This window comes from Larus michahellis, chromosome Z (genome assembly GCF_964199755.1).
Source record: "Larus michahellis chromosome Z, bLarMic1.1, whole genome shotgun sequence".
NCBI classification, from domain to species: domain Eukaryota; kingdom Metazoa; phylum Chordata; class Aves; order Charadriiformes; family Laridae; genus Larus; species Larus michahellis.
In genome coordinates, this window is record NC_133930.1 from 12,747,644 (window position 1) to 12,819,732 (window position 72,089).

Sequence of the window (72,089 nt, forward strand, 5' to 3'; positions counted from 1 at the left end):
TCATAAATTGGTTACTTGGTCTCGGTTTTGTCTTCCTAAGTGCACAGTGTCGTATTTGAAGTCAAAGCTAGGTCTGTGCTTTTTAAAACCTTGTTTTTCCATCCTTTTTAGATTAACAAGAGTCAGAAGTTACCCAAAACAGCCCACTAAAATGGGCAGGAAAACCAGAAACGAACTGCAAATTCACTCTTCACCACACAGCGCAAAAATAATGGTCACAGCTTCATATTTAATGTGGAATCACTTTTAAGTATACAATATTTCAAAAGATCCAGAAACTGGTTAAGAGTTAAAAGCCAGTAGAACAAAAATACAGGAAATCCAAAATACATCTTTGACCTTTTTAATCCTGAATTTTAGGGTCACATGCCTGAATAGACAAGTTTGCTTTATGAGGAAGGAAACTTTGGTATGGAGTTGAACAAGCCACATGAATAGCACCTGTAGCTTTCAAAATAAATAGTAATAGCTAACTAGACACCATGGCAGCAATATACCCTCTTAAAAAAAGATCAAGAACATGCTTGGAGCTATGCATCAAGACTGGACAACAGAAACTAGTGTAACCTTTTTCTAAAGCAACTTTAAAGCATTTCTGCTTTCTACATTTCTGATGCTGAAATCAGTACGAAATCTTTCCTACAATGAGAAAGCTTTCCGTTTATTTGCTAACCACTAATAATCACTCCCTTAAAAATTGCACTCTGATGCTTGAAGAACACTGTATTAAATTTTTTTCTTTAAGTCTTTAGACTTCCTCTATTTTTCTAAAATATTGTATTTTTATTCCACAGGCCCATGCTGTTAGCAGTAAGTGTTGCAAACAGAAACATCCCCATACTCCGAGTTACTTATTAAAAAGGTCAAAGATAAATTTGACCTCAAAATGGAACAAAAGGGTTTTTTAATAAATGGTGCCAGAAATAACAAATGAGCTTTGTAATGTGTGGTACTCGCCTACAGCCATCACTAAAGTAATTACCGGAATGTTAGTCTATGTTAATCTGTGTTTTATGGGTTTGCAACGAAGTTTAATACACATCGAACAGAGTGAGTGAAACTTCAGTTACCGGTGTATAAATGAGTTTTAGTCATTTAATAAATTTTCGTTTTTATCTGTGTGTTCCACTGTAGTGCTGTGACAACAAATCACACCTGTGTACCAGAGCATACATCAACAGTATGATGTAACTTTACTTACACCACTGCTATATTTAGCTTTTTGAAAGAGACATAAGCATACACTATGGCCACATCAAATAATTTTCTGGGTTTTTGCTTTAATAGCCTTCACTTTTTCAGTAATATTTCACTTTGAAAATGTGAATTATTGAAAAAAATCACAGAAAGTTTATACAGGAATAGCTATAAGGAATAACCTCACAGGCACTGATATGACAAACATTTATTTTAAGGGCTAAGAGGCATTAATCGACAAAGTTGACTAAAAAGAATGACTAACTTTGTCTAAATGGGAAATGCCTGCTTTTGCTTGTATGTTGAGAAAAGAAATTCAGAAAGTTATTTTTTGGCCTTGCTATGTCACAAAGTCAATCATACAAAGACCTACGCGTTTAACCTAAAAGGACAGTTTTAACAGCCCTTCTATCAAAAACATCATGCAAAACTTTGATCAATTATGCAGCTGCTTTAAAACTGTTGCAAGACCATACTGTATATATTAGCTTTTATACTGCTAATGCACAACTAACAGCAAACTTGATTAGATTAACACAAATTTGTCTTAATTACACTGTTATATCACACTAAGGAGACAAATGCCACAAGATTGGCAAAAACATTTAATTCTGAGCACTCAAACGGCAGGATAATTATGTGTTGTAACCCCTTCACATTTAGAAAAAAAACCATAATCCTGCAGTCTCACTTTACAAAAAAAAGTTCTGTAAAATATTAATTGGGAGGGGAACAGTTTATACTATCTAAAACAAAGTAACTTACACAACTAGTGTCAAAGGCAAACAAAAAAACTTCTAAATAAAAAAATCAAAATACACATAGCAACAGAAGCATTAAATACATAAAAGATAAGAAGACAATGCAGTTGTTAATAAAAAAGACCAAAAAAAGAAGAAAAGTTACTAAAGTTAGCAACACATTTAAAGAAAACGCAATGAGGGAAAACTATTCTTTCCTACAACAACAGAGTTTCCATTTGCAGTCTTTCCATCCATAATTTGTCTGGTACAGTACATCCATTAAAATACTCAGAATCTCACAGAAGAGCGAGGTTGTTCTCTTCCAAATCTAATTCCACAGTTGGTTTTGGATGTTTTAAACAGACATTATTATGAATGAAGTAAAAGCAAGGCAACAAATGGACTTTTTATCACCTTTGATCCTAGCATTGCTGACAAACATTTTTAAAAGTTATCATAATCTTTTTTGTCTTTTTTTCCCTCTGCTTCAAATCCATCAACCCCATCACTGTCCCTTCTCCTTTTCCTATTGTTATGGATGTTGAAGCGTTGATTCATCTGTGGTAATGGATCCATTCCCAAAACTTTGTGTATTTGACGGAATGCAAGGAGTCTCAGTGCAAACTAGAAAAAGGGCAGAAAGAAGATATTTCTGTTAGAAACAAATGTCTGTTTTGAGTACGTTGTCAAACAATTAATGAAGAACATTAGCAGCTGTATTACCCTTAGCTCTCATTATCCCTTCTTCCTTCCCCCAACAAAGTCAGCACAATAATATGTGTATGTCACATTTGCTGCTTCTGTACAAAATACAGCATCTTACCTAAAAAGTAACGTACATGTGTTTTAGCTGCTGGACTTGCCCTGAAGCAGCCAAGGTTTGTCACATGTCCCTTTACACGTTAGTAATCTTTAGCAAAAGGACCAAATGAAGAGGAAGGGCCTTAACCTCTTAAGCTGCTAGCATGAATTGTCAATACTGTGGGCAGATACAATAAATATTAAAAATTAAACTTACACAGATTTATTAATAAAATATTAAATGCCACTGCAGTTTTAAATCTAATAACATACCACTGTAGAGTGCTTCAAAGTTTTCAGGAAAGTATGTTAATTTTAGTGCAAAAATGAACAGTATTATACATCCTCTGGTTGTGGTATTTTTATTGCCTAGCTTAAGACCAATCATCTGAAAGACCGAACTACATTCTAAGAAAGGAAAATTCATGTCAAGCATGTAACTCCATTTAAAAAAACAAACAAAAAAAAACCCCTTCAAAAACCAGCCATCAAATTTAGCTACTTCACACATGCGTTTTCTTACCTGTGCACTCGAAGTAATATCCTCTCGTTGCTGATCTGTCATTACAGCAAGTGTATCAAAAGGATCTTTTTCACAAGGGTCCAGAAGGCCAGGACCACCTACAACGGTTCGGCTAATTAGTAGCACATCTCCACCTTATTTCAACCAAGATTACAGATTTTACATTAGTTAAGCATAAGTATACAGATACTGATCAAATGCAACTTGCCTTTAAGGATGATTCCTGAAGATATACACTCAAAAACTCTTCTCAGAGCATCCCCAGGACTCTGTGGTCCAGTAGCGCTGCTAATTGCTTTTTCCACAAGCAACTCCATAGCCTAGAGCAACAGTAAGAAAATCAGCCAATTTAGAAAACAGATTAAAACAGAAAAAAGCTGTTACTGTTGTTCAACACAGAACTATTGAATCTGGAATTTAGAAGAACACTACACATCACAGAACACTTTCAGTTAAAATGAAAAAAAATTCAGTATTTTATAAAGATGAATAAAAAGAAAGCTGGTGCAAGATTAATATTGAGTACTGATACTGATATGCTTCTTCTCAACTTAAGCTGTTTGAAAGTTTTGTAGGAATACATACAGAAGTAGCCTACATATGCAGGCAGACAATTTGCTCGGCCATTTTTTGAGAGAGTGTGAAACATGGTGGGTCGCCCACATCTGTCAGCCGCATGAACAGACAGCACACAGTGTATCTGATGAAATTAACAGGATGCTATAGAAAAATTAATCTTTTTCTACAAGGGTACAGAAGCTTAAAGCATCAAAACTTTAATGATCTTTTACTGTTTAAGTGGTTACTAGTTCTTCAGTTTAGCAAAACTGAAGTTCATAGTGTTAGACTATGTTAGGAGAAAACTTGCTAACTCAGATGTTAAACAAGTGCAAAAAACCACTGATGATAAACAGGTTTTCTAAAATGTATAAATTGCTTGATATTAGTTAAAATGGTTTAAATTATTATCTGTATTTTAAATATTGTTTTTCCTGTGAATATTTCCATTGTTTACTTTTATTAGACAATATTTTTTTCCAGAAAAAACATATAAAAGGTATTTGCAAAAGTAAAGAATAGTTTTCCTTAGGTTTTTTTCAGCATTAAATGGATGTTTTAATACCACCTCCTTAGTAACTTTAATTCTCAAACAATCTCTCTTGTTTCTTTGGTGGGTTTTTTGAGGGGTTTGCTTTTTGGTCCTCCCACTCCCCACTGAGTTTACGGTTGTTCAAATGTTGCCTTTTATTTTTACTTACCAGGAGTAAATGCCTATTCTGACGCATGCAAGTAACTACAGGCAGTGTTGATTACAATCCTTAACTAAGGGTGCCCATTCCTTTCCATTTTAGCTCCATTTAACTGACAAATTTAATTTCTTGAGCATGGTATTTCCATACTCCCACTGTATCACTCAGGATTTAGCAACAGCAATATAGTTGTTTTCAAGTATGAACCAAAATAGAGCAGGAAAGAAAAAAAGCAGACATGTTTTTGCATTTATTCAAGCCTAGTTCTTTTGGATGCTCATACAATACACTAGAGCCTGCAACTTCATCCTAGGAAAATGTGAGTTAGGATGCCCCGGTGTTTACATGCACGAAAGGCTGCATTCCAAGTTTGAAAAATCAACCCTGAATAGTAGTTCCTTCTAACTTGCAGGAACCTGACAAAATTCTTCTAATTTCATTTTTATGTTTAGGTATATGAAGAGGGTGCTATTAATGCCAACATTTAGAGTTCCTAATATTGTCTATTTTTACAACTACTTAGATTTCTTTTGAAAAGATATGGCATCTCTTTGATTTGTAACAGAGCTGCTCTAGCACACAGGTTAGGAGAAGTTCTGCATCTAGAAAAATATATTTCTACAATCTACGAAATTCCACCTGTGACTGGCAGAAATGACATATATTTAAAAATCACCATTTTCATTCTGTTGTTGTTTTTATCCGTAAGACTTTGCCAACAGGCCGACTACACAGACTTCCATGTTGATCCATGTCACTGACAATGCATCAGGTACCAGGAGCAAATCAGGAATCGCTTTCGGAGGGAGCTGAGACACAGCAAGGCCTGACACATGGCTTCATACCTCTCTTCCCTTCTGGATATGCCTCAGAACAGATGATGTGAGAAATAAGAAACAGCATTCCTTGTTCTTCATCCATGTGCCTGCTGCGTGTTGCAATAACACTAGGGATGCTTTTCTAAATGTATGCCAGGGTTTTTTCTTCGGCAACTAAGAATCATAGTGATATTAAGAGGGTACTTACATACTTAGCTTCTCTTAAGCTTTATTTGACAGTGTATCTTTCATGAAATGTAGTACAGAAACTGGCACTATTTTTTTTTACTTTAAATATTTTAAATCCAGAAATAACCGTACCACATTTTTTCCAGAAGCAATAAATATTATCAGAAGTAATTTAATAGAATTTTCTGCAAGCTTAGTACAGTTGTAAGACTGTAATAATAATAATGCCAAATGCTCAAACTGTCTTGACAATGTTAGCGCTCTTCCTGCCAAAACTGAAATGGAAGCACTACAGTGCAATAGGATTTTGTCTGTGAAACAAAACAGTCAGAGCAAAGTTTACTTCCACACTATACACGAAACAAAGATTTTGTTTCAGACTAACTTTATCCAGTTCACAGACTGAACATCTGTTAATATTTGGAGCACAAGTTGCACTCCTGGAGAGCATCATTTCCGATTGTCAATGCAAAAGGAATGTTCCAAGAACAGTCGTCTGCAAGAATTCAGAGAGGTAACCCTGTACAAACTAGAGATCTAAGTGACTCTGATTAAAATACTAATAGTGACATACCCACAGACTGTACTGAAGTACTGTGGCATTTCATCTTGCGGAAGGGGCAAATTAACGATCACAGGAATTACTGTGATTTATTCTTTCAAGTTATCTGAAAGGTCACAGAACTATCTGGCCACAGCTGACATTATTTTAAGTAAGTTTAAGTAAACTCCAAGCAATTCAGAATACATGGTTAGAAAAAATTAGATTCTTTTATACAAAGTAAAGGAAAAAATGCTAAAATCTAGAATAAGAATGCTACCCACAAAGAATACAAAAGAACAAGAAAATTCCTTTTGTGGAAAAAAAAAATAAATCCAGCTCCAAATGACAAAACCTCAGAAAATTAAATTTTTAGAGGAAATCTGGATCATTTGCTGGGGAAAAAAAGCAACTAAAAAACCCCTTACATTACTTCTTGAAAAGTCTACATTTAAAAAATGTAGTAACAATTCCCTGTGCTTCCCTGGCAGTGCCATGTGTATTAAAAAGACTCATTCAAAAGAACACTACTCACCCAGCTTGGAAAATCAGACCAAGTTGGAACTCGCTGACAGAGGTCACGAAGAATACGTATGATAATCACACAGGACTGCAGACCATTAGCTCTAGCCTTGAGAGCAATACAAAATCAAATTAATTAATCCCAGCACCTACAGCAAATAGGACTTGTTGAAAGACTAAAACACCACTGTTCAATGGAAGCTCGGATACAAGACTGAAACAAATCATTCTACAACTTTACTCCGTGAGCTGCCATTTACAGCAGTATTTTATACAGGGTTAGTAATTTAAGGTGGTAGAAGTCAAAGTGCACAGGTTATACAAGAATAACATTTCTTGATCCCCTGTACACTTTGACCTGTGTTCACTTGTAACAATAAATACAGTATCTTTCTATATTAGAAATAAAAAGGATAAAGTAAAGATCTAAGAAATAGGTATAGAGACTGAAAGGTCAAGGGAATCTGTTTGGTTTCTTTATTGTGCCTTTGCCAGAAGGCAAAGTCACTAAACCAAACAGTTGCTTCTCACCTTTCATTCCCTACACTTAATGCACTTAAAGAAATAGGAAAAAAAGTCTTAAATCTAAACACAAAGCTTTAAACACATATTCCATTATTTAAAGCAAAGTTACTCTGCAGCCTTATGGAATATATAACAAATACACAACATATGATCACCCCAAGCCGAGTCAAGCTTTCAACATTGCCTTCTCCGTGACCAGAAAAAAAAATCATGTCAAATGAGCAATAACTGCATAAAGCAGTTCCTCCGTACTCAACCTTCTACATTTAAATTTAGGGACCAGAAAAATATTAAGTATTATTAGCATGAACAACACTGAGTGTTTCCACACAATTAAACATTCATATTGCAACTGAACTAATCTCTCATAAGGCTACAAGAAGAAAGTAAAATGATGTTCCGAACCTGGAACCACTTAGCGTGGCGTAGAGCAGCCAGAGCGTCAAGGCATTTTTGCCTGTCCAAGACGTCCGGTGGGTCTTTCACCATACCCGAGGTTACATCTAAAATGGATTGAATTGGCAAAATGCAGTGAGGAATGGGTGTTTGACCAGGTGAGCAAGACACTTCCTTAAAGTAGCTTCAATGTCACACATGCCATTTAAAGTTTAAACCCTTGAACAACGAATGTAAATGTTCAATAAAAGCCATTCAATTAGGATTCGGGCATCAACCCAGTATGAAGATCAAGAGCATATTATACTTTAGCTCTGAGGTTATTTTCAAATGCACTGCAGATTATGCAATGCGTAGTACTTCTTTATTTAAGCTAACACTGGAAAAACATATCCCCTAAAATTAAATACTGAAGGAAGGATGGTTGGACACAGTGCACCAGCACAGAGAACACAAGACAGAAGGAACACAAAAATCCACTTTAACCAAGTAGAAACATTCAAACTTAGTTTCTTCTAAATTTTAATGGTCACGTGTTATTTGGGACCTATTCTTTAAAAGAAAGACTAACAAATCTTAAAGGCGCTAAATGTTTAGTAATGATGTTATTTGCCTCAAACCTCAAACTAGAAATTATTTTGCTTTAAAACCTGACTAAAGGAGTATGAAATGGTCTTCAATATTACAGAGTTCCGTTATTTTCTAGTACCCTCTCTCTTACTCCTATAAATAAAATTCCTCGGCCCATAATGTATGTGGCTCCAACATCATTTAGGATTCAAGGAAGAATCTGAAAAGGGACTGCTTTACTTAAGATTCAGCAGGAAAAAAAACCAGCAAGGAATAGAAGGAATAGTTTAAAAAACATCTGAAAGATAATAAAGAAAATATAGTAGATCTTGTATAGTTAAATGTTCAGAAACAGATTTAATTACCAAGCTGACTGCTTTGTTACCAACAAGGAAGAGACCACAGGCCCTTTTGGAAGTGGTTTAACCCTTCACACTGGCACCACTGAACAATGTAAAATAGTATCCTCAGGTTAAAAATTGTACAGATATAATGCAGTAATCAGCTTTAAAAGTTCTTTGTTTTACTAATTATGAAAATGGCTATTGTGCCTAGTAACAATGTATTTTGGTAGTGTAACTGGTGATACACCAGGTAAGATGAAACAAAAAGCCCTCAGTCAATGGCACTCATTTCACAGGAGCTGGCTGTATGGAACAATATAGTTTACTCCAGCAAGATATAAATTTAGGTAAAACAGAGACTAAAATAAAATAATAATAAATAAAAATATTAAGACTCATGAAACATGCCTGCAGGGAGAAGCTTTTACGGATGCTGCAGAAAGACAGCTCTGAAACCACCTATTTTACACAAACGTAAAATAGAATAGGGGGATACTTTACTAGACAGAGAGCTAAAAGGCCATGAATGAATATGGTGGTACAACTTTGCAATATAACAATTAAATTTAGTCTGAAGTACTGCATTCAGATTTGAGTATTTTTTATAGGATAGTCCCATTGCTCTGCACAGAGATAAAAGGGGGAAGATTTCAAAATAAGAACAAAGCTGAGAAGAACATAGGTATCTTCTCACAGATATTCCAACTTATGGGCTATGTGTTAAAGTGGAAAGATGAAAATCTGCACTAAAGGCAATTACAGAGCAAATGAAGATGTTTAAAGTGCTATTTCCTTTAAAATAAAACAAAAACAAACCAAAAAAAACCAACCCTAAACCTATACAAGAGAGGTGCCAGGTAAGGTAATTGATGAAACAAGTACGATCTAGATATAAGAGACAAGGAGTACATTTAGAGAAAAACCACAGCAGGGAAAAAGTGGCAAAGTAAGGTTGAGAAATTAAAAATAAAAATATGGGTTGTTGGGCCTAGTAGCCTAATCAGTCAATTATTTAAATTCTTCTAAAGCTAATATGCAAATAGGTGACACTGCAAACTTTTAGCACAGTAATTCATTACATAATTTGAAACTCCAATTACTTCTAGCTCTGAAAAACTTCCATTTTGAAAATAATTTTACTAAAAGGAATTAAGTGTAGTTGAAGTGCACAGAAAAGAATCTTACTCAGTACTGGAAATGTTAATCTAAAATGTGCTACTAATAGATTATCATATCAACACCCTTGAAACTTAAAAAGACTCTAAAAGTCAGAAGTTGCCAAGGCACCTATTGCACTGACAATACATTGACTGAAAGAAGGTATCAAGGTAACTCTTGTAATATTTAATCTGTGGATTTTTGCATCTGTTTCACATTTCAGGATTAACCCCTTAAAGACTATTTAGCTAAATTCAGATGCCTAACTTACGACCTTGTTAAGCTAAGGCAAAAAAACTGAATTAATTTACAAAACAGAAGCTCAAATTCTTACCCTATATAACTTAATTTATTACTAGCCTAAATATAAGGGGTTAATCTTCAGTTAGACATGCTGTGTCCACACTACCTCTTCATTAAAAGTTAACAGGTATACCAAATTTTGGTAAGTTTTATTATGGGAAATACATTTTACCCAGTCAACTATTTCAAGACTAGTGTGAACACTGCTTAATTCTAGGAGAGACAAAGACGAAAAGAAAAAAAAAAAAAAAACCACACGAATTAACAGCAGATGCTAGGACTATGCATCCAAACCCCCTCCTTTGTAAAGCATGGCAGGTGTGACACTGAGCTTTAGAAAACCTTGGTCAAAAATCCTTCCGATGTCTTGGCAGCAACCCCTGACAGGAATCAAGTCCCTCTGCTAGAAGGCTTTGGACCGGGGCTGTTAGCTAAGGATAAAAAAGACACACGCGCACACATATATGCGTTTACAAGTATGTACACTTTGTTTGCGGAAGGCAAGATTCCACAGCAGGGGTTAGAGCACTTTGAATATAGCAGATTCGGTAAACTGTCAAACGCACCATACTGTAAGAAACAGTAGCTATGCGGTTAACAATTTTATTTCACTGTATTTTTTTTTTTAGCCTTTTATCATGTAATGGGATTATTACACATCAAACATGATTCTACTCCAGGTGCAAGTCTCAGTCTCATCTTTACATAAACTGGTTCTTCCGGTAAAGCCTTCCTTATCACCTGAACTAGCTCCCCAAGCGGGCTAAAAAAAAAATGAAAACTTTAAACCATTGTAAGACACAGAGCATGAGAAGCTGCAGTAAGAAAAAACACAAATACATACTGTTACTCTGCAGCAAATAAGTAGCAGTCTTCATAACAAGGCCTTCTTTGCTGCAATAATTTGCAATTCAGTCTTCTATTTGCTCTAGTTTCAAAAGCGAACTTTTCTGCACATCCATTTTATACTGCTCAGTGTCTTGAAGAGAAATCTAACTTGATTTTGCCTGCCTAGAGGCAGTACTGCGTTCAGCAGTGAATAAACTCACAATGATCATTTTAACTCAAGTGTGGGTCAGACAAAAATACAGATTTGTTTCCTTTAAGTGGTATAAATTAAGGGATTGATGGTAGTAGTTTGAAATTTGTTTTATTTTCAGTCCATATCTTAGATTTTAGGCCAGAAACCACGTAATTGAAATTGCGTATTGTGGCAGGGATCAATACTGCACTTTTGCAGAATACATTAAGGAATAAACATGGTGTTTAAGGTTAACTTCATTTAATGGTTAATCTAATAATCAAATCTTTTAAGTTAAAGGATTGTTAAATTAAAGTATCAAGTTAAAGAACTTGAATAATATGTGAAGTCTGATTCAGCATAGACAAACCAAGAGTCACGTTACACTTAAGATTATCAAAAAAAAGGTAGAATTGGTTGGGTGTGACAGTACATGTACAAAGCCTTTATAGCTAGGATAATATTCACAAGTTAAAAATCATGTACAAAGCACTCTTAAAGACTCTTCAGTAGTCATCCAAACCAGAGAATGCATCTTTAAATTTTTCTTTTTGATTACGTAGGACGACTTTGTTAACACTGCTTGCTTACGATGCACTGGTCACAGCTACAGAACATTTACTAATGCAATATAAAAACCTCAAGTATTTTAGAGGACATGTAATGATGAGATGAAATAAAAAAACCTCCGTGGCTTATATAAATACGTATATACACAAGCACATGTATACATACACACATACAATTTTTTTCGACCTGCATATGAGAAGTGTTAAGATAGCCTCAGATTTCCTATTTGTAGGTTCACTGGCAAACACCAGAACCCTGTTTGCCATTGATCTCTTTCCACTATGAAAATACTGGATTAAAAGGAAACAAAAGTTAATTTTATCTGACCCGTAAACAAAAAGAACCAATGTACTGCAGACGTTAATCATGCTTGTTGGCTTAAAAGCTTCTGGAGCTTTGAAAGTGTTACAGAACAGACCCTAAAGCAACACTGCTGGCACCAGAGAAACTGTGGACTTCAGAAAAGTAAATTGATTTACAAGCTCCCCGTTCTGCTTCAGCTCAACGACAAAGCCATTTCTCTTGTTGTACTAGTCTGGGTTTGCCAGTTGGATAGAAGACTGATTGTAATACCAGGAGCCTAAATATACTCAAAAAAGCACTCCAGACCAAAAAGCAACCTCAGAGAGCTGGAAAAAATCGCATTGCCTTTTAAAGTTAGAAGCACTGTTACCACCAAAAGTATCATGAAAGTGCATTTCAAGTGGCGCTGCTATTTGGAATGTGTAAGTGATGGTAATACTGATCCAGTTAAACCCAAAAACCTGTGATTTGATTTTCTAAAACCATACAATCTTTCTCTTAGGGCAAGACTCCTCTAGAAAGCCAGTTTACAGCCACTTGCTATAAAGTACTTATTTTTCCACATAATTTTAAAAGACAGGAAAAAAATAGTCAAGTTTGTACCTTTTCCAGAAAGCTGAGGTTGGACATGAAGTTAGAAATTTTTAAAATTAAATAAACGCATCATATAAGCATTTATTTTAACCAACTGTTCTCTACCGAGACTGGTTGTTAAAAAACAAGGTTTCGATCAAATACACGTGCCAGCATGTTGCCTTCCAGGACCTTAATGCCATCTTAAGCAGAACATAGATAAACATAAAAAAACAGGTGAGAAAGAATTAACATCTTTAACAACTTCCCAACCTCCATCCCTCATGTTCTCCTCCCGAATGACTGGAGATGTCAGTGTGATAGTAACTTGCATTTTGGGTTCCACACATGAATTTAAAATTATTGCTGCTTCTGGGACTGCACACTTGATATCGTATTTCTCAGGACTTATTACCTAAATATCGAGAAACAGAAATTTCCATTAGCATGTAGACAATAAAAGTACGGGGAAGTAAACGGATTTCAAGAGTCTTTTTAACAGAAAGACAGAAACACAATATAATTATATGAAGCAGATACCTCTGTATTCAAAGAAACAATGTTCTTCAAGCTTGCAGTTACAGGATGGGTACTGCTAGGTACATCCTATACTTGGCTGTCACAACACGGTAAGAACAAAGAGCATGATAAACACCACGGAAAAAATGTAAGAGTAACTAATAAGGTGGTTATTCTGAATTGCTTCTTGCAACTACATTCAACGATTCTATACACCCCCAAAAGAAAGCTGTAGGCACCTCTGTCACCTTCTTCCATAAATAGAGGGACAAGTGACTTTTCCACAGAGCCAGACCAAGATGTGCAGTTTCTAAATTTTCTTATGTTCTGTTACTTCAAAAAAGACCAAACTCAAGAGTATTTTCTAATTAATCTGATCCTGCTGAAACTTCTACCATGCCACCGATTCTGCTGAACATTTCACCAGAACACACTGAAATACTCATGTTGTGACAAGCATTCTATAACAATGGTGGACAGGCTTTGTTCAGCAAAGACTTTCTTTTATATTTTCATTTCTTGTGGAAATAGAGCAAATGGTTTGTAAGAATTCTGCTGAATGGTCTAAAACTGCATGTACTTTTTTTTTTTTTTAAGGGACAAACTAAATAACCAAACACACAGGACATAGTTAACTAATTGTGGAACTACAAAGCACTGACATATACAACTTGGAAACAAGATGTAAGTACAAACAGACTGGCGTTGATGGAGAACTTTGACCCTCAGGCAGCAAGCTTCCTGTAACACTCCACGAATTACCTCTACTGCTGCTGGTAACTAAGTAATAGTCTTTCTTCTGTTCATTTCTACTTCCCAATTAAATGAAATCTATTAAATGATGATGGATACGATACCACTAGCATAAACACCTAGACACTTATGTGGACACAACATACAGAAAGCAAAACAGGCAGCACAGTCCCTGAATTCAGATGGCAACGCTCAGAAAATGGAAAGAAACTGAACCCGAGCTATAAAACGTGGCACAGTGAGCCCTGTAGACATTAGACTTGAGGACAGATTTTTACAGTATTTTTACAAAAACTCAAATAAAAAAAATCTGAATTCTACTTACTGCAAGTTGTTTGGGAAGACTTTCAGCAATACGGCTGAGTAATGTCTTTGAAGGCTTCTCAGCGCATAACAAAACAAGATTGACGTTTCGGTCTCCACGGAGTAGCAAACCTTTAGCCAAAACGCCTACCCGCAAAACTCCTTTCAAAGCTCTGTGAATTACAGTTAAAAGTTGCATTTAAGATAATATAAAAAACTTAAAACTAAGAAGAACGAAAAGTGAAATAAAATAGGGGTATGCCACATACTTTTGAGGCCACAGTGACATATACCATATCAAAAACCAAACAGAATCTCTGGAAGCACTGGTAAAAGTGTAAGGAAAAACTTCAGAAACAAATGATGACATTCTTAAGAAGTGATTAAAAAAAAATAATACCTGTCTTTACTGCCATCTTTCTTATCATCTCCCTCTTTGTTCTTGCTTTTTTCATGATCAGTCATGTTATCAGAAACAAGTTTCAAAGCCCGCTCAGTAATAGAAACAATTTTTTGGACTGCTTGGAGTTCCTCCTCTGTCGGATATATAGCGGCGTGTTTGGTCATGACATAGCGGTCATCAGAGGAGTCAGGGCGGCGTAGAGGCTGAACAGACAAAAAAGCATATTTCTGAAATCTGGGTACACTTCCAAGTTCACAAATGGTAAGTGACCAAAACTCAAACATATAGCTAAACAACTGCATAGTCAAAAGTCAAATAGCTGCAATGTAACAAATCATGAACTGAAGTGTCCTTAACAACTTGCACTTGTCACAATCAATCATGTCTGAAAAAACATGAAATGTATCAAAATTAAACAAATTATGAAATCCTAGGATCAAATGTATCTCCCCAAGATAAATATCTATTGCCTATCAACTGGGAAATACTTGCATATTGCTGCAAAATAAAGTATCCATGATTGCTTTCACAGAATCACGGGAGAAATTAAATGGGAAGGGACATCAGGAGGTCCTCTAGTCCAACCTCCTGCCCAACCATGGCCAGCTATAAGACCATATCATGCTGCTCAGGGCTTTATCTAGTTGATTTTTGAAAACCACCAGAGATGGGGGCCGCAAAACATCTGTGTGAAATAATTTATTTCCTGTATTCAACCCAAACCTCTTTTGTCTCAGCTTAAGCTGGTTTTATCTTGCCCTCTCATGACTACAGAGAGCCTGGCTCCATTGTCTTTATAATGCACAGGTATTAGAAGGCTATTATATCGCACTGAAGCTTCCTCTTCTCCAGGCTGAATGAGCCCAGATCCGTCAGTCTCTCCTCACAGGGTATGCATTCCAGTCCTCTGACCATCCTGGCAGCCCCATCCCAAACCTGCTATGATTTGTAGTTTCTTTATTGTACTGGAAAGACCAAAACTGAATGCACTATTGCAGTTTGGGTCTAACGAAAGCTGATCCTTCCTCTACCGATTATGCCCCTGCTAATATAACCCAGGATGCTGTTGGCCTTCATTGCTGCCAGGGTACGCTGTTGACTCCCGTTCAGCTTGCTATCTGCATCCTCAGATTCCTTTTAGTTGGGCTGCTACCCAGCCTGTCACCCCCCAGCCTGTATCAGTGCAAGGGCTTATTCCTTCCCAAGTGCAGCATTAGGCATTTATCCTTGCATAATTCCATAAAGTTCTTGTTGATCCACTCCTCCAGTCTGCCTAGGTCCCTCTGGATGGCAGCCCTGCCCTCAAAGGTATCAGCTGTTCTCCCCACCCGAAACTAACTGAGTTTCGTGCCAGCTGCAAACCTTATGAGTGTGCACTCACTCCATCACCTTTCAGATCATTGATAAGGTGCTAATGAGACACATACCACGACAAACCCATGTGGACTGCCCTTGTTACCGACCTCCAGGTAGGGTACGACCCACCACTAACCATTACCCTCTGGGACTGACCATCCAACCACTCTTTATCCATACATTTGTCCACAATTAGATAAATAATGTTGTATAATGCAATTAAATAAAATTAAAAGTAGCACACAAATCCAGAGTGATTTGTATTTCAGAAGAAACAGTATTTGTCTTTAAGGCATCCTTTTGTCATTTCAGTGGACTTATTTTGGAAGACACGTCCACCTACACAGTTTCATTAGCATGTAATTTTGTCTTCACTTTTCCAAATCCATTATGAAGGAACACTGGAGACAACTGAAGCAGCACTGAATAATTTACAGTTCTAAACTGTGGCTCCTGATAAGTATGATTTCATTTTTTTTCTCAAGTTAAAAAACTCACTGCTGGTCCTTGGGGCTGAGGAGGCATTCCTGGTCTAACTCCCAGCAGGCCTAGAGGTCCTGGAGGACCATGAGGATATCCTCCATCTGGTATTCTGCGACGGTCATCCCAGTGATGCTGCTCTTCCTCCATTCTCCTCCAGTACATGTCCTCTTCATATCGCCTGAAGTGCATCAATTGTTCTCTTTATATAGCAGTTAATACTTGCAACCATTCTAAATAAATTCTTGTATGTCCTCACTAACTCATTTCTAGTAGTCATAAGCAAATACCACCGAACTGCAGAGGGTAACTAAAACGAATGGTTATTTTGAAAGAGGGTCTAAATTTATAGCAAAATAATTCTAGTAAGTCTGCATTCCTCAGAAGAATTGAACACTAACAAACAAAAACCCCAGAGGGATAATGACAACTTAACTTACAACAAGACAGTACAGAGTTCCCAAAACAAGTATTCAAAATAAGTAACTACAGAAGCATAGTTAGTTTTAGATAATCTGACTGCAGCTTTGTGTCATTCATTGATAAAACAGAATGCATTACCTCATTTCCATCCTCCAGCGTTCTTCCTCTTCTCGTCTTCTCCAGTATTCTTCTTTCTGCATCTGTTTCCTCATCTTCTCTTCTTGAATTTTTCTTGCTCGAATACTGGGCTTTACTTCTACTTGTAAGTCTGGGTTTACTTTTTTCTAGTTCAGAAAAATAATGAATTAAATGTTGTTTTTCCTCTACTCATCTCAAGGCTACACAGTTCTCACATATTTAACACACGATATTAGTCTACAATAAATTCAAGGGGAGTAAAATGCAGTTTTAGAACTGCATTGAATGAGTAGTTGAAGAAGAAAAATCTGTGTCCGATATTTTAAAGGAAAGAAATAGCAACATATTACAAATAGCATGAATTCCCTCTTCACTTATAAAAGAACAAAGCAATTTAAGATTAAAATATTACATGAAATACTGCGTAACTTGTTCATTCTGTCGTAAGATGACTACTCCATAGCCTGAAAAAACATTCCATCCTAACCACAGTGTGCTTCCTGATGCCCTGTTCCTGAGGGGTCCCTCATACAGGGGCATAATCATGAGTTCCTGAATAAAATTTTCTGTCAATTTTTTCTCTTCTTTCATCCTTTTCATGATTATGCAGGTCCATTGTATCTCCTGTGACCACACTAGATTCTTCCAATATAATCTTACAACGATCAAAATGCACACCGTATGTCGTTACTGGTGCATCTCCACTCATGATTGCAAAATATGCAACACTTATTTCTGAGATGTCTCCACAAATGGTTTATTTGGTTTATCCTGGCAAAAACATTGAGCACTACTATTTTACGCTATTTGAAATTCATGGTAAACAACATAAAGCGCCTACTGTTGCTTGCATACCTTGTACCATATTTTAACATTGCAAAGGTTGCCTGAAAGCAATGTTCAAAATGTTTAAAAGAAACGCAAACCAAAATACCGTTTCACAGCCTGCGTTACTTCTTTAAAGACTATAATCCCTAAGAAATATATTTCTCTACCTTTTTTTTATATGTAGTTTACTCAGAGTACCTACTTTTGTCTAGTCTTTAAATATAAGAACATGTAATCAGTCAGCTGACTTCTGGTGGCTTTTCAGATAGAAGCATCACCATTTCTACTAACCTTATACTGAAGTCTGTGCCGCCTCCCTTTCAGGTGCATCTCCTTGGCATTAGGATCGTTAAAGCTGCATTCGCAAAGTTTACAGTGAAACCGGATCACCTTTCCTTCATCATTTCTTACCTGGAAAGTAAAGTTAGAACATATTTGGCTTCTTTTTTTTTTAAAAAACCCAAAGCTGATGTAAAAATAAATCTAATTTAGTGACACTGGATAACATCCACCTATCTCAAAATTGTCTAAAAAGTTCACACAATAACTGAAAGAAAACAAAGTAGAACTTTCAATTCTGACAGACACACCACTGTGTTTGGTAATAAACAAAGTTCTTCCACTCCGAAGAGTACACAGCTATAAACTTGAGCCTGAAGATACTGAGTTGAACAATTACAAACTTGCAAATCATGAAAAAATGTTAGGCTTCATCCACATATCTCATGCTGTCCACATGAAGAATGCCCCACTAAGCATAAAAGAAAGATACACAAAAAAAAGAAAGATGCACAATACAAAAATGCAAACATATGCACAAGCCTTTGCAGGTTCAATGCCTTGCCATTCTTATCTTCAAGGAGGACCCAGGGAATTACAGGTCAGTCAGCCTCACCTCGATTCCTGGGAAGGTGATGGAGCACCTAATCCTGGAAACCATTTCCAGGCACATTAAGGGCAAGAAAATCCTCAGGAGTAGTCAGCATGGCTTCACCAAGGGGAAGTCATGCTTGATCAACTTAATGACCTTCTGTGATGAAATGACCAGCCTGGTAGATGTGGGGAGCGCAGACGATATTGTCTACCTAGACTTCAGTAAGGCCTTTGACACAGTCTCATACACAAGCTGTTGATGCATGGGCTACATAAGCATACAGTGAGGTGGGCTGAAAGCTGGCGGAATGTCCAGGCGCAGAGGGTCGTGATCAGTAGAATGAAGCCTAGTTGGACGCCAGTAACTAGCAGTGTATCCTGGGGGTCAATACTGGGTCCAGTCCTGTTTAATATCTTCTTTAATGATCTGGATGATGAGGCAGAGTGCATCCTCCACAAGTTTGCTGATGACACAAAACTAGGAGGAGTGGCTGCTACACAGGAGGGTTGCGCTGACATTGAGAGGGACCTCAGCAGGCTGGAGAAATGGGCTGCCAGCAACCTCATGAAGTTCAACAAGGACAAGTGCAAAGTCCTGCCCCTGGGGAGGAACAACCCCTTGCACCGATATGCGCTGGGGATCATCCAGCTGGGAAGCAGCTTGGCAGAAAGGGACCTGGGGGGTCCTGGTGGACACCCAAGCGGAACAGGAGCCAGCAGTGTGCCCTTGCAGCAGGGAAGGCAAATGGCGTGCTGGGCTGCACCTGACAAAGTATTGCCAGCAGATCCTTCCCCTCTAACTCAGCACTGGTGAGGCCACCCGTGGAGTGCTGTGTCCAGTTCTGGGCTCCCCAGTACGAGAGAGACTGGACATACTGGGGAGAGTCCAATAAAGGCCCACAAGGCCTTTGAAGGGACTGAAGCATCTCTTCTATGAGCAAAGGCTGGGAGAGCTGGGACTGTCTAGCCTGAAGAAGAGAAGGCTGAGGGGGGATCTTCTTAATGTCTGTAAGTACCTGAAGAAAGGATGCAAAGGGGACCGACCCAGGGTTTTTTCAGTGGTGCCCGGTGACAGGACCAGAGACAATGGGCACAAACCGCAACACAGGAGGTTCTCTCTGCACATCAGGGAACACTTTTTTACTGTGACTGAGCACTGGCACAGGTTTCCCAGGGAACTTGTGGAGTCTCCATCCCTGGAGATATTCCAAAGCTGTCTGGACACAGTCCTAGGCAGTGGCTCAAGCTGCTTGAGCAGGGGGGCTGAACCAGATGACCTCCAGAGGTCCCTTCCAACCTCAACTGTTCTCTGATTCTGTGATTTTGACAGGGAAAATGTTTGTAGTTGGTACTTTTTCAGGCAAATGTAGCGTCTCAAGCTCGGTTCTTTTTGTCTTGTATATTATCATTGTGGACATGGATGTTGACTAGACTTGAATAAAATCAATGTTTTGATGATGAAGAAAGCAGTACAGGCAATGGGCTGTCCGTTGTGTGAGTAAAGGAAAGCAGATACGGAGCACATATTGCATCACTGTAGAGACGCTTGCAGTTATATTGCGATGTACGGTGAGGAAAACACTGCGGAATTTAATTGGATTTAAATCAGGTTGTGAGACTGTATGCGAAGATTAACAAAGCAGCAAGGGTGTACTGAAAACACGAGGATGTTAATCTCAGAGGTGAGTTATTGATAGTATATGCTTTAGATATCTAATAGCAATCAGTATTTTTTGTTTGTAATCGTATGGTGCAAGGATGTTTTTAGAAACAAGGAAGAGGAAGGGAAAGTAAAAATTGCTACAAAGCGCCGTCTTTCTCAGGCCTTATGTAGTTAAACCGTAGCATGTGTTACTAGGAGCTGCTGAAATTTAACAATTCAAGACGGGATTGCACATTTGCATGCCTTCAGGCCTCTCCTTGGATTCTTAGTGAATTGCGTTACAAACAATGTTTGTTTCACAAGATTGTAATTATAGGAAATAAAAGTTTTCATTAAAGTTCCAAAAAAACATATTTGGTCTTCATCTGGATTTTATGCCCGTAGTGAGTGACGGGCTGTAGAGAAACAGAAGTGAAGCCGCTTCTAAAGTACAGCTTACTGCAGTGTGATATTTCATTTCACCATTTTGTGCTGTTTATTGTCAAGTGTGTTTAGGAGGAGAAAAGCTCACTTTATTATTATTTTCTAGTTATTATGATATTATTTTTGCTTTGCCCAGGTTCCATTAACACACTTGAAACTTCATCTGACCAGTTATTCAGTAGTGCCTCTTCCCAGGTTAGGATCTGGAGCAGCAGCAGATTCTAGTGCCCCTCTCAGTTTTTTTAGAGTCAGGTCATACTTGTCTCAGTTTTCACAGCCCTGAAAGGAAAACTACAAAACTGTATTTCTTGCTATTCTGCTACTAACAGAATAATCTTTGAAACCTTGAGAAATCTGGCAGTTAGGTCTCTACGAATATGGTCTCCTTCATGCTAAAATTTTCAAATGTTCTTAAAAGTTAGAATTCAAGAAATAAGTCTTAATTAGTGGGGATTTTTTAGTTCAAAACATTTGTATTTTTAAAATTATTTTAAGAGTAGCTCAAATGTTATGCTAAGCTAGCCTGAAAATCACTTCTTTAAATGAAAAAAAAACCCTGCAAGAACTGTATTTTACAGAAAGAAATGCATGCTGGTGTTTTCATACAACTTGGACAAACGTAAGTGTTCAGGCTAGATTTTTCCTGGCTAAGCATCTACATGGAATTATGCATTTTTGTAAAGCCGTACTATAGCTTAATAGATTTTGTGGTGTAGAATCGGGCAGGGAGATCTTCATAATTCTTTGATGCCTCGGTGTTTCCGAGTGGAGACTTTGCAAATGAGAAAGAGATTTTTACACGTCATACTGTTTCAGAATCATAGTACTGAGTATACGCAGCTACGTCAAATGTTGATACGGTGAAAGCAGCTGCGGTGTTGGCCTTATGTCCAGCTTGCAAAGTACCAGGGCAAAAGAGGCACCTGTCTTGGGAAAACACACTTTCACTTAATGAACAGCAATGTGGACAAAGCTAATTTTTGCTGTGTCCTTTGCTCTGGGATGAGTTCTGCAAGATCGTGAGCCAGTGTGTTCCTTCACACCCCAGAAAATCAGACTGACGTGGAGCTGGAGATGAGTGTGGAGAGAGATACATGGTCACAGCTCACTGCAGTCAGTCTTCCTAGTAGGTTTAATACCGTGATGGTATTTCATAATACATGGCACTTGTTCTGATACTAATGCCTCAGAAAGATTAGTATTTCCCATCATTATGTCAGAAGAAGTTAGAATAGGCGTTATTCAAAGATTTAAGTCAAAGATGTTTTACAAAAAATATTTACCTCGTGCACTGTAATACAATAATTGGGAATAGAGAATTAATTGTCTGGATCTTGAGGTTACTTAGGATCTGGAAGATGAGGGCAAGCTAATTATATGCCGAGGCGTAAAACTTCTGAACAGAAGGAAGCGTATTTGGGAGGAGGAAGCAAAGTGCACGGGGAAATAGCGATATGCATGTAGTAGTTTAAAGCAGGTAGGGAGAGACTGGAAACGACCTTGTGTGCTTGACTGAAACATCTACAGAACCTGGAGCAGAACAATTGAGTGCAACATGTAGACTGTAAACTGGCTCTGACTGGGACAGTGAAAATGCAGTGAAACAGCAATTTGAGCTGGAAGATGAGCATCTAAGAATTTGTGTTGTTCTTAGAAAATGGAAATCAAAGTCAGCGTGGTGGGGAAGCACTGTTACCATTATGAGCAGCTAAAGAAGCAGGTGTCGTATGAATAAAACACATTCTGTTGGAATGAAAATTTCTGGTGGAAGAGGTAATATCCTAGCACTACAGCAGGGTAAGAGTACTATTTGAAGCTGCCAAGTCCTTCACCCGTAAGTTCTTAAACCAAAGAATGATGTTTATTTTGACAGTAAATTAAAACACTGTAAGAATTGTAATACGAAGTTACATTGAATTGAATGGTCACAAACTGGGTTTGCCTTAAGTAAATGTTGGTCTAGAGCTCATCTGCTTTTGAAACCGGAGCTTTTATAAACTAAGGAAAAAATTATTGACAGTGCGGGTGCTCAAACACTGGAACAGATTGTCTAGAGCAGTCTTGCAGCGTCCATTCTTGGAGGTGACGGGAACCTGACTGGACAAAGCCCTGAGAAACTTCATGTAACTTCAAAATTAGCTGATTTGAGCACTGGGTTAGAAGAGATGACCTCCAAGTCTTTGGTCGAACCTAAGTTGTTCTGCGATTTGTAAGCTTCACCTAGTTAATAAAGCCAATTGGACTGAGTATTTTTTCATATAAAGAGAGCTGGAATTCACTGAACACAAAGATGCTAATACCGGTATTAGAATTTACTTTGCGGGAGAGAAGAATTGACCTACAAATAAAACTGGCTGTCACCTGGTCAATGCGTTAGCTTCTCTGCCTGCTGTGCTGCAGTACCTGTTTGCATGTCCTTAGCCCACAGAACAGACGGAGTAATTTGGTTCAACTTTTTCCCACTCTCTTAGGAGATTAAGCTAAACTGAATTACTTTGTTGTGGTGAAGAACGTGCCTGTGGTTTGTTACCGTAGCTCAGCTGACATACTGTATTTCATTGTTGCTTTAATAACTTGATCACGTGCCTAGATCTTTTGGACTCTTATTTATTGGGCCTAAGTTGAAATACTTGATGTGGAGCAGTACGGAAAATTGTTACTTAAGGTAGAGATTAGTAAAAGAATAGTGTAGAAGGAGCTGGTGGAGGTGGTTAGTAGAATTAGGAGAGTGATTATTAAATAGGAGTAATTGCAGTGGAGTTCCCTAGGGATTGGTTCTGAGTCTTCCTTCGTATTTATATTAGTATGGCATGTCATGATATTTGATGCAAGGGAAATATTGTCAATGCATGGGTAACTTTACAAGAAGCTGCTTTGAGGAAGCTAGGCTGTTTGGATAAAAAGCACTGTCTGGAGCAGAGTGGGTAGAAATGTAATCTGAAATGTGGAGTCTCCATCCCTGGAGATATTCCAAAGCTGTCTGGACACAGTCCTAGGCAGTGGCTCAAGCTGCTTGAGCAGGGGGGCTGAACCAGATGATCTCCAGATGTCCCTTCCAACCTCAACCATTCTCTGATTCTGTTCCATGTTGAGCAACTCTTCACTAAAATAGTTAAAAAATAATACAAATTTTCATATCAATACCTCCTCCACATAGTCATGGCCCACTGGCTGGACATCACTCTGCAAGGCAGCAAGAGTTGTGGGAGTCACTGGTTCAGCTGCTGTGTCTGGTTTTACTTCCTGTGTTTGTACTGTAGCAGCAGGGGTTGTTTTAACACTTTCAGCTGATTTCATTTCTTCCAGTTTACTTCCTGTTGTCTGAAGCTTATTGCCGCCTATAAATCAAAAAAGTTAAATTGTTAACTTTCATAAAACGAGAATGTGATTACACATGATGTGCAAACTGAAGACTTTATTTGCAAATATCAGTGTTCTGTCCAAAGCATTGTCTTTTAAAATTAGCTAAAACTTAAACATATTTTAAATACAATTAAAGATTTTTAAAAATAAGTTTGACAACATTCAAATTATTTGAAGACTTAGTTTTTTATTTTAGCAAGAAATTCTTTTGCTTTATATAATTGCAATATTCATTACTAATTTTCAAGTTTTTTCAAAAGAGATAGGACTGAATTGGAACAACTCAGCAAATTTATTTTTAATAATAAAGTTTATAATTAAGTTTGCCCAGTTATTAACTGCCAATCTACTGCAGGTTGCCTTAATAGCCCAGGCTGTAAACTGAAATTAGGACCAACTACAGTATAAACTGCAATACTCCCGCAGCTACTACATAAGAAACCAACAGGGGATGCTTCTTATGAAGGTGGGAGAAGCTGCCAAGAGAGGCCAGGTGGAGACAACTGGGCAGAAAACACTGTAAATTTCGAAGCAAAACTTCTATATACATTCTTGTTTTCACCTATCGGTAATTCTTTTAGATGCAACAGAGTTACTCATGCATATAATTAACTAAATACACTTGTATTTGCTGCACTAAGTCTTAAAAAAATATAGAATAGGTTAGGTTCCAAAATAAAGACTGACTTCTGTACTTGCCAACAAAGTTTATTTTCGGTGTAGATATTTTCTTTACAGCTATATTAGCAGCGGTTGCTGATGTTTTGTTGTTGGACGCAGTGTTAAGTGGTGTGTTTGCCGTGGGAGTAAGAATTTTCACTGCAGAGGATGCAACAGAGGAGTTCACAGTACTGCTGCTAGTTGCTATATTTGAAGCCGAGGCAGTTGGTTTGGAAGCAGATGTGGATGTTGAGGACGTAGCTTGGGTAACCACATTTGGTTCAGTTGAAGGAATGGGTTTGCCAAGTTTTGTGTGCAACTTTACTACCTATAACAATAAAGAGAAATTCATAGCATGATCTCCCTGGGATAACTATACAAAATCACGTAATGCAAACATCATTGTAACTAAAAAAATCAATATAACTAAAAAGTTAGCTAATGCTTCTTTACGCAAAGTTACCTTGACAGAAAAAAAAAAAAAGATGGACATGTAAAAGCTCTTGTCATCTGTAGCACGGAAACAGTTAATAGTTATTTCACATTGCTTATGTCCATTCCAAATTCAGACATTTACTCCAAAAGCTGTGTGGGTGAGAATTGAAAGCCAGTAAACTCCCAAGCCAGTACAACTGAAGAACACATTTTGCTCAAACTGTTTCAATGTGACTGTTTTCATTGGCTGGTTCCTTTTCACTCTCTCTCCAAATAGTGTAGTACATTGAACTATTTTGCTTCCAAATAATATTTGTAAATAGGAGTTATTTAGTTCAGATTCAACAATACTGTCTCTTTTGATCACTGCATTTTAAGAGTATTCATATTAAAAGACTTTCCAGGTTACCTAGCAGAACTGAACAGATTCCCTAGACATAGGTTTTCTTTCTTTTTCGTTTTAAAAAATAGCACATCTGCAGAGACAGTTAAGGAGGATGTGAGAAGCAGATTTCAGAGCTCTTTAGTATCTGATAGAAAGTAAAGAGGTACATGCTTATTTTTAAAAGTAATGAGCAGAGGCCTTTCCAGAACATGCTTGAGATTGTACTTCTTTTTGGTGACAGCTGACCATCACCTGAAATGGCAATGCATTTAGTCCGTAAGAACAAAACATGCAAAATCAAAACTAAAGACTGGGTTTGAAAGTAGGAGTAAAAAAAAAAAAAACTAATCTGTGAGACATGCCTTCAATGCAAACACATGTACACAATCATGATAGGCACACAACTCTACACATACGCTTCTTAGGTTTTTCGTTCCTGATTTTTTTTTTAAAGTACATTCCCCATCAGAATACAGACATATTACTGTCACATAATACTATAAATTCAAGGTCAAGCACCTCTTCAAAATTAGTTTTTCTAGTAGAATGTAAAAGATTCTTCAGTGTACTACAGCAATAAATAGAGTCCTTTGAGATTTCATTTTTACACTGGATGACAACCAAATTAGCAGTGGTTAGCGACTATGCATGAGGAAAAGAAAGCTACACCTAAATATATAAGGATAATATATACTACACTCCATATATCTATGGAGTTATTGGGCACAACCCAAGAATTTAATGGCTCAACTTATTAATGAAAGAAAGAACATTCGGCAAGTCTATCTAAATTATGATTTTTGCTCTTGTACTAACAAAAAATTATGTTGGGAAAATTGTTTTAAATCTGCTATGAGACTTATTTATTTTAATAGTAACGATGTGTTACTGACGCCACTTTGTACAGTGTTCGAGATTAAAAGAAGTGTAAAAGCTGACTATTAAGACTGTATTTGTTACTGACATTAATCTACCCAGAATTATGAGGAAAATCTGTAATATCTAAACATTCTACACTGCCATTGCACTTACTATTGTATAGCCATATTTAAAACACAGGTCACAGGGGTCCACAGTGCAGCCCACAGTCTTTATTCCAGAATGCCTACCTAACTGCACCCAAACAGCAGGGAAAACGTGCTTACCAAAAGTCTTCCAAACATACTCATTATAAAGTCTACTACAGGATACTGTTCCTTGCTCCCATATGCCAATTTTCTTTGGAAGAAATACCAAGGAATGATGCAAAATAGTCCCGTCCCTTGGCACTGACTCAGTGCTTACAGTGTTTCAAAGTGCACTTTAAGCTTCACAGCACCAGACAGACAAGACGAACGTTGAGAAAAGTCTTGAAAAGAATGAGGGGGTACAAGCATGCTACCACATGTTCCAATCTTACTCTATGCCTTCTTCCTATGATTTACATACTTTACCCAATACATCCTCTTCTCACTGACTCTGTGGCAATATTTTTCCTCATTTCTCCCAATAAGGCCCTTCTAATAGTGATCTTAAAGTTTGAAACAAAGAGCTGAACTAAACATCTTTAAACAAAATAATTCAAATTATATTGTTTCTGTGTATCTCCCCTTCTCTCAGGTGAGAAAAAAAGATGGGGAAGAAATATACAACTGACTTGTACAATAAAAACAAGAGAAAAGTCTTACCTTCTGATGCTTGGCTCCACGGATATGGGCAGCATAAGCATCTGCCCCTGTACAAGACACATCACAAAGCTCACAGCGCAACTGATTCTGAGTTCCACGAGCAGAAGTGCTGCTGTTATTGGTGTTCTGGGAAGCTTTTAATGCTGCTTCTTTCTTTTTGTGTTTCTGGCCTTCTAAGTGTTCTTTATAAGTCTGTTTAAATAAACAATACACACACAATAAGCTGTCCTTGTACTGCTCGTTCATCATTCATGTGAATACATGTAATCAGAACATAGCATAAAACACATGCTTTGTATATTAAATACTTCCTACACTGAACATTTCTTCCATGTGACATCTCTAAGGCACTAGCAGGCCACTTCTAAGACCAAGCAATTTTCTTCTCCACCACCAGGATTCCACTTTTAGGTAATACAATACGGGCTTTTCTCTAACTTCTCGCTTCCTCAGTCAAGTACTGGTCAACAGTACAATACCACTGAAAACTCAATATGATCAGAAAACTGCAGTTTCCTGCATTGCATTAGATTATTCTTGGTTTTGAATTTTCCTCAAACTACGAGACCACAGTGATCAACTGCATCCAGAGAATTAAAAAAACAATCCACAAGAAGGTAGTGCATAGATAAAGTGCTGAAAATGAAATGCAGAAGTTGATATTTGTTTCTATACCAACACTGGCAATCTAGAGCAGAGAGGGTGAGAAATAATGACAAGTTTACCTAAAGAGTAAGAACTGTTTAGCCAGACGCACACATAAACACTGCATAAATCGGTATCTACTTTCTACGCACTTGTACCCACTGTGAAACTGAAGGGGGGTGCTGGAATACAATGAAGAATACACTTTCAGGCTTACGATTCCCAAAATTTACAGAATAGTTTTGAAAAAAAGTATTTTCTAAGAAGTTCGCTACAGTAAAAAAGCCTATCAATTTCAAAGCTCAGAATCTTTCTGAAGTCCAAAGCACAGCTGAAGCTTCTCTGTACAAGCTCAGGGGATGCATCTTTTGGTCTTCTCATAGGAACTCTTTCTATATAGCGCACATTTTCATTTAATTATTCCTTTAGTAGAAGTATAGAACATGGTCTTTAAAAATTAACAAATATTCTTAAAGGGGTCAGTTTTTTAGCTGAAGAAAATATGACTAAAGTGTATAGCAGAATATTACATAATACAGGTACCTGTGGTCCAGCACAGCTGATCTTACAAACATCACAGTAGTGGATCTGGGGTGGTTTAGGAGGTTGTTTTGGTTTCAGTTGCTTATTTTGGAATGGTGCCTTTTTAGTAAAGGTGGTCCCTGTCCAAGCAGCGGTTGCAGCAGCAGCAGCAGCTGCTGCTGCCGCCTGTTTCTGTTGCTGCTGCTGCTGCTGGTAATAGGACGATGCAGCTGAATACACTGCGGCTTCATAGCCAGAATAAGAGGTACCTCAAAGATCAAAATAAAATAAATGTTACATCACTGTACATCATGTATCAATTACATAATACACTAATTCAAAACATGTTGCATAATAGAGTTGGGGGGGGAGGGCAGGATATAAACAATTTATTCAGATCTTGCTAGGCAGTCTGAATTTTTCTTGATGTTACACAGTCTACAAATACACAGCTACCAATTATGTCAGCAATATATTTCATTTTAGACATATCTTTGCAGACACACAGTTATGCTAGATATATCAAAGCATCCCTAAAGAATATGTGAAATTTCCTGGTACATCTGGTAAAACCGAGTATGATGTAACAAGAATTTTAAGAAAGGATTTAACAAAGGCCACTTGAAGTAAGCAGTCTTCCAGAAACAGATTTGCTGCTGAAGTTTCAAACTGGCAAGGAGGGCAGACATTATGTAGAGGATGGGGGGAAAAAAATGAAGATAAAAGACAGAATGGCCAGTGCTACTACATTCTATTTCCCTGAGTTACGTTGTTTTAGTGCAGAGAAGCTACTTGCCCACTAAAATCTGGCTATGCAGTCCTTGATTTCTAGTATCAAAGCTGAATAAATCAAGGAAACTGGGCCTTCATACCTTTGAGCCAGTTTTCCCATAAACTTTCTACATCTACTCATTCAACTATTCTAATCCTCTGATCAGGCTCTATCTCAAGGAAGTCTTAAAATCCCTTTTAAAACAGAAAACAAAACAAAACAAAAAGTTTAAGGTAGCTATAATATGCCAGTTGATTACCATCTGGCCATAAAGTTAATATCTTTTAATCTTTAACTACTTTTTGGAATTATAACGTTTGAAGGAAAGTCTTTTTTTCAGCTTCCATTCTCCTCCCATTTTGGGTCAAGACAACACAAACTTCCAAGACTTATATTGGACTGCTCCTCCCTGTCTCTGTAACTACTGTTTGATAGCAGCATGCTCTCTTCCAATTTCCCTGGGTAATATTTGTGTGGATGTAGATAATACTTGTGTGGATGTGTTCCCTCATTTTTTTCTATCCCCTGTCTTTTCTCTCCAAACCTTACAGTAAGTCACAAAACACCATGCACGTAGCGATGCCAACACTTCTTATATTCTCACTTGTAACAAAACAGGCACATACAAACAGCAAACCTCTTTTAAAGATACAGCAAAATATTTTGCCATTACAATGATATAACTGGTCGATACTTCTCAGTAGATTATGACGTAATTGAACAGGAGATGCTAAAATTCTGAGTATTTAAAGCCTCTCTTGTAACAACTGCAAAGATCCCAAAAACTTAACATGCAAAATTCTTACCAGAGTAAGTAACCGCTGTTGTACTGTATGTTGCGCTTTGAGTATAGGATGGAACAACAGTAGCTGCAGCTGCTACTGGTTGCACAGTAGAGGATACCGGATATATAGAAAATGTAGTTGTTGCTGGACTTGGGGTTGCAGGTTTTATAGCTGTCACTTGTCGTGTTTGCTGGGCTTGGGTATACTGAGTTGCCCCTTGGCTATATCCTGCTTTTGGAGCTAATTAGGACAGAAAATAAAAGTGTACAAACATTGATATGTTTTAGCTGAAAATGCAAGCCATATTAAGTGATACTTAACAATACACTAGGGAATCAGCATCGTTACAGTCATGGTTATGCATTGTGTACCATGCATCTATCACAAAACTGGTTAATCATGTCATAGCTCACACCAGTAAGCCTCAGTTTTATTTATTTATTTTTAAGTGTTCTGCCATGTTTTTAAACAACCTTCTCATTCAATGATTTTACTAGAGTACACTAAACCAAAGTATACCTACACTTTACTATTATTTCTAATTAAAGTAAAAAAAAGTAAATAAGATATATGCCATGCTTTGCAGCAATCATGATACCAATAATTAAAGAACTACATACATTAAGTAACTAAACAATTTTAAAAAAGAGCCTCTCTAAGCAAGATATCATTTAAACCCACCATTCACTATTTGAACCTACTTCAACAAGGTTTCTGGACAAACCAACAAGAAGTTTGCCTAGAAGTAAGTTCTAAGTGTATGTAATAACAATCCAAACCTGAGAGATAGCTACTTATGGCAAAGTCACGACAATGTTCAAGTTCTAGGAGCAGCAAATTTTTGCACACATTGACTGAGATTACATGACAAAACTTAAAAAAAAAAAAAAAGATATTTGGATAACATGAAATATTCAAAAACTATTTTTAAGGTGTTAAAGTAGCACACAGACTGTGCATAATGACAGCAGTTTGAATCATGCCACCCACCTGTCTGGTAGTACGATTCAGCTACTGAAGGCTGAGGCTGGGCAGCAGCCGCCACAGCCGCGGCAGTCGCTGTTGGCTGTTGATAGTATTGTTTGCTGTCATAAGCTACAGCTGGGGCGGTAGATCGAACATAAGAATAGGAATCCTAAAAATTCAGAATAGAAAAACCAGCAAATTTCTCCTTTAAGTATATATCTGGAGTAATAAAAGTAATTAGCAGAGTCAAAGAAACAACATATTTTCTTCTGGTCTACTAAAGTAGATTTAAAATCGTTCACAGATACAGTATATACGAATAAATGCATTAAAGAAATTAAATTCATGTTTACAGATACTTCAGGCCTGAAAACAACCCTGACTGTCCTTTGCAGACTTAATACAGGAATTAACCTCCAGCTATTAAATCACTATCCCTACCAAACTATTTTTGTTAATGAAAAGCAGTACTCTCACTAGTCTCTCACAATGACTGTATCAGATTACATCTCTGTTAAATATGAAGCAAAAAACCACCACAGATCTTCACGAAAAGTTAATTTCTACAAACCACAATAAACTCACAAGTTTACAAACATGACACTACATTGGCTTTAAAAATCCCATCATTAGCAATACTTATCTTGGTTATATTTTTTAGAGTATGAAAGTGATACCTTTAAAGCTTTCTACTTTTTCGTGTATTAACCGGTCCATTAGGGAACCATATCTAGTCTATAATGGCATGGCAAGTAGTCCATTTGACACCTCTAGAACTCAGAGGATAGCTAGTAAGCATAGAAGGGGTACATATATTCTCTCATCCTTATTATATTTACGGTAAAGCGTAAACTGAGGTGTAGCAAGGCATGAACTACTATTGCTGAAATGTACAATTTTTTTTTTATTTCCAAGAAATATAAGAATAAAATCTCTTTTCCAGCTAACCTCTGTAAACTGGAATTGTTTTTATTTAATTTAGGGGATTCTTTTTTTTATGTGGATGCATCTAATAACTGATCTCGTAAATTAGGAGTACACATGCTACTGGAAAGCCTCCTACGTTATGATTCATTACCATATTTAACAAATTATCAAAGCTGTACAAAAGAATCAAGAACACACAGCAACAGTATAATCCAAAATACAAATCAGAATCTAGGTAACACCTTGATAAGTTTAGGAATAAAAGATAAGAAATTATTAAAAGACATACTATTTCAATATCCAAGAAAACAGACAAAGAGTCCCCTTTTGTTGAAGCCTGTAGTCACGTAACATTTGGCAGTGATCTCACAAAGAATACTCAAAAACTACCGAAAGGGTAGTTCCTCTCCTAGGGTGATCTTCCATCCTCATATGTTTGGTACTAGAACTCCTGTAGCAACCAGGAATCTGACAAGCGAACCACTTCTACCTCCACTGAAAATTTTCATTGGAACAGTTTTTTCAGCTACATCATTTCCATGACCCAGCTTACTGCATGCCACTCGGACATTTCAGCTAGCTGAGACAAGACAGTACTACTCTTTTCAGCAGCAGTTTCACAAAATCACTTGGAGGCAAACATCTGTTCATTGCTTATTGTATGAATGTCTAAATCTTAGCTTCTGCACTGCTAGCGCTAATAAGCTTCTATAAGGGCCATATGAGACTGCAATCACTTCACATCTTATCAGTTTTCGCTACTAAGTAATTTGTGTTGTACTGAAACTGTGATTCACAGAAGAAAAAAAATATAAGTATCATCACATTCTTTTATCCAAACAGGCCTCCTCCTTTTAAAGCACCATTTAAAAATCATACAACACAAGTTAATTTTTTTTTTTTTGAACCCACCTGGTAATTCTGTGTAGTGACAGGAGGTGGTGGTGGCGGAGCTTCTTGTTGCCTCTGGGTATAACCATAATCCGTAGCTGTGTGCGCTGTAGGATAGCCTCCGTAGGCAGCGGCTGTGGCGGCAGCTGCCACGGCCACGGGAGCGGGCCTGGCCACCGCAACCGTGGCTGCTGCGGGAGCGTAGGCTGCAGTAACAGTGTGAGCAGCCACTGGTGCCTGGTGGACAGTGTAGCTAGCAACTGTAGTTGGATGGGAATAGGCTACACCCGAAGCTGGCTGCTGGCTGTATTAGAAAAAAAGACAGTGAGCGATTAATCCAACATGCTAAGCTAATGCCTACACGTTTCAAAATCCCAGATCTGGTTAATACTTGTCTGTTCTACAAACAGACCCGAAGCAGCTATCTATCTATGCATACACTTTAATGGCTTTTATTACCTCTCTTCCACCCCCATTTTAAAGGCTGTGTCATTTTGAAATTTCTGTGGATGTACACATATCATACAGCTGACTACTTTCTTAGCAAGGGGGGCGTTTGTGTTGGGTCTTTTCTCTCCCAAGCAGTGGAACACAAGTCTTTCATTCAAAATAATACGGAAGTCTTAAACTGTTATCTTTTCATGACTAACAAGTTTTTAAGTGCTTTAGTAGTTCTTCAATAAAACTGAAATACCTGCCAAATTAAGAAAAATACTAGCCCTCTGAAAGCTCATTACTGACCTCCACTTGCATGACGTTTTTCAATAAGCCACATTAAAAGTGATGAGATTTTAAAGACTCCCATGAAAATTAGCTCAGAACTTTTACACTTAATGCAGGGACACTTTAAAGACACACCTCTGATAGGGAAGTTCTCCCACAAAAGTTTAGAATTATAAAAGCTGGCCCCACTCACTCGTATGGAAGTCCACTGCCTCACAAGATGAAGCATCAAAAGAACAGAGAGAAGATCGAGTAAGAAGACTGCTACCAGAGCTCTGGCCATCTTCCAGGCATGTGCTGAGACTAATCTGCGTCTCTAAAATTTGCAGGTAGGACATTAGTATGTCCTATTTACTAAGAGTGAGTAAATATGAACAGCGGAAATAAAAAATGATGTCTTCAAAGGTTTAATTATTTGAACAGAAACTAATATTACTGCCGATACTAATGTGTAACTGCGGATTATGTTGTCCTATATTGATGTGTAACTGCGCATTATGATTAGAAGCTTAGAATATTTATTTTTATTTTTAAACAAATAAAGAGAACTGGGCAAAATATCACTATCTGGAACAATGATAAGAAGTGAGGATTGAGTGATTATTCTGAATTTTTTAGTACAGTTCCTGCACTGTTGTTCGGTAATACTTAAGAATCTCTACAGGGTTTCATATCTCCATAGCATTACTAAAAGATAATTCAAAACCAACCCCATGCCTATCAAGGAAGTAGTACCCCCTGTTTTTCAGAAAAAAATAGAAAAATGAAATCTCACTCGATGCAAACATACTCAGTGTCACAATGGAATTGCAGTATGGTTATGTTCAAAACAAAAATGAACAAGTTACAGTATATTTTCCTGAAGTCTGCAATATTCTTTCTGACATAACTGCCAGAAACAAAGCACCTTTTAACTATACCTACTATTATTTTGCAAAAGACATTTCCATAACTCCCTTGTCTTTAGTAAATTTTATTGATTTGTTTTTAGAAAAAAAATGATTTTGTCATTTTAATTACAGCAGAACCCATTCACTTCAATATACGAAAAACCCAAAACATTCTTGCAGCAGAAACAAAGAAATTATTACTATTGGACTTCCATGCCTGGACTCCACCTTCTTCCCTTCATAGGCCCCTGATTGCGTAAAAGACCACTTGCATTCCATCCAAATTAAATTCAGTTGTGAGCTGCACTCACAATTACGCTTCATTTTATTTTAAATTTCTTAGCATAACAGTAGAAGGAAAAGACCTAAAACACTTTGGTGTAGCTCCCACAACTGCTTGAAACAATTCCTCCTACTTGACTTCCATAGAAAGATTCTCTGTTTTGTCAGTTTAAGGTGAGAAATTGGACTCCATCAGAAAATTCAGAAAGACTATTTTAGGATGGTAAAAGTGAATGACAGTCTACAAAATTAGGCTCCATTATCTATGTAACTAACAGTACAGAAGTGTAAAATATTCACAAATTATGAGGTAATTATCATTATCATATATATCTCCCAAAAACACATTAAATTGAGAAAACAGCACACTGCAGCTGAACATATCAACAATCCAATGACGTGAAGGAAAGTCTTGCACCACCCTATCCCCACTCTTATTCTTGCCTCCTCTCGTAAACTGAACCTGGCTATGCCATCCTATTCCATCCACTTCAAGCTATTCAGTGCACTGATTTAACTTATTAATCTAGCAGACAACAATGAGATTTTTTTTTCTGGCCTTGTTTCCTAACACGGTGAAAATGTTAGGAACATTGGAGCTTACGAAAAAAGTCTGCGGAGTGCCTTAACCCACGTAAGTTATATGCAGAGAAACAGAAAAAAATGGGAAGTGGAGAAAAAAAAGGGACCTGTCCAGGAAGCATTAACTTGGCTTTTCCAAGTTTCATGAAACTGTGCTTATATTACAATTACAAAACAGGATACAGTGCTCACAATACACTATGAAGTAGCAGTACCAGTTAGTTTATCAAATGAAATGCTTTTGTTCTCAGAATATACATAATTAAAGCTACCTGACAGCTTTCAGTATTTAATATTGTGAAGAGATTATGATCCTTATCAGCAGGACTATTAACAAGATTCTGGTACAGACAGTTTAATTTCTTCTGTGCTATTTTTGTATCAAAATTCCTTATCATGGTATAGAATTAACAGCCCAAATCATTCGATTTCTAAGGCTAATACAGTTCTATGACCATGTTTACTTTAGCAAACCTGTTCCCCTTGCTTCTGCAACATCATGCAGAGCTAGTGATCGAGTTTGCAAGACTGAAAGCAAAATATCCTAGAATTGACTGCTTCTTCCTTTTTAAAAGTTATGTTACATTATGTTACAGAAATTCATGGTGACATCTTTTCTAAATTTGACATTCCTTTTTTTCCCTGTGCTCTTACTGAAAATCTTTTAACATTAATATGACCGGACACTTTCATGTAATTAATTTACATAAAGTGATTTTTGTGCCAACTTCTTCATTTAACTTACAAGAGTTTTTATCCTTGTTTGGCGATTAGTGCCTTGTCCTGGTTCTGGCGGGGACAGAGTTAATTCTCCCCAGGACACAGGTATTCCATGCCATGTGAGCCATACCCACCCTCAGCTGCCAGGGGCGGGGGCAGGAAGCCACGGCTTGGAGCGGGCTGGGGCATCCCGGGTCCATCAGTGAGTGGCGGTTCCTCCTTAATTGTGTTTCTCTGTCCGTGTTATTGTTGTTGGTTTTTTTCTTGTTCCCTTTGCTGTTCTGTTACACTGCCTTTGTCTCAACCCAAGAGTTTTGCCTTTTTCTTCTGATTCTTCCCATACTGGGAAGGTCCGAGCGAGTGGCACGTGGTTCTCTGTTGCCGTCTGAGGCTGAACCACAACAGTCCTTTTTGGCACCCAACGTGGGGCTCAAAGGGTTCAGATAATGATAGAATCCAACCAGAGCTTGAACAAGCAAATTTGTTGTATGTGTTTATTTTGTTAAGTAAATAGCCGCTGGTCACCACGTTGCTTGGTTTGTTCTCAGGGCTGTGTTATGTAAATTCCTATATGGCTTATGTACTCCCTGCAATGATTTTTGTTACTTCTGGGAGAAGGATGAGGATTATCATTCTACTGTCCTGTGCAATATCGGCTTATGAGATGATAACATCACTTGTTAGAGAGTTACTTTGGGGCATTTATGTGGTATTGCTGTCCTGTCCATACATTGGGCACCGTCTCTCAGAACTTATTAATAATTACACCCAGTCTGTGGGGGAAGCTGGGGGGGACACCTTCCCCAGCTCTTTTGCCTCCCTTTTCTCATTCAGGCCAGGTACGACAGCTTTTGAGGATTCTGAATATCTTTGGGATGCTCAAACCAGCACGTTCCTAGTGTTATGTCTCCTGAATGTGTTCCAGACCTTGCTTTGGGTTAAACAACCATTTAAGACTACCGCCCAGAGCTCTGCCCCGAGGCTGGATAGTCAGGGGTGGCACGGCATGTGGGAGAGCATGGGCAGGTACCTAGAGAACTTCTCACCTCCCATGGTCTGGGACTTCACCCCTGAACAATTACAGGACCCTGATAGAGTAGTAGAATATCCGAAGGGAAAATGCTGTGGCTATGCTAGAGAGGCACAACTCACCGCACTGTGCTGGGCCCTGGCCAGTATCTCCCAGGCACTGCTCAGTGTTACGCAGCACCCTCAGCGGAAAGACATGTAAACCAGACCGACAGGCACTGCGGGTACTGCAACCCCTGCGGCAGTCACTGCAGCTACTCCAATCCCTGCGACAGACACCGTGTCTGAACCAGGGAACCAACCTGTGCCAGTGGCAGTTGCCCCCATACAGAAGAAGAAGTACCCGAAGAAACCAGTTCGCTTAGTAAGAGATGATGACAAACCAGGGCCATCACGAGAACAGGAGGAAGAGGCAGGACCAGAGATAATTACCCGATCCCTATCCTTAAGTGAGCTGCGGGATATGCGAAAAGATTTTAGCTGACTTTCAGGTGAGCATTGTCACCTGGCTGCTCCGGTGCTGGGATAACGGGGCCAGTAGCCTGGAATTAGAGGGTAGGAAAGCCAGGCAGCTGGGATCCCTGTCTAGGGAAGGCGGTATTGACAAGGCAATTGGAAAGAAGACCCAAGCCTTCAGCCTCTGGAAAAGACTCCTGTCAGGCATGAGGGAGAGGTACCCCTTCAGTGAAGATGTATGCCACCCAAGCAAGTGGGCTATCACTGAAAGAGGTATCCCGTACTTGAGAGAATTAGCCATGTGGGAGATGATTTATTATGACTTGGACAATGCAGACAGACCCACAGACCCTGATGAAGTCCAATGCACAAGGCCTATGTGGCGGAAGTTTGTACAAAGCGCACCATCGTTATATGCCAACTCACTGGCAGTAATGGAATGGAAAGGTGAAGAGGGACCAACAGTGGATGAGGGGGCAGGAAGCCGCCGGTGTGCTGGGTCCAGTTGGTGAGTGGCAGTTCCATAATCATGTTTGTATATTCCTCTATCTGTGTTATTGTTGTTCTTTTTTTTCTTGTTCCCTTTGCTGTTCTGTTACACTGCCATTGTCTCAACCCAAGAGCTTTGCCTTTTTCTTCTGATTCTTCCCATATTGGGAAGGCCCAAGCGAGCAGCATGTGGTTCTTTGTTGCCATCTGAGGCTAAACCGTGACATGCCTCATCACATTTGCTGAGATGAACTTACCTCCTCCTAGATTATTTTGCCAGACTCCTTATTCTACTAATCTTTCTTGCAGCTCATCTGTGTGCCTATCCTAGTATTACCTATTTTTCTTTCTTGACTGCAGATGGCAAGAACTGCATGCATCGGTTCAGATTACATTTCTACCCACTCTGCTCCAGACAGTGCTTTTTATCCAAACAGCCTAGCTTCCTCAAAGCAGCTTCTTGTAAAGTTACCCATGCATTGACAATATTTCCCTTGCATCAAATATCATGACATGCCATACTAATATGAATACGAAGGAAGACTCAGAACCAATCCCTAGGGAACTCCACTGCAATTACTCCTATTTAATAATCACTCTCCTAATTCTACTAACCACCTCCACCAGCTCCTTCTACACTATTCTTTTACTAATCTCTACCTTAAGTAACAATTTTCCGTACTGCTCCACATCAAGTATTTCAACTTAGGCCAAATAAATAAGAGTCCAAAAGATCTAGGCACGTGATCAAGTTATTAAAGCAACAATGAAATACAGTATGTCAGCTGAGCTACGGTAACAAACCACAGGCACGTTCTTCACCACAACAAAGTAATTCAGTTTAGCTTAATCTCCTAAGAGAGTGGGAAAAAGTTGAACCAAATTACTCCGTCTGTTCTGTGGGCTAAGGACATGCAAACAGGTACTGCAGCACAGCAGGCAGAGAAGCTAACGCATTGACCAGGTGACAGCCAGTTTTATTTGTAGGTCAATTCTTCTCTCCCGCAAAGTAAATTCTAATACCGGTATTAGCATCTTTGTGTTCAGTGAATTCCAGCTCTCTTTATATGAAAAAATACTCAGTCCAATTGGCTTTATTAACTAGGTGAAGCTTACAAATCGCAGAACAACTTAGGTTCGACCAAAGACTTGGAGGTCATCTCTTCTAACCCAGTGCTCAAATCAGCTAATTTTGAAGTTACATGAAGTTTCTCAGGGCTTTGTCCAGTCAGGTTCCCGTCACCTCCAAGAATGGACGCTGCAAGACTGCTCTAGACAATCTGTTCCAGTGTTTGAGCACCCGCACTGTCAATAATTTTTTCCTTAGTTTATAAAAGCTCCGGTTTCAAAAGCAGATGAGCTCTAGACCAACATTTACTTAAGGCAAACCCAGTTTGTGACCATTCAATTCAATGTAACTTCGTATTACAATTCTTACAGTGTTTTAATTTACTATCAAAATAAACATCATTCTTTGGTTTAAGAACTTACGGGTGAAGGACTTGGCAGCTTCAAATAGTACTCTTACCCTGCTGTAGTGCTAGGATATTACCTCTTCCACCAGAAATTTTCATTCCAACAGAATGTGTTTTATTCATACGACACCTGCTTCTTTAGCTGCTCATAATGGTAACAGTGCTTCCCCACCACGCTGACTTTGATTTCCATTTTCTAAGAACAACACAAATTCTTAGATGCTCATCTTCCAGCTCAAATTGCTGTTTCACTGCATTTTCACTGTCCCAGTCAGAGCCAGTTTACAGTCTACATGTTGCACTCAATTGTTCTGCTCCAGGTTCTGTAGATGTTTCAGTCAAGCACACAAGGTCGTTTCCAGTCTCTCCCTACCTGCTTTAAACTACTACATGCATATCGCTATTTCCCCGTGCACTTTGCTTCCTCCTCCCAAATACGCTTCCTTCTGTTCAGAAGTTTTACGCCTCGGCGTATAATTAGCTTGCCCTCATCTTCCAGATCCTAAGTAACCTCAAGATCCAGACAATTAATTCTCTATTCCCAATTATTGTATTACAGTGCACGAGGTAAATATTTTTTGTAAAACATCTTTGACTTAAATCTTTGAATAACGCCTATTCTAACTTCTTCTGACATAATGATGGGAAATACTAATCTTTCTGAGGCATTAGTATCAGAACAAGTGCCATGTATTATGAAATACCATCACGGTATTAAACCTACTAGGAAGACTGACTGCAGTGAGCTGTGACCATGTATCTCTCTCCACACTCATCTCCAGCTCCACGTCAGTCTGATTTTCTGGGGTGTGAAGGAACACACTGGCTCACGATCTTGCAGAACTCATCCCAGAGCAAAGGACACAGCAAAAATTAGCTTTGTCCACATTGCTGTTCATTAAGTGAAAGTGTGTTTTCCCAAGACAGGTGCCTCTTTTGCCCTGGTACTTTGCAAGCTGGACATAAGGCCAACACCGCAGCTGCTTTCACCGTATCAACATTTGACGTAGCTGCGTATACTCAGTACTATGATTCTGAAACAGTATGACGTGTAAAAATCTCTTTCTCATTTGCAAAGTCTCCACTCGGAAACACCGAGGCATCAAAGAATTATGAAGATCTCCCTGCCCGATTCTACACCACAAAATCTATTAAGCTATAGTACGGCTTTACAAAAATGCATAATTCCATGTAGATGCTTAGCCAGGAAAAATCTAGCCTGAACACTTACGTTTGTCCAAGTTGTATGAAAACACCAGCATGCATTTCTTTCTGTAAAATACAGTTCTTGCAGGGTTTTTTTTTCATTTAAAGAAGTGATTTTCAGGCTAGCTTAGCATAACATTTGAGCTACTCTTAAAATAATTTTAAAAATACAAATGTTTTGAACTAAAAAATCCCCACTAATTAAGACTTATTTCTTGAATTCTAACTTTTAAGAACATTTGAAAATTTTAGCATGAAGGAGACCATATTCGTAGAGACCTAACTGCCAGATTTCTCAAGGTTTCAAAGATTATTCTGTTAGTAGCAGAATAGCAAGAAATACAGTTTTGTAGTTTTCCTTTCAGGGCTGTGAAAACTGAGACAAGTATGACCTGACTCTAAAAAAACTGAGAGGGGCACTAGAATCTGCTGCTGCTCCAGATCCTAACCTGGGAAGAGGCACTACTGAATAACTGGTCAGATGAAGTTTCAAGTGTGTTAATGGAACCTGGGCAAAGCAAAAATAATATCATAATAACTAGAAAATAATAATAAAGTGAGCTTTTCTCCTCCTAAACACACTTGACAATAAACAGCACAAAATGGTGAAATGAAATATCACACTGCAGTAAGCTGTACTTTAGAAGCGGCTTCACTTCTGTTTCTCTACAGCCCGTCACTCACTACGGGCATAAAATCCAGATGAAGACCAAATATGTTTTTTTGGAACTTTAATGAAAACTTTTATTTCCTATAATTACAATCTTGTGAAACAAACATTGTTTGTAACGCAATTCACTAAGAATCCAAGGAGAGGCCTGAAGGCATGCAAATGTGCAATCCCGTCTTGAATTGTTAAATTTCAGCAGCTCCTAGTAACACATGCTACGGTTTAACTACATAAGGCCTGAGAAAGACGGCGCTTTGTAGCAATTTTTACTTTCCCTTCCTCTTCCTTGTTTCTAAAAACATCCTTGCACCATACGATTACAAACAAAAAATACTGATTGCTATTAGATATCTAAAGCATATACTATCAATAACTCACCTCTGAGATTAACATCCTCGTGTTTTCAGTACACCCTTGCTGCTTTGTTAATCTTCGCATACAGTCTCACAACCTGATTTAAATCCAATTAAATTCCGCAGTGTTTTCCTCACCGTACATCGCAATATAACTGCAAGCGTCTCTACAGTGATGCAATATGTGCTCCGTATCTGCTTTCCTTTACTCACACAACGGACAGCCCATTGCCTGTACTGCTTTCTTCATCATCAAAACATTGATTTTATTCAAGTCTAGTCAACATCCATGTCCACAATGATAATATACAAGACAAAAAGAACCGAGCTTGAGACGCTACATTTGCCTGAAAAAGTACCAACTACAAACATTTTCCCTGTCAAAATCACAGAATCAGAGAACAGTTGAGGTTGGAAGGGACCTCTGGAGGTCATCTGGTTCAGCCCCCCTGCTCAAGCAGCTTGAGCCACTGCCTAGGACTGTGTCCAGACAGCTTTGGAATATCTCCAGGGATGGAGACTCCACAAGTTCCCTGGGAAACCTGTGCCAGTGCTCAGTCACAGTAAAAAAGTGTTCCCTGATGTGCAGAGAGAACCTCCTGTGTTGCGGTTTGTGCCCATTGTCTCTGGTCCTGTCACCGGGCACCACTGAAAAAACCCTGGGTCGGTCCCCTTTGCATCCTTTCTTCAGGTACTTACAGACATTAAGAAGATCCCCCCTCAGCCTTCTCTTCTTCAGGCTAGACAGTCCCAGCTCTCCCAGCCTTTGCTCATAGAAGAGATGCTTCAGTCCCTTCAAAGGCCTTGTGGGCCTTTATTGGACTCTCCCCAGTATGTCCAGTCTCTCTCGTACTGGGGAGCCCAGAACTGGACACAGCACTCCACGGGTGGCCTCACCAGTGCTGAGTTAGAGGGGAAGGATCTGCTGGCAATACTTTGTCAGGTGCAGCCCAGCACGCCATTTGCCTTCCCTGCTGCAAGGGCACACTGCTGGCTCCTGTTCCGCTTGGGTGTCCACCAGGACCCCCCAGGTCCCTTTCTGCCAAGCTGCTTCCCAGCTGGATGATCCCCAGCGCATATCGGTGCAAGGGGTTGTTCCTCCCCAGGGGCAGGACTTTGCACTTGTCCTTGTTGAACTTCATGAGGTTGCTGGCAGCCCATTTCTCCAGCCTGCTGAGGTCCCTCTCAATGTCAGCGCAACCCTCCTGTGTAGCAGCCACTCCTCCTAGTTTTGTGTCATCAGCAAACTTGGTGAGGGTGAATATGTTAAACAGAAAAAATGCTAAATCTCTACAAAATGCAAGTTCTCTATAAAAGGAAATGAACTTCACTAGTATGGAAAATTGTATTCAATCCTTAAAACATTCTGTATTTCCTGCCTTCAACTAGTACTTTGCTTTTCTAGTAACAATAATGCAACTGCACTTTAACCTACCATTGTGGCATTTTAGTAGGAGACAAAATTTTACACGTAATTTAACACTTCAGAGTTAGGCCTACAACCATCAATCCATTTCGAGGTTACAAATACAAAGGGCGTAACTATACCGTTAAGAGAAAAGCTTCCCCAAGTGCTTGGTTCCTAAAGACATGAGCCTGCTGCAAATTTCACCTAGTTGGCAGATTGCCTTCCTAAAAATGACAAAGGCTCCTCTGATTAGTGAGGCACCTTTTCTACTCAATTACCACCACCTCCTCTGTCTCCCCATCATTAGTCAACTGCAATGCTGGCATACAGCCCATGTTAACAAACCCAGAGCCCCTTACTGCCTTTCTAATGTTGGCATACCTCCTTTGAGAGTGGGACCTCACTGATTTGAAAATAGGTCCATCAAAATCTTTTTATAAATGGCAGTAGCTTACTGGAGGCTTCTTGTATACATTAAGTAAGCTAGAACAGCATGTTTAGGAGAGCACTTAAGATGTAACATTGGCTGAACAAAAGACAATCAGCACCACACAGCTCTATCATATTCAGTGAAGTCTCTTACTAAAAATGCATATACTTTAATATATAAAGCAACTCAAGACAGCATGGGCATAAAATTTGCAGAAAGCAAGCATTTGGAGTTTTTATACTATAATATAGGTAGATTCATCCTATGAGAAAACTATGATTACTTTCATTTCCCATGCATTTTCGCATGGGATGTGTATAACGCAATACTGTAAGATGAACACATGTTTTTCTCAACATAATTTTAAGACTAGTAGTACGTTTCCCTTCAGAATGAGCCATAAGTCCTGCTAAGTATTGTCCTTTTCTTCCTGTCATCCACTAGTTCAAGTCTGAATTATATTTAGTGATACTTCAAGCTTGGGCTAGTAGGTCTGTGTGGATTACAGCCCTAACGTCTCTGAAAGACTGAGTACTTTTGAAAACAGTATCTAGTTGAACAAGAGGTGTCCTGATTTCAGATAAAACAGAGTTAATTTTCTTTCTAGTGGTGCTGTGTTTCAGATTTGGTATGAAAGGAATGTCAGTAATGCATACTGGTTTAGTTGTTGCCAGGTGCTGGTTCTATTTTTCAAGAACTTTTTTCAGCTTCCTATAGAAGCTGAGAAGGAGCCTAGACAGAATGATGGAATGGCCAATGTCATATTCCATACCATAGACGTACATAAATGGGGGTTGCCCGGGGAATGGGTACTCGCCATCACTGCTCAGGACAGTGCCAATTCACCGGGTGGTGAGAGTGACTCCTGTCATTATTATTATTATTATTATTATCATTGTTATTTTCCTTTTCTGTTATTGTTCTATCAAACTGTCTTTATCTCAACACACAAACTTGTTTCTTTCAGTTTCCTCTCCTTTTCTCCCTCTTCTCCCCACGCTTCTGGGGAGAATGTGGGGTGAGCAAGCGGCTGCGTGGTCCTCGTTGCTGGCTGGGGAGGTAACTGGGGCAGGGACTGAAGACAAAAGTGAAGTTTATTAGAAGTATTAGCGAATGTGAAAAAAAACACTCCACCCCTAAACAATTCTCAATAGCCAATGTATCCATCCACAGCACTTCACCTTCCTTTGCCGTTCTGCACCAGCCTCAAATATCCTGTAACATCACGGATTGCACTTGCATGCCAAACCAGCTATAATTGCAAGAGTTCACTTCCATATGGCTGCCTAGAAGATTGCATCTTACCATAAACTCACAGGTACTGTGGTCTGCTCTGGACTTAAACTGCTAGAATTGCATTTGTCTGTGAAGGCTCGCCACACTTTGTAATATTCACACTACTTGAGGGCAATTCAAACTTAACAAAACACTCCTAACTACCCAAGAATCTCCCACCTGTGACCTGTCTCATTAGAGCAGGGACGTGGTAAAAATATCACTAAGATGAAACTCAGACACTTAAAAGATTGTGTTTTTAACAGAAACCAAAATCTTAACACAAGACTACCACATTTGCACACTTGTCTGTCCAAAGATTTCTCAATGCCCCTCTCTCTCCACCAGCATTCCCACATTCCAGTCAGCCAACTTTAGAATAAAAGCATAACTATGCCTCTCTCCAGCACTGAATCAGAAATATTAATATTTTTTACACATGAAAGACAGGCAATATTAGGTTCTTCGTCTCAAACTGAACAGACACACAGTGGTTCAGGTGACGTACAGAGCACACACACACAGAGAAAAGAGGACTAGTATAATCAAATTGCACATTTGTTTCAGGCTCCTAAATAGGTGAATGAATACAGTTACTTAAATAAGTGACAGACGACGTTTGATTGCATGCAGGTCTATAACCTTAGGCCCTAATACCACCACCAGCAGAAAGCACACATTGTAAATGTATTGCAATAGTCAGAAAAATTTCCTGTATCGGTATTTGCATAATCTAATGCTACCCTCATTAAGTCATGGTATTATTACCGGGTAGTGGACACAAAGAATTTTGAATGAGCGGGCAGCAGGAAGTTTTTTGCAGTGACAACACTGAAAGGAACAAGAAAACTTCTAATCCATTATTTACAGGTTTAAAGGGCACTTAGCTCTTTTGCTGCCTTTGATTAAATATGAAACGAGTTAAGATTATGAATGCGCTTTATGAAAACTAGTATTTATGAACTAATAAAGACAGACATCTATTTCCTTTCTCATCTAGCCAATTCAGGGAACCATACTGGTTACACTGTTACAACAGTAAATATATTACCAACTCCTGCACAGGGTACTCACAAAGTTCCCAAATCCAAGATCCAACATCTGAGCAGCTACCAATCTGGCCTTTTTAACTGCTTCAAATACCAGTACTTAATCTTAAGACTATATTCCTTGGACAAATTTTAATTTATCCTTCATGTGAAGGATGGGAGAGTATTTAAATGATCCACCATGGCCACACATAAACTACAATCACTGGAAGACGCAATGATGTCTATGCCAACAATAGCTTCAACATCTTTTCAGTTGTTGACTTAAAGAAGCTATTTCCTTGAATCCAACAGTTGTAACATGTTGCCCCTCCACTAATTTTAATGCAAATTAGAATACTGTCATGGACATACAGATTACCAGATCAAGAAGAGGAAATTCATGAAGCCTTCTACAGACAGCTGCAAATAGCCTCACAATCACAGGCCCTGGTTGTCATGGAGTGCTTCAACCACCCAGATATTTACTGGAAAGGCAACACAGCCAGGCACACACAGTCCAGGAGGCTTCTGCAGAGCACTGATGGTAATTTTTTGATGCAAGTGGAGAGTTGTGCTGCTGGACCTTGTGCTAACAAAAGAAGGACTAATTGGGGATGTGAAGGTCGGGGGTGGCCTTGGCTGCAGTGACCATGAGATGGTGGAGTTCAGGATCCTGTATGGAAGAAGCAGGGCAAAACGCAGAATTACAACCCTGGGCTTCAGAGGAGCTGATTGGCCTCTTCAAAGACCTACTTGGAGGAACCCCATGGGTTAAGGCTCTGGAAGGTAGGGGGTCCAAGAGAGTTGGTTAATATTTAAGCATCTTTACCTCCAAGCTCAAGATCAGTGCATCCCTATGAGTAAGAAATCAAGCAAAGGAGGAAGGAAACCTGCATGGATGAGCAACAAGCTTCTGGAAAAACTCAAATGGAAGAAGGAATTTTTCAGAACATGGAAAAAGGGACTGGACACTTGAGAGGAATACAGGAACGTTGTCAGAGTATGCAGGGATGCAATGAGGGAATTAAACCTGACAAGGGCTGTCAAGGACAACAAGAAAGGCTTCTTCAAGTACATCAGTAGCAAAAGGAAGACCAGGGAAAATGTAGGCCCGCTGCTGAATAAGGTGGGTGCCCTGGTGATGGAGGATGCAGAGAAGGCAGAGTTACTGAGTTCAGTCTTTACTGCTAAGGCTGGCCCTCAGGAATTCCAGACCCTGGAGGTAAGAAGAGAGTTTGGAAAAAGAAGACTCTCCCCTGGTCAAGGATGATCGGCTTAGAAATCATCTAGGCAAACTCAACATCCACAAATCCATGGGCCCTGATGGGATGCACCCACGAGTGCCGAGGGAGCTAGCAGATGTTATTGCGAACCCAATCTCCATCATGTTTGAAAGGTCACGGAGAACAAGAGAGGTGCCTGAAGACTGGAGGAAAGCCAATGTCATTCCAGTCTTCAAAAAGGGCAAGAAGGACGACCTGGGAAACTACAGGCCAGTCAGCCTCACCTCCACTCCTGGAAAGGTGATGGAACCGCTCATTCTGGATGTCACCTCTAAGTATGTAGAAGGTTATCCGGAGTAGTCAACACACATTCACCAAGGACAAATCATGCTTGACCAATCTGATAGCCTTCTAGAATGGTATGACCGGCTGGGTAGATGAAGGGAGAGCAGTGAATGTTGTCTACCTCGACTTCAGCAAGGCTTTTGACAGTCTCCCTTAAGGTCCTCATAGGTAAGCTTAGGAAGTGTGAGCAGACAGTGAAGTGGACTGAGAATGGCTGACTGGCAGAGCTCAAAAGGTTGTGATCAGGGGCACAGTCTAGTTGGAGGCTGTAACTAGCGGTGCTCCCCAGGGGTCAGTACTGGGTCCAGTCTTGCTCCACATATTCATCAATCATCTGGATGAGAGGAGAGAGAAGGGGACGTGGAAAGGGAGGTGCTGAGCTCTCCTCCTTGGGATCCAGTGACAGGACACATGGGAATGTCTCAAAGCTGCATCAGGGGAGGTTTAGACTGGACATTAGGAAGAATTTCTTTACTGAGAAGGTGGTCACACACTGGAACAGGTTTCCTAGAGAGCTGGTCAATGCCTTAAGATTGTCTGTGTTTCAGAGACATTTGGACAATGCCCTTAACAACATGCTTTAACTTTTGGTCAGCCCTGAAGTGGTCAGGCAGTTGGACTAGGTGATCATTGTAGGTCCCTTCCAACTGAAGTAGTCTACTCTATAATATTCTTTGAAATTATTTATCAGAAACCGTTTAGACTCTCCCTTTCATGATGCAAAGTTTGGGGTTTTATTTTCCTGCATGTTTCCAGCTGATGTTTTAACAGTTTCATACTTTGAGATACTTTTTGGTAGATTTATGAAGCTGACCTATGTATTAACTATGCAGACAAACATCCATTTGTTTATCTATTATCCTGGTTTCTACGAATGTAAGAATTTTATTATTGTATAAACTGTTACTTCAAATACTGGTAACAATCTTAGAAGACTTGTTGCAATATTAAATCTTTTACTATCTTCCCCTGCCACCACCATTTCTTTCTCAAATATACTGGAGTAGAATATACATTTTGTAGCACTCTCTAAACAAGCTACTAAGCACCTGCCAAGTCCGCTTAATGAAGGTAAGATCCCTTTTAGACATTTTAAGTGACTCCTGTGTTTTCTCCTCAAAATATTAAATTAATTCTTAAGAAAGGACCGCTTTAACACTGATTGCTGTGTCTCTTCACTTTCAAATGTGGTAAACATACCAATTACATTTTTAGAATGTAGAGTCTTTTACTGATAGCAAATGAAATAGTAACTAGCACTTATGATAGCAAAGGAAAAAGCTTCTTTCAATCAGTTTTTCCATTTGCTCAAGAACACATTTAGGATTAACTAGGAAGACAAGTTTTGAACTTGAATGTTATTCCAATTATACACTTTTATATTGCAATTCAAATGAAAATTTCAAATGAATTGTTCAGGTTCATAAGCCTAGAGACCACCTCAGCTCCACAATAAAAGGAATAATAATTTTCAAAATTCACCTCCACTTTAAAACTGCACACATATGAATCTCAGTTAAATATTCACTTAAAGATAATGTACTTACTTACAAAAAAAAAATAATCGAGAAACTCCTGCATACCCCAAGACAACCTAGTTTCAAATTTCACTATAACTGTCAAGTAAAACATAAACATACTGCAAACACCTCCTCTTAAAAGAACTAGAAGACTAGCTAAGTTTAATCCTCTCCTTTAACTATTAAACATTGGAGTAAATGAAATGTAATGTACTTTATGTCCATGTCCAGGAAAAAAATAGATAGAAAGAATAGATTGGGAGTCATTCCAAGACCTCCATAAAACCTTATATTCCTGAAACTATGTCAGGTATGCAATTTTTATTAGCTACTTAACAGCAGCACACATCTGTGTTCGTTTGTTAATAACCCCTCATATATTTGCTTTATTCTTCTGTTTTTCCCATTAACCAAGACCTATGAGTTAAGGAGTTCTTAATTACAGATTTATGAAATGAATAACATAGATTCAAATGTGGACCTTAAGGTACTACTCCAATACAAGCCAAAAATGTGAAGATGTTCCCAATTATATCTGTTTTTTGCCAAATTAAGTAATCTGATTTCAGAAAAAGTGAGACAATAGACAGTATCAATTACTTTTCAACATTCTGATACACAATTTGGATGCACAAAACCTACAAAGGTACAAAGATAGCAGCATGTCTATATGATATGTACAGTTACAGGTCCCCAAGCTCCACTATAAGCCATCAAGTGGATATCAAAGTAGGAAATCTTTTTAAAAGGTGCCTGGCCCTGAAAGTACCTTCTCTACTTTCTTAGAGACATTGATTATAACATTGCTTTCCCTGTATTTTCTGGTGCTTCAGCTCCCCCCCTTATCCATACAGGTTCCCATAGGTTGGGTTCATATAATTTTAACCTATGTCAAGAAGGATTCTGTCCTCCCACACGGACATAAGTCGGGGCAAAGACCTGGGGGGCGAGCCCCATCTTCCCTGAAGCTGAGGGAGGAGCAGGGCCCGGGGGCGGCAGGCGGTAACTCGCTGGTGGTGTTGACTGCAAGTGGCCATTTTAATTTAAGGGCCTCGGGACCTGATGCTGCCGCCGATTCTCCTCCTCCCTGGTGCCCAGCTCCACCTCCCCACCCTCACACCACCGGGGACGGAGGGAGGATAAGAAAACACACCGGCGGGCGGGGCGGATAAGCAGCAGGCTCCCAGGCACGACCGGCCCGGAGGAGCGGGGTGCCGCTGAGAGCCCCGCGGGGTTAGGGGCGCAGTCCCGATCCCTCCCCCCGCGGGGCCGGCAGATCCCGATCAGGGGCACGGTGCCGGAGGGGAAGCCGGGGGCTGCGGGCCCGGACAGCGGGAGGGGCGGAGCCGGGGCGCGGTGGTTACCTATACTGGGCAGCAGCCCCGCTATGGGTGAATCCAAAGTAGTTGCCGGTGGCCATTTTGGCATCTTCTCCCAGCCGGCTGGGCACTGTGGCGACGATAACCAAGAGGCGGCGGCAGCGGCGGCGGCGGTCGGGGCCATGACAGGAGGCCCGGCAGGAGGGGGGGGAGGGAGGGAGGAGGCGGGGGGTGGAAGGGGGGGGGTGGGGGGGAAGGGGACAGACAGACAAGGAACAGAAAGAGCGCAGGAGCGCCAGGTCAGACACGGCACCTTAGGAACAACCGCCCCCACCCGCCCCCGCCCTGCCGCCGCCGCCGCGACCGGGCCGCATCGCCCTCCCCCCCGCGCATGGACACACAGACACACACCGAGCGCCGTTACTCACCATAGGTGAACGAAACTACCGGGCATATGGGAATCATGAGTCCGAGCTGGCTGCGACAGCGGCGGCTGAACTCTCAACTCTCACCCCCCCCTCCCTCCTCCTCCTCCTCGCCGCCGCCGCGCTCGCTCCCTTCCCCCCACCCACCCACCTACGGCGACAACGGCGAACTGCGGCCGGCCCGGCGCCGTGAGCATGCGCGAGATGTGCGAAGGGGCCGCCGGGAGTTGTAGTCCGCCCCATGCCCGCAGAAGCGGCGGGGACGAGCTTTACGCGAGCTGCCTCGCCTGCGCATGCGCGGGATGTGCAAAGGCTGCTGGGAGCTGTAGTCCCCTGTCCTGAGGCCCCGGCGCCACGGCTGGCCGCCCTCAGGGGAGCGCTGTTTGTCACCGCCCTCCCGCCATTACCGCCGGTTCCTCACCCCGGCCCGTGGATTCATACTGCAAAGATAGGGTGGGTTTCTCATTCTTGGCTGCAAAGGCACATACACCAGAGTTCAGCAGCAGAATTGCCGGTGAAGCAGGGCCCTGCCGCCTGCCCGCGTTTCTCCCCCACACCCGTACTGCGCAGGCTGGTGTTTACTGGCTTTCCCAAGCTGGAGCCTGACGTTCACAGCAGCAACCTAGTTATCACTCTTGCAAGGCCTGGGAGCTCGAAGGCAGCAGCTGCAGTTAGTGCTCTCGTGCAGAGTTTACAACAAGACCCAGGACTTGTCTGCCCTTGAAACCAGCGTCCAGGTTCATCCAGGCCCACAGCTGCCCCACCACAGCCGCGCACCTGAGGAGCGATGCTGCTGTCGCCCAACTGAAGCCCATCATCTGACCTATCAGACACCACAGCTGATCCATGTCCACAAATTAATTCTGCAGTAGCTCCCATGTGCTTATAGCACACGTGAAGTAAAGCCTTCACCCGCATAAGGCCCATTCATGTGAAGTTTCTAGGCAGCAGCATTCCATCAGGTTGCTCCTAAAAACCGCAACCAGCACAGTAAACTCCCTTTCCAAGTGGGTGGATTTGCACCTGTTCCCTATGACTCTCCCACCTCGAGGCAATCCTTCCCTCTGAGCAGCAGGTGCTGCTCAAAGCTCTGAACAAAGCAACACTTAAGTCCTTAAATACTTGCACCTCATTTGTGTACTTTGCCTGCGCTGTGATGTGCATTTTTCATAAACTAATCAAGACTTATAAAACACTTCTGGATTAAGCACAAAGTGATCATTTTAGAAGTATTTGTTTTCCATAAGCCACATCTACTCAAAACACCCCTGCTTAGTGTGTGAGCCAACACAGGCAGGATGCAGGAACAACCACAAAACCACGGGTGAAAGGCAAAGAACAAATTTAATCTCCATACCTTGTGGACCAGGGAATCTCCAAAGAAGCACCCAGGCAGAGGCACGCAAGCGGGAATGCAGGTACTGCAGAGCAAAAGAGTCCTTGTTAGTGAGACAGGGAGGGAGTGTCCAAACCTGCTGCTCTCGCCTATATTTCAGGGATTCAAGCAGGCATAGTTTTCTGCTGTGCTTTGACCTTCTACAATAGCAGGACAGTAATCTCAGGCACGTTTGATAAGGTTCCTCTACGTCTATCACAGGCCTATGTTATCTAAGTGCAGATGTTCTACTCGTCAAGCATGTAAGACTAAACAACAATTAGTGTGATATATGTGTTTTCCAGCACCCCATGTGCGGGTCACTTGAGTGTGTTTACAATCCTCGTCGCCAATCTTCCGTTACTGTTCCACGCTTTGGATCTCTCACAGTCATCACAAAAGCAGTAAGACATCAACAAAGATATTGCTGTTCATAAAACAAATGAGAAGAGGAGAGTAATTTCTCATCTAAAACTTACATTATTGCAGCTGTATATGAAGTACAGCTCCTTAAGATGCCAAACACCCTTGCCCATTCACTGAACATAATTTGTTCATCTTTATTATTAGTTTTGCATAGGAACTAAATAGTACTGTACCTCTTGTTCATTCTTATCCTAATCAAGCACAATAGGAAAAGAAACCTGCATAGGAAACGGAATGAATTTCCAACCCCTGTGGTATGCTTGCACTCAAAGTGTTTTTCTGTGAAGAAAGAAGCTATTAGGTGAAGACATTTAATTGCTATTGCTTATAAAAACAAAAGCCCTAATACTGTAGTTATATACAAGAGTACTTTGGGAGAGGGCTCTACACAAATCTATAGAAAAACTTAACAGGGTATGACCTCTGCCACGAGAACCTCAATGGACTCAGGATACATAAATGGGAGATATCTATACTCTCCTCACTTTTATTAAAAAGTGTTCATAATTGGACCACTGGATCATGGTATTGGACAAAAAGGAAATGGAAGTTTTCTTTGTTCCACTGTCTTTCAAGTTTTTTCAGTCATAAACCTTCCAATATACTGATAAATATACTGTATTAAATGCACGTCATTAAAAATACAAGCATCTATATAAACACACAGATGTTCACGCACCTTTTAACACTGTACTCCTAAAACTATATTTTGCAAGCGTGTAGGTCTGCAACTGCCTATTCCTTCTTCATTGATGAGGTAAACTTGGAATATTTATCCTCTTTTCAAGCTTTGGCTCTACAAGCTGAGGGAAAAAAAAAGCTTTCTTATTCACAATACAGTTTCTGTCTTAGGTTTTATAAATTCTTTCATCTGCATAATTGCTAGTAGTTCTAATTCAAATATTCCACCCTGTATCTTGTGATTTGAGCCCTGCATAAGCTGGGCATGTCTGAGCGTAAGCTCCCGTTTGGCAGCCCAATTTAGCTGCAATTTAAGCAGAAGTTTCAGATTACTTTTCTGGGTGAATTTTGCATATTCAGTCTTCAGTGCACATATCGCTTTGAAAAGATTACAACATACTTTATGAAAAGTCACACTTACTAAGTGTGACCAAAAAAAAAAAAAATTAAGAAGGTTTACCATTTTCTTGGAAGAAAACCCAGTGGTATTATACAAGTCTTTCCCTCAGCAGTTTCCTAATAAGAACCTGATGCTTCCCGGTGACTTTGTGCACCATTGCATAACATCTATTTATGTTACTACTGGCTCGCAGGATCAGATTCATAGTCTATACTTAAAAAACCTCAGTGGGTTATAAAACAAGATTGCATCTCTCTAAGACATGTGTATCAGATTTGCTTCAAAATGAAACAGTAATAAATTCAGATTAGATCCTTTAGGGCATTTTGAACTTCACTGATTTCTCTGTCCTTAACTGGAAGGAAAATAAATTAAGTGATAAAGAGCAAATCATACGGCAGAGGGAAAAAGGCAGAAAAGTTTTATTGAAACATTCAAAACATTTTTTTTTAAATATGAAAAAGAAAATTCTCTATCTTTGTTCCTCTTAAGATTACAGAAGAATTACAGAAGAACAGCCAAGAATTTCCAGAAAGAAAACATACAATGGAATGCAAAACTTTAATTTGGGATTAAATAATACAACTACTCTATTCGTGCAAAGTTAAATGTGTTGCAAGCTATTAGTTGTTTATCTTAAATAAGTAAGTTTTAATTAGAATAAATTACCTAGGGTTATAAAATGGTGTGATGTATGCTGTTTGCCTAGCTTGACTTAGCATAAGTAGCCAGATTTGCTGAAGCCTTTAGGCTGCAATAGAGTTAATTTTCTTAGTAATTTCCCTAGTAGCTGGTACAGTGCTGTGTTTAGTCTTATAGTATGAGGAAAATGTCAATAACACACTGATATTTTGGTAGTGTTTTTCCCAAGTCTGGGACTTTTCAGTTCCCCATGTTCTGCCAGTGACCGCAGGTACGCAAGAAGTGCAAACCAGGAGATAAGGAGGCGACACCCGTCAGCAGAGACTGCACATCGACAAGGTAAGAGCAGTCAACAGCCGGCCTGCCTGGGCACAGAAAAAGACTCCAATAAGGAAGACCCCAGACCAAAAATCATGGGGGTCGCCTGTGGCAAAAGGACCCTGGTGCAAGCAGTGATAGACTCGGGTGGTGCGTGCGCGACTCCTTGGATGGCATGGCAACACTTGGGCAGCGGCTTCTCTTTTAACACAATATGTCTAAAAATAATTACAGACAAAAATGGCAAGCTAGGATTCAGAAAAACAAATCCTTGACTTTCATTAAATCTATACAAAAGCAGATCTCCAAAATATGTTGAGAAGAAGAAAGCCCCGTATAACTTGCAGTGTCATCAGTCCCACTATTTATTTATTATTATTTATTAATGTACGAGACGCACATCGCTGCTGCTACCACTGGACTGCAAAACCATAGTTGAAACACAACGGGGAAAACTCTAAATGTTTTGCACCTTCTCTGTAAACCACTAAAAGTGAGCAAACGTAGACGTTTGTTTGTTTTCGTAGCAGGTAGAGGTAAGAGGCAACCTTCCAGTTTATTTAAAACCAGCCTCTCCGCTGGCCTTTGCGTGCCCACCAGAGGGCAGGGCAGATGTAGCAGAGGACTGAAGTTTTCCCACACCGTAAAGACCTTGCTAACAAAAGCTGCACTTTGATTTCCCGACGAGGTAATTTAATACTTAGTGCTCTCTTTGTAAAAGCCCTAGATAGGAAAAGGTTTAAAATCAGTATGAGTCCAACGGTATCTTCTCACCTGAAAATTATTTCAGATAGCCACAGGGACAAGACATTCATCAGCTTATCAACTTTCTTCAAGTGAAATTACATTTTTTGAGCAGTGAAGCCAAAGATCCGATGTTTTCACCAAGATTTTAAGTGATTAAAACAAAAAAGTGTTACCTTTTAACAACAGGGCTTAAAACAGTGACCATAACAACAGAAGCGTTAATAAAATAAATAAAAGTAATTTATTAAACCACAAATGGAAGTTATCAGTATCTAGAATACCAAATTGCAACATAAATAAACCCAGCACCCAAACCCAGGAATAATAGAAAAGTATGCAAGTTTTAATGCAAACTCTAATTACACATCATATGCACACAAGAAATGAACCACTTACAGTAAACAAGCAAAAATACTACCTGGCAGTATCCCTTCATCTTTCTTTCCTTACACTTCAATAAAATTAGTGTTCATATTATAGGCTAACCTTCCCTTCCTCAGCTGATTTCTTCATCCACCTTTTAAACTAGTAAGTACTGAATAATAAAAGTTCAAAGAGCTGTCCCTCATTCTGCTTGGCCCAAAACATGTTTCCCACTAGCTCTACTATTTGTAACTAGAGGGGCCAACAACTGCAGTTAGTAAATGCTATGCAATCAGAAGCATGACCGTATATTTTTCTGCATTCCTGTTCAAATCTGCATGCTAAAATGTATCTTTGAAGAAAAAGCTACTGCTTCAACATTCTTCTCAAAGACACAAGTAACATAAAATGAAGCAATCAGGCAGTAACTAGAAAAAATTAAAGCCTTTTAAGGCAGCTACAGAAACAAAGTGTCTAATGAGGAACAAACCCATTACAAAAATCTATTTTCAGAGCTCAGAAAGTGAACTATGCCCCTTGGGGGGACAGATGGCTCAGAAGGTAACATGAAATTTACCTTGGAAAAATGAAGGCTCTTTTTCTAACTTTTCCACTTTTCTAAAGCCAGAATTTTTTGTTTCTTCTTTTTAGATAGAATAAAATATAGTAAGGGTAATTTACCAAAAAGGCTCCAACAGCACTGTACTCAATGACCAGAATAATTCTCAAAGAAACCTACCATTACTGAAAAACAGAACATGAAATCCCCAGTTTTAGCAAACACTCCCTTCCCCTTACTGACCTGTTACTTGGGAATTCATCCGTAAAAAGAAACTTGGTCCTTGCTTTGGAGGACATACTGCAGGTGGGAGAAATTAACTCATTAAGATCCAGGAGAAAAATCTCTGGTTTTTAGTCATTTCAATTTATTTGAAGGCTGAAGGACTTCATTAAAAGTGCATAAAGAATTGTTGATTTGAATATGATGCTCCTAAAACCTTAGCATTCTTTTGTGTACCTGGCCTTGACCTATAAGAAAGCAAAGCATACAGGGATTACAAAGGCCTGAACTGCTATTACTATTCTAATATGAAAAGTTAGTAAAAGCCTTGAAAAGAATGGCTATGTTTTTTTCAAATTAATATTCCTCATGTGGAGACTATTGTGTGGAATAGCTATTTTCTTTTTTTTTTTTTTTTGAAGTTAAGCATTAAGTATTAAAAGATCATCTGTTCATCTGCCACAATTAAATGGCTTGACAAGGCTGATATTTGCACAGGGGTGATAATTACTGTATTTGCATGCATGTGATTTACTGTGTGTTGATTCTGTATAAACAACCATGGTTTTGTTTTCCAAAGGCCAGGCATATAGTAAAAACTGTATATTTTTCTATTTTTCTTTTCATTTTGCAAAATAAATAACATTATGAAACAGCCCATTTCCTAGAACTAGTTAAAAGAGTGCACTTCTAATTTCTGTAACTTCCTGCTTTCCTGCAGGAAAGTGAAAAAAGTTTACCTCAAATCATGGTGAGGGCTGGACAGATCTTACGGATCCCTTATAAAAATCTCTTTACCCATGCCCCTTTGGTATTTTTTCAGAAGCACTGCTTAGGACTTGCAGCTGCTCATGCTGACTTCAGGGAAATATCCCGTCTTGAAATGTGATGGCCGAGGTTAACAAAGAGGGATCTTTGGCATTTAAAAAAGTGTAAGACTTTTGATTTTAAAAACTTTATTAACAGGTGTTTATTCTTGAAACTACGTAGGCCAATCAGCCACCACCCCACTTCACCTGTACCAACAACAGCTTTATCTGGAAGCTCGGATTGGGACTAGAGTCCACTTCCTATTTCTCACAGTTTGCTTGCACTTTTTACAAAAAGCTTGCATCGTCATGGTAGCAAAAGCACAGGTCTAGAGGTGATAACAACAAGAAAAGATCTACTTTAAATTGGTAAAGGGTACCTGAAGCACTGGCACTCTGCCATCCTTACAGCACAACTACATGACCTGTTATTTTTCTCTTCCAAGAATGCCTAAATCAAAGGAACTTGTGTCGTCACGCTCATCTGCCAGTGATTCAGATAGTGAAGTTGACAAAAAGGTGAACATTATATGCAGTTCATTACTACTTTATTTATTAACTCTTATATTTCAGGCTGGGGTTAAGGAATTAGGTGAGCAGTATGTCACAACAGTGATAAGCAAACAGTAACAGGCTGCCTTACTTTTGTGTGAAGTCATAGAATGGTTCTGACTAGAAGGGACCTTAAAGCTCATCTAGTTCTAACCCCCCTGCCATGGGCAGGGACACCTCCCACTAGACCAGGCTGCTCAAAGCCCCATCCAGCCTGGCCTTGAACACCTCCAGGGATGGGGCATCCACAGCTTCCCTGGGCAACCTGTTCCAGCACCTCACCACCCTCACAGTAAAGAATTTCTTCCTAATATCTAATCTAAATCTCCCTTCTTTCAGTTTGAAAACATTACCCCTCATCCTATCATTACACTCCCTGATACAGTCCCTCCTTATCTCTCCTGTAGGCCCCGTTTTGGTACAGGAAGGGGGCTATACGACTACGGTAATATTTTAGTGTCAATAAATCTCATCGCAAGCTGAAAGAGAAAGCAGAGGCTCACACAGTTAACACTTGAAGACACAACACGAACCCACTCGTGCTCCGACAGCACGCTTGCCCCATTGCGGTTTGCAGAGTGCTGTCTTCTCCTTCCACAAAGCTGGGGGCGGAGGACCCTTCCCCACCTCCTCTCCACAGAGGTGTCAGTTGGCTTTACCTCTGCGGCTGTTGCACACTTGTTTAGACCAACTTGTTCAGCCTCCTCGAGTCCTCACATAGCAGACAGCATCAGCGGGGCACTCGGGATGGAGCATGTGCTATAGAAATAGGAAAGATTGTTAATGGAAATAGGCAAGATTGTTAAATTATATTTTCAAGGAGTGTTTTTTTTTTTTGTTTTTTTTTGTTTTTTTTTAAGGAGTTGTTTAAAACAGGAGACGGGATTGTTTTAGCCTTCAGCCCCCAGCGCTTCAGATCTGCCCCGAGGGGAGCCCCGCCGGAGGAAGGCGAACCCCCATCGCCCGCCGGCAGAAAGGGGAACCGGTGCTTTCCTCAACAGCCGCCCGGCGCTGCGGTTTCGCTATGCAAAGCCGCCGCCATCGCACACCCTCAGGGCGCTCCTCGGGCGCGGCTTCCAACGACATCGAGGAACCGCTGTGAAAGAAAACTACCATTTTACTCATGACTGGGTTTTTTTTTCAGGGTTCCCCTGCAGCACTCAGGTTCCCCTCCCGCAGCCCCTCAGCGCGGGGCAGGCAGTTAGTAGAAGGCCTGGCCTGGCCTCGCAGGCGCCTACCCCTCAGCGCTGCCCAGTGTAATAAATAGAATCATGTATGTTAATCAAATCAGGCTTTCTTAAAGGCTGGTGAAAACTTACACTGTTTCGACTCTTCACATACTTAAATCGCAGGCATCCAGCGTGCTATCTGGTGCACTTTGATACCTCAAGGCCTAAATCACAGGCATGCAGTGTGCTGTCTGGGGCACTTTGACACCTCAAGGCCTAAATCACAGGCATCTGGTGTGTTTTAACACTTCAAAGGGAAGAGCTAAGTTGTGAGATAAGCTGAAAAGAGTCTCCCCAAGGACACTGATAAAGATGAGGAGCCTTCACCCTCACGACCATCAGGAGGCGGGACAAGACCGACCCCCTAGCAACACGTCGCTCAGACACGGAATATACCAGGATTGACACATATACGGGAACCAGAAGAGTATATAATCAGCTACTTTCGGGAAGTAGGTGCGCGCCGTTGGCGGAGCAAAGACTCCCCGGCCGCCCAGCGCTGTTTTGCTTGCTGCCGCTTGCTTAATAAACTAATTTGATTAATTGGACTGGTTCCTGTCAATTATTGGGCCACAATCTATAACACCAGCCCTGTGCTGGCCCTGTGGAGCGGGCAGGGCCCCCGCGGAAGCCGCGTTTCTGCCTTCCTGCCCCCTCGGTGCTCGGCCAGCGTGAGGAGAGGAACTGGTCCCACGGGAGGCGCTTGCTGCCGGCCGGCCGCTCCCCCGCCCCGCCGGGGCGGGAACTAATAGCAAATGGCCGCGTCCCCTTTAAACACCTCCCCCTCCCTCGCCCCCACACCCCTTCCCACGTGGTGCAGGCCGGGGCGGGGATCCCGCGGCACGTCACTTCCGTTTCTGTCGTGGTGCGGAGGAGCCGCGCGTGGAGGAGGACGTGAGTGTTGGGGGGTCCCCGCCTCGCGCCCCGGCGGGCGGCCGCCATCTTCCCCGCCCCCCGCCGCCGGCTGTCCGGGGGACTCGGCACCTCCCGGGCAGCGTGGGGGAGGGCCGCGCCAGGCGGCCGTGTGGCAAGGCTGCACCTTTTCTTCGAGTGCCCGCTGTGCCTAGCGGGAGGGATGCCCCGCGGTGGAGCGGGCCCGGGGCGGGTGGAGGAGCAGCTGCGGAGGAGCAGCTGCCATGTTGGGGGGGCCAAGAGGATTTGAGTGAGGGAGAAAATGGCGGCGGGCAACCGCTCGGCTCCGTTCCCCCCACGCCAGGATCTGCCCCTGCCCGCTAACGACCCCCGACCCTCTTTTGTGTGCTGCCTTTTCTCTGCTCCACCCCCGGTTACCTGCAGCCCTCTGGCCGCCACCCTGTCCCGGCAGGACCTGGGCGTCCTTGCCCGCGCCCCCCTGCTCGGGCCCTCGCGCCTTTCCCCAGGGGGGCAACACGAGCCGTGGAAAAGAGGAATAGGGGAGGAAAATGGCGGCTGGGATCCGCCTACCTGGTGTTCCTAGCTCGCCCTCGCTTGTCTTTCTCTCCTTTTCCTTCGACCTCGCCTGGCCCCTCTCATCCCGCCCTCGCTCTCACCGGTGTTCGGTGTCTGCTCACGCTCTGCCTGCTGGCCTCTCCCGAGGGACACCTATCACTCCCCATTTCTTTTTCCTTCAGTTTTCGCCCCCACCTTCCTCCATGTTGTCATTCCCTCTTCCTGATGGTGCCCGCGCCCCTCGCGTATGAAGCCTGTTCTTGTTCGGCTCCCCGATGTCATGTCACTGCTGTGCTTAATTTCACATTGTCCCATTCTGGCTCTCCTTTGCATCCATCCTGCAGCGTGGCTTATGTGTGCTTGCCTATACCTTGTTTCATTTTCGGTACTGCAGCTTCCATCGTTGTACTCCAAGCTGTTAATGACAGCACTTACCCTGCTTTAGAACCACGTTGATCCATTAGCGTTAGTCAGACTCCTTTTTTTTCCATTTGCATACGTTTTTTTCATTGCCAGTTTAAAAACACTGCTGTTCCTTTTTCTTTCCCAAGATATGCTTCTTTAATCTTTTTTTTTTTTTTCCAGTCTTTCCTAGCTGTAGTTTATTTTATACAGTTTCTCTCTGGGATATTTATTTTTATTTTGAAAGAACAGATGAGCTGTGTATTTGTTACAAAGAGTTTCTAGTAGCAAACAAGATGTGCAACTGCTGTATCTAACCACATGTTTGCATACTAGAGAGATGTAGAAGCACACCTGGCAGCATGAATTCAAGCATGCGTTCAAGGGAAGTTGAACGTCTGGCAAATGAATAGACTCCAGTGGCTGATGTGTTGAAGCTGCAGTGGAAATATTAATTGCAATGCTGTAGTTCACTGTAACTGAGGTGTTTTTCAGACTTTTGTATTATTGGTGGAAACTTCAGCTTCATGGAGGATGATTATGTAGCGTGTTGTTTGCAAATCCAACTGGGTGAATTGTCCATGTAAGAGTATAAATATTGCTAGGGCCTTAATAGTTTATATTTATGAATGTAACATAAAGAATTAAACTGGAGGACAGTACTGTATTATATGTCTTACATTGTGGTTTCTGCCCTATCTAGGGGTATATGAAACTGGTGAAAAATTGTCCCTTTGTAAAACTAAAACACTGCATTTAATAAGTTGCAGCAAAAAGTGGAAGCGATGTAAGAGGGAAGAGTGCTTGAGATCACATCTACAACATGGATTAAAACTTGTATGAAAAGGCAGGAAAGTCTTTAGGACGGTTATGAATAAGATAAGCCTTTACAAACAGGTTTGAAGATGGCTTTCTAGCCATAATAGGACATATTCCGTGTATAGTGTTCTCACATTATTTTTCTCTTCCTAGAATGCCTAAGTCAAAGGAACTTGTGTCTTCAAGCTCATCTGCCAGTGATTCAGATAGTGAAGTTGACAAAAAGGTGAACATTATATGCAGTTTATTACTACTGTATTAACTCTTATATTTCAGGCTGGGGTTAAGGAATTAGGTGAGCATTATCTCACAACATGCATGTAATTCCATATGGTTATCTGACAACCCAAAACACCCCTGCCCCCCAACATCTACGGCAACAAAAAAAACGCCTACCACCCCAAAAAAACCAAAATGAGGTTTTGGGTGGATAGGACACTTTTTATCTTACAGTAGACTTTTTTTCTTAAGTTGCATTTTGCTCTCTTCAGGGTTTTTCCTATGATATATATCTAACCACAAGCCTTCCTGGAATTCTTTGCTGCTTTGTGGCACGAGGTGGAAGGTTTCTGTATAAGATGCCCCTGGTGGCAAGAATTTGGGCTAATTTTGAGGACAAACTCCCCTCGCCCCTCCCCCCTGCCCCTCACCATTTCGGTGTCCAGATTACTTGTCCAAAACAAAAACCTCCAGCTTCCCTGTCGTCCATGTTCCACTTGCTTATCTTGTTGCATGTTCTTTTTCTCTGTTTCTTACAGATTCTTACATTTACTGTAATACCATCTGCTAGTTTTTCACTTAAAAGCTGCGCCAACCTGAATGTCTTTGAGTTAATTTTAACGTATGTTGACTGTGTTACATGTATAAGTTGAGTGTTCCTATTTATTTTTAATAGTTATTTAATTTATAAGTTTGTATAGATGTCCGAGTCATTATGAACAAAAAGTAAAAAAAAAAACCCAGTGAATTTATCTTTTTAGGAAATGCTAGGTGGTAACGCAGACATCAGGTGTCTTAGTGTGGTATGTGAAAAGAATCAGTCTGTTTACTGAGTTTGAGCATGACTTGGTTGCACTTTGCAAATTAGGTGTTCTGTCATGTCAAATCTTAATATAAGAGAAAATGGTCAGGTGATTTTTTTGGTAGGGAAATGTATTTCTGAAAAGACATAGTCTAACAGTCTGCTTTAGTGGGCAGTAAGGTGCTTTTTTTCTTTTTCTGTTATAATCTCCTGTATTTGCTGGAACTGTTAATTTTTAAAAAAGGTTATCCACAATAATGGTTCTAACAGGTGAGACTAATCTTTGGTATCTTTGTGTTACTCTTTTTTTGGAGTGGGCACAGTTACTGTATAATCATTAGTAGAAATAGTAACTTCATCTGCAGTAATCTGATTTACAGGTAATATCGTCTGAATGTTTTAAAACCATGTTTAATTTATCATGCTGCGGACAGAGGTTTGATGCTGACTTAAAAAGAATAATTTACTCTGACAGAGATGATTTGCAGATCCTTTCTTCATTATCTCATCAATTATTTTTTTTCTTTTTTAGAAGAGTTGTGAGGTGTCCTGCATTTTTTTGTTGTACATGGTGGAAAGGAAGTGAAACTTCCATCAGACTTTAAATTTTTTATTAAAACTACTAAACCAACAGTAATACTGTGCAGAAAGAGTAGGCTTTTTGAAATGTATTTTGAACTAATTCAATTCTCTTTAAAGCTAAAGTGTTATGGTAAACTTCACTGGGAACATAATTAGGTTCATTTGAAGATTTTAATTTTTTTAAATTCTAGTCTAAATATACAGTATTGGATTCCTGCCTTGTGACCTCTAATGGAAACTTTTTTGTAATTTATAGAGTGAGTTGTGGCTCATGCGTTTCTTTTTTTATTCTTGCTCCAAGGCAAAGAGGAAAAAGCAAGCAGCTCCAGAAAAGCCCGTAAAGAAACAAAAGACTGGTGAAAGTTCAAAAGGTGCAGCTTCTTCTAAGCAAAGCAGTAACAGAGACGAGAATATGTTTCAGGTAAAATTGATGACTCTCAGAGCCTGGTTAAGGTAACATGTTACAACATATATTCAGATCACCTCGTAAAATTTATACTGAATCTTTACAGCATAGTGCGTGGTCTCCTGAAGCCTTGGCTGAAGGGGATTACGATGCTAGCATGCAGATGAGATGCATGAGCGTTGTCAGGCTTCCGCAGAGTGAAAGAATCTGAGTTGTAGCAAGTGATCTAACCCTCTTATCTTTGTTAACGGTAACTCTTGGGGTAGTAATTTAGTCTGTAAATATAGCACTTAACCATGAGTATACTGTAAATATGCGATCAGGACTCTCTCTACATGGAAATGTTTTTTAATCGGGGCTCTTGAAAGGGGTTCTTGGAAACCAAAGTATGGACTCTTCATTCCTGTTTAACTAGGTCAGGGGCAACTTGGCTCCTGTATTGTAAGACAGTGTCTTGGAATAAGTTTTGCTTGTTCCTTTGTTTTATGATGGAAGTTTTTCTCACTGAACATCCAAAAAGATTGTAATTTTTGACTTTGTTCTTGTTTTTAAGATGGGATGAATATACATTTTTCAGTAGCAAGATGAGTTTATGAATTCTGGGTATTCCAGTTCTGGGGTTAGCCGAGGCAGTAATAGTGTGTGCTGAAAGCTGTGCCAAGAATATATGTAGCTCAGAATTAGCTGGTTTAGGGGTGTGGATCAAGACTTACTAAATGTTTCTGACTAGCTGGCTGTAGAGGAACTTAAATTCTTAGAGATGTTGATTCTTAAGCTTATGAAAGGGTATGGGAGAGGTGCCTAATGAGGTGGCCCCAACACAGAGTAAGGCAAAAGAAATTGTTTTGGACTGTAGCTGTGCAAAGTAATATTGCAAAAAAAAATTGTAGAGAGAAGACCCGCTTAACTGATCTGTAATACAGAGCAGTTATTTTTAATGTATCAGTTCTCACTTTCCTCTTCATATATAGTTGGGAGAGAGAGCTTCAGTTGAAGGCAATGGCTGGACTTTCCCATCGAAGAAAGAATATCATATTTTTAGTTCTGTTGGGGCATTCTTTGAACCATGTAGGAAAAATGAGATAGTGTCTTCTGGCCCTAATGAAGAAAAATGCAGTTAGAGCTAAAAAAACCAAAAGTGTCTAAGCTTTATGCTATGTCTGTTATAAGTTCAGAAATTCCAGCCTTTGGGAAAGTGGTTAAAATTTTTATTGCTCCCCTGATGCAAAAAAAACCCCAAACCCTTTTCAAATAAAAGCAAAAACATTTGCGTGCTCTGATTTCTTTCAACCTTTTTGACCTAAGATAATAAAAAGTTACTAAAAACAGACAGTAGAGGACTCCTATTAGTCTGATCGGAACAAGATTCTTCCAGTGTTGAGTATAATACAGAAAAAATATTTGAATATCACCTTGACCTAAAACATCACTGTTACTTGGTCTCTGCCTGCCTTTTAGTTACTCAACAACAAAAGTTTTTTAGGCAGCTTATTGTGTTATGTGAAGTATTGTGTTTTTTCATGCTACATCAGCTTACATGCATTAACTAAAATGCAACTGTTTCAGTGTACAAATAGCACTGTAGGTCGGAGGATACTTGTCCTCTCTTCCCCCTGCGCCGGAGAGCGTGCTAGAAGATCTAGTTGTGTGGTAATTTTTTAGGTATGGTTTTGTTTGTTCTAGGACTATTAGTAATACTAGAAACTCTCATTTCTGCTTTCCCATGGCAGTAAAATGATTTCTGATGTGCAAGTGACTTTGCAGTATAACTTACAAGTGTGGCTTCAATTGATGGAAATCAGGCTGTGAAGCATTCATAGGACAGTCAGAAGTTCTGTGGTGTCCATATTGTGCGTGGGCGCGGCAGCAAATGATGTGAAACTTAAAAGCTTGTTCTGCACCCTCAGACTGTGTTTTTAAAGTATACAGCTTGCCTCAATGTAGAGCTTATTGTGACTGCTGTATTCAGAAGATTCAGCATTTTCATAAAGATCAACATTTTATTTTTTTTGTTTGAGACTGATGTTGGTGTAATGGGATTCTTGAAACTAATTATGAAGAATAGTATAAATGTAAGTAGAAGGGAGTTAATTCAGTGTAAGAGACGAAGTATATTTTATTTATTTGCATGTCTTGGCCTTTTTAGGTTTTATAAGTAGGCTAGTATACTCTGGAATTAGATCATTTGGTTCAGTTGGGATGTGGAAATTTATCTTACTGCTATTTGCAATGTATTACTAGAGGCCCTAAGGACATCAGTCATATTAATGTGGAAGGCTTTAGTGTTGATACATTAGATTCCTGCGTGTGACTTCAAGCCAATGTGAGCTCTGCATCATGTACTTTGGTTAGTTTGACAAATCCTGTCATCTACCTATGCCTGATTTGGATAAGGTTTGTTAATGCTGTCAGAATGCAATATTAATGCACCAGAATGGAACAACATCACATGATCAGACATTTCACTGAAATTGTTACTTCAAAAGTCATCCGCCTTTGTGCTGTCCCTCCTCCCCCATCTCCTTTTTTTTAATTTATTTTCTAAAGTTTGGGTCATATTTGCTTTTCAACTTATGAGAAGTAAAGTCTTACGTTCCCCAGTGTAATGTCTTTATCTAGCATAGGCTTCTAAAAGAAGATAAATATGTAAGTTTATGATGCTCTTGAAAGGTGATTGGTTTAGCACAATAATTCTGAAACTTAGGTGGGCAGTGTTGCTTTGCACAAGCAATTTGCTGTGTTGCAGATCTCACTGTCTACAGGATTCTTTATTGTGCTCCATGTAATGCTATACATATAGTTATCAGCTAAGAAAAAAGGATTTTTTTTGCTGTTTCTAATCACACAGTATGTATACCATTTAATCAAAGCAAACTGGAAACAGGAAGAAAAATAGTGAAGAAGGTGCTTGCTGAAACTCATACAGGAAGTCAGTTGCATGACTGTGAGAGCAACCAAGACACAGTTCAGTGCTTTTTATTCTAAGAAACGGAAACCTGGAAATAATGCTTTTGATGTCTTCTGATTTATGTAATTCAATAGAATAGTATCATCTAAGGAGATGTAGTATTTAGTAAAAGGCATATGAACTTGTCTCTGAAAGTTGAACTGCAGTAATTACACTGCTATAAATCAATACAACCCTTGGAACACTACTCTAGTTAAAGAGATATAAAGATGCCTTATATCAGTGAAATTATTCTAGGACTTTCAGCTGCTGTGTGAAAAAAAGAATTGTTCAGAAATGAACCTGTGCCAGAATTGCAGGCAATTGAACATCAAGAAACATCATTTTACATAAATAGTTAAATCTGGATTTTGGTTGAGGCTTTTCAAGCCTTAGATGTTAATTGCAACTGTACTTTAGAAGCCTGTTTAAAGCTTTTAGCAGTGGCAGCTTTTGCATAGAGTTCAACTAAACATTCAAGATGTAGCATGAAAATTCAGCTGAAATCTAGACAGTGATATAAAACCTAACTTAATTTCAGCATTTTCCTGTAGAAGTGTTTCCATTTGAGGTAGACTTACTGATTGAGTAAATGTGAACTTTGCATTATTGGCCCTAGCGTTACTGTAGTTGGATTAAGACATATAGTCATACTTAAAATTCAAATCCTAAACCCTTTTGCAACTGTATGTGCAGCTGTAATCTGCTATGTTGTATCAGATTTTATTTCTCAGAGCAAATCTGGAATTACTTGGCAATACACTAGTATTCTTTGATAACCCTGGAAAAAAAAGTGTTGTAGAGTATTACTGCTTGAAGCTGTTCTTAGAGGTGACCTTAAAAGTCACTGAAGTGTTAAAGGGTAAAACCAAGACACGTTGTTCATGTAGGCTATTTGGAGTATTCTTTGCCAGCAGTGCTGATGGACTTGGGCATGGTACCAAGTCTCGTCTGAAAGAACTAAGCTACCGTGACATCATACCTTATTTTTGAATGTTAAATTTGTAGTATTGTGAAAGTATTTAATAAATCAATAAAAAGTACTATCTTATAAACTGTTAATATCTAGTTCATTTTAAAGAAGGCTTTGAAGTAGGAAAAGAACTGCTTCAGGCTTATGGTATCTTGAGATGTCCTAATTGTTTTAAAATCAATTTTAGCGTTAATTTAGCATGATCTGCATAACAAGAAAAAATACTTTAAGCAAACATAAAGCATTCTTGTTTATAACTATTTTCTAAAATAACAGTTTATGACTTAAACATCTGTTGATGATTTTAGTTGATTAGAGAATTGTTCAACCTTTCTGGTCAGACTTCACGCTAGTAAGATGTGTTTGGGCCCTTTTTAAATCATACCAAAATGTAGGATGCATAAACTAAAGAAGTTGAAGACTAAATGTTTTATCAGGGAGGAATATTCTGTTTTAAAGTTGTTTACTTTAGAATATGTTCTTTCTTCGTAAAGCATATTGAGAAAGTTCATACACAATTCGAAGGACTTCTTACATGAATTGTATTTGACTGTTTTTATTACCTAATTTCTGATTCTCAAATTCACATTATACTTTGGATTTATGTGAACAATAGATTGTATCAACTTTTGAAAGATCTTTAATGAGCCTACATCTGTAGTGTTGTCAGTGTGACTGCTCCCCTTCTGCCACATTCTGTGTCATCTCGTGTGTACTGTCCCTCCTCTTCCCCCCCAAAAAACCAAAAAGCCCTCATAATTCAGTTAAGACACTGTGGTGCAGAAATGGAATTCCAGAATAATTCCATACGATGCTACGTGCTGGTGAACTTAATGCATTTAAATGTGGTGTTTTTTTTTTTGGAACAGCTGGTACAGTAAGGTAGTCTTTTAACCATAGTTCCAATGAAGTGCCATGAGGACTTGGAAGTGGGCATGGGACAGCTGGTGGCTAACTTTCTTTTCCATCTGTATTTACTGTGTTAAAAGAAGAAAAAAAAAAAACCAAACAAAAACCCCTGTAGAAATCGTGGTTATCTCATGTGACTATCTGATTTGCTTTCTGTGTATATGGAATGAACTGAAATTTAGATTTGGGAGTAGAGCTCCCTCTTTCCCTGTTTGTTTACAACTGCTGCCAACAAAGATGTTTATAATAGATATAAAATTTTATTTTAGAATGAAGTAAGCTAGTGGCTTTTGTAAGAAGTCAGCGTGTTAAGAATATAGATATTTTTATTCTAGGAGAGCTGCTTTTGCACTAAGCATTGAATACTCAACTCGTTTTAAGTCGTTCATCCATTTATATTGTCATTACTTATTAGCCTACTGACTACTCTGGATTAAGCTTTTGATCTAGTTTTTTCTCTGGTGTCTAAAATAAGCTGCGGTGTGCAGTGTCACACAGCTGAGTCTGATACAGGGAAAAGTGAATGCTGTAATATGTAAAATACCTAAAAGACCCTTGTATGTGTTTTGACAGATTGGCAAAATGAGGTATGTCAGTGTTCGTGACTTTAAAGGGAAAGTCTTAATTGATATTAGAGAATATTGGATGGATCAAGAAGGTGAAATGAAGCCTGGCAGAAAAGGTATTGTTCTCCTCATGTTATTTTGTATTAAAACATTGTCTGCAGGTTGTTGGAGAACTTTGTGTATCAGATTTCTATACTTTGTTGCTATGTGATAATTTTAGAGTAATATATATTTTTTTAATAATTTATATGTTAACAAATTATTCATTTTATCTGTAGGTTATAAACAAAAGCAAAGTAGGTTTGTTGGCCTGAGTCTGTTTTCCTAAAATGGGCCTCTCATTTATGGACAGGAAGGCATCAAATACAAGCAGGTTTGGTATGGGAGTTATAAACATAGCTAAACTTCCCCCCTCCCCCAATTAACTTAATCAATGCAATTTCTTTCTTCTATTACAATTGGATTTTTTATTTCAAAATTCACTGAAAAGATTTAACTTACTAGTTTGTGATAAGATGTTAATTTCTTTAAAATAATTATGTCCTTCAATTTCTATCAGATTTTAGATTAAAATAGTTCAGACATTTAATGTGACTAATTTTGGAAAAAATACGTCAAGATTTTAGTTGAGGTGAAAGTATCTCGAGTGTTCAAGTTTTGGTACTGTGCTTCTGATCTGCAGCACAGCATTAGCTGTTGTACCTTTAATTGCCACTCCTGTACCTGGTTTTTGTGACATGCCTTCGCTGACCCATTGTTAGAACTCTGCCACCTGCAAGATGAGGATGTGAGGACAGTTGTAGTACTAGTGTTTTGCTTAATGTCATGTTGCTTCTGTTAAAGTAGTCTGCTTTTAATTGGTTTTCATATTGCACTAAGGAAAGAGGTAAGTATGAAACATTCTGCTCTGGAGATTGAAGGCGTTTAATGTACAATCAGCATAAGGTTTGTTACATTCTTCTGGTGTGTCCAGGAACTAACTCAGTCAGAATAGACATTTGGAAAGCTAGAGAAGTATTTTCAGCATTTCTTAAATAACAACCAAGAATGGGTTTGTATGAACAGGTGAACTGGTACTGTAGAGGAGAATTTCTTGTTTTGGATTTGTTGTTGCTACTTAACAAAAAAGATTACTCTAACTTCTAAGGACTTTACCCTGTTGTGTTTTGAGGTAGCAGTCAAAAGTATAGGCAATTTTAGTGGCAAACTACAATGAAATTTAATGGGTGGGCCAAGTAACAAAAATTGCATGATGTAGATGGAAATGTTTATCAATGTGGCCAAGGGGTCTGAATTTTATTAGGATAAAATTAATAATAATCTTATACAGTGTGTGAGTCAAATGTTCCATTGATACACTTACGAGCTGCTGATCTAGCTGTCCTAAAAACAGTATAAGCAGTTGAAATAGAGTAATTAAAAAAAAACAAACAAAAAAAACCCCAAAAAATACAACAACAACAAAAAAAAAAAAAGAAAAAATATCCAACTGTTTAAATTATTGTGCCAGATTGTTTCAGACAGCAGGTCTGAACTGCTTGCAGTCCATCTGGTACGTAGTTCAGGCACATCTTGACCGTTGGTCCCCTGATAATGGTTAGCAGACCTGAACTAACTAAAAGAAACCCGCACTCTAAAGAGTGGTGGAAAGGTGCTTAGAGTAGCTCCGTGCAGACTGCTCGCTGCTCAAAATTATGGTGGTGTTCTGATAAGACAGTGATGGTAGAAGAAAAAAAAGGCGATGAGCCCCAAAAATGGAATTCAAAGTTTCACCTGTTTTCAGGTCCTGCTCCACCTACAGGGAGAAAGCAATGAAGGAAACCTGATCACTGAGGGGGGAGAGTGGGGGTAAATAGTAGAAGAGCCTGGCTGGAGAGAGTATGAGAGGTAGGCCTGTGAGTCTGTACTTGCATAGAATTGACATAGAGATTGTAGGGGAAGGATGAGGAGACTAAAGCACCAAGGAAGTGTGTGCCTGGACTCAAGCTTGAGGAAGTATAAATTTGGAACTGAGGAGGTGGGTTGTGGGTCACTGAATGATTATTGATTGAACATCAGTAGAAACTATAGTGAACTCGAAGTGGAAAAATGACTTCTGTGTTGGTTTGTGAGTGCTAGGGAATGGAATAGAGTCTCTCCAAAACATTACTTACAATATGTATTATTTTTAGAGCTAGAAGAAACAGGAGAAAAACCTGAGAAAAACCCAGAATTAATGTACTTTAAAAGTGCATAGAAGTTCAGTCCACACGGGTGTGGCTTTTAGGAGCCAACAGGAATACGAATGATTTTCAGCATCTCAGTCAGGGCTTTTGTGCTTCAATCAGGCAAGGCTTCAATCAAGGCCAGAGCTGTATTTCACTTCCTATGTTTAGCCTAATACTTCTGAATGAATTTGTTACACCATACTCGTTTTCTTTGTAATTTAAACTTGTCCAGAGATAAGCTGAAGTCTAAAGTTAAACTGCAGTGTTCTGAAGGAGTTTCACTTTGTAACTAAGATGGTTGTTGAAGTAGCTCAAGCATTAATAGTTATGATATAGACTTTGTGTATGAAACCACCTTTGACAGTAATTATGCAAGATCTTGCACCACAATTTTCTTTTTGTCTGAAGTGTTTATTTTTAATGCGTTTCAGGTATTTCTTTAAACCCAGAACAGTGGAACCAGCTGAAGGAACAGATTTCTGATATTGATGATGCAGTAAGAAAACTGTAAAGACAGAGCCATACAGAAACTTTAATCATTTCAGTTGTTTTAAGCAGTCTTTTTACATTGGCTTTTGTTTTCTAAAATATTGTTTTCCAAGCTATTGTATATTTGGATTGCAAAACAATTTGTAAGATGAATACTTTTTTTATGTGCATTAAAAGTGTATTCTGAGTGAGGCTATTTGTGTATACTTTACTAAAAGGAAATGTGATGCTTTCACCTCATGGTGTAAAATAAACAAATCAAATAATATGTAAAGCATACTTGTTTACAGCCTTTTGATTAAAGGTGTTTGCTGATAAGGCCACCTAATAGCTTTAGTCTTTGGTTTAGTTTCAGTTTAGTTAACAGTTAATAGGAATTTATTTTCTGAGAAGATTTCTTAAAATGTCCCCATGTAATTTTTTCTTTTCTTTCATACTCTTTGGTATTGCCCTCACAGCGTTATGCTTTAAGACTTGATACAAACAGTGAATACTTGGTAAAACACGTTTTTGTAGATAGTTTTAAATACTGTATTTGCTAATTTACCCTATTTATTCAGATGTAAAGAGTCCTGAGTATATAGACTTTTTTGCATTACTTGCATGAAGTGTTATGCTAAACAATAACACTTGAACACA

General features: G+C 39.5%; 2 protein-coding genes and 1 non-coding gene across 6 annotated transcripts; 1 reads left to right on the forward strand and 2 right to left on the reverse strand.

Annotated features, from left to right (window-relative positions):
• Positions 1–209: 209 nt before the first annotated feature.
• Positions 210–51,930, reverse strand: ZFR (zinc finger RNA binding protein). 4 transcript variants are annotated; one of them, XM_074569583.1, is made up of 20 exons: positions 51,736–51,930; positions 49,999–50,083; positions 32,549–32,831; positions 30,734–30,878; positions 29,765–29,983; positions 28,208–28,455; positions 27,020–27,211; positions 24,560–24,860; positions 23,654–23,847; positions 17,842–17,961; positions 16,723–16,868; positions 16,180–16,342; positions 14,323–14,528; positions 13,945–14,095; positions 12,621–12,762; positions 7,515–7,612; positions 6,598–6,693; positions 3,473–3,584; positions 3,265–3,362; positions 210–2,564 (listed from the first exon to the last, which is right to left on the reverse strand). In XM_074569583.1, exons 2-20 carry the CDS (start codon positions 50,052–50,054, stop codon positions 2,385–2,387), a joined length of 3,150 nt encoding a protein of 1,049 aa, XP_074425684.1. In that variant the 5' UTR covers positions 50,055–50,083; positions 51,736–51,930; the 3' UTR covers positions 210–2,384. The 4 variants fall into 4 exon arrangements, 3 of the variants coding, with proteins under 3 accessions (XP_074425684.1, XP_074425683.1, XP_074425682.1); XM_074569582.1 differs by lacking the exon at positions 51,736–51,930 and adding an exon at positions 50,382–50,550 and having other exon boundaries at positions 24,572–24,860; XM_074569581.1 differs by lacking the exon at positions 51,736–51,930 and adding an exon at positions 50,382–50,519.
• LOC141736614 (small nucleolar RNA SNORA66) lies at positions 35,394–35,530 on the reverse strand. The gene has a single exon (XR_012585026.1). It is a non-coding gene; the product is annotated as a small nucleolar RNA SNORA66 (small nucleolar RNA).
• A 7,509-nt stretch (positions 51,931–59,439) lies between the features above and the next one.
• Positions 59,440–71,724, forward strand: SUB1 (SUB1 regulator of transcription). The gene is made up of 5 exons (XM_074569832.1): positions 59,440–59,595; positions 61,504–61,576; positions 63,255–63,374; positions 68,762–68,870; positions 71,393–71,724. The coding sequence occupies exons 2-5, from the start codon at positions 61,505–61,507 to the stop codon at positions 71,470–71,472; spliced, it is 381 nt and encodes a 126-aa protein (XP_074425933.1). The 5' UTR covers positions 59,440–59,595; position 61,504; the 3' UTR covers positions 71,473–71,724.
• Positions 71,725–72,089: the final 365 nt, after the last annotated feature.

Excerpts from the sequence above, each read along its gene's own strand:
- ZFR (XM_074569581.1), bottom strand. The coding sequence starts at position 50,418 with ATGATTCCCATATGCCCGGTAGTTTCGTTCACCTATG. Across the intron at positions 28,456-29,764 it reads AACAGCGGTTACTTACTCTG|GTACCTCTTATTCTGGCTAT; the intron begins GTAAGAATTTTG and ends TTGATCTTTGAG. Across the intron at positions 16,343-16,722 it reads CGCTGGAGGATGGAAATGAG|GCGATATGAAGAGGACATGT; the intron begins GTAATGCATTCT and ends GATGCACTTCAG.
- SUB1 (XM_074569832.1), top strand. The coding sequence starts at position 61,505 with ATGCCTAAGTCAAAGGAACTTGTGTCTTCAAGCTCATCTGCCAGTGAT. Across the intron at positions 61,577-63,254 it reads ATAGTGAAGTTGACAAAAAG|GCAAAGAGGAAAAAGCAAGC; the intron begins GTGAACATTATA and ends TCTTGCTCCAAG. Across the intron at positions 63,375-68,761 it reads GAGACGAGAATATGTTTCAG|ATTGGCAAAATGAGGTATGT; the intron begins GTAAAATTGATG and ends GTGTTTTGACAG.